General features: G+C 45.8%; 1 protein-coding gene across 1 annotated transcript; it reads left to right on the top strand.

Moving 5' to 3' along the window:
* The first annotated feature begins 37,098 nt into the window (after positions 1 to 37,098).
* LOC143941074 (CD5 antigen-like) lies at positions 37,099 to 69,886 on the top strand. Its single transcript, XM_077463010.1, has 5 exons — positions 37,099 to 37,175; positions 43,091 to 43,117; positions 56,285 to 56,602; positions 65,322 to 65,639; positions 68,902 to 69,886. The coding sequence occupies exons 1-5, from the start codon at positions 37,148 to 37,150 to the stop codon at positions 68,904 to 68,906; spliced, it is 696 nt and encodes a 231-aa protein (XP_077319136.1). The 5' UTR covers positions 37,099 to 37,147; the 3' UTR covers positions 68,907 to 69,886.
* The last annotated feature ends 2,203 nt before the right edge of the window (positions 69,887 to 72,089 follow it).

The raw sequence follows: 72,089 nt of genomic DNA, 5'->3' as shown, positions 1-72,089 counted from the left end.
AGCTTGGAGAAGATACAGATATTTCGGTAGGATGCACATTTTCAGCAGGTTACATCTCCCAAACCAATAATGAAAGTTTCCATTCCATTTCTCCAATAACTTAGTTTCAGAGAGTAGGGGTGAGAAGTTCAATTCCTGTATCTGGGAGATATTAGCCGGAATGCTCGTGCCTAGATAGCTTAGTTCCGTCGATGTCCACTTAAACCGAAAGTCCGAATGTATCATCGGGAGGCTTCCCGGCGGTGTAGCTATACCCATCGCTTCTGATTTTGTGAAGTTAATTTTCAAATTTGATAAGCTCCCATAAATTTCAAATTGTTTGATTAGATTTGGTAGAGATATCGCTGGATTCGTTAGGGAGAAAAGAAGGTCATCAGCATATGCCAATACCTTATATTGTGTCTTGCCTACAATGATCCCCTGGATGTCAGGGTGTAGCCTGACTGTGGAGAGAAAAGGCTCAAGAGACAGGCCAAATAATAGGGGGGACAGGGGGCAACCCTGTCTCGTTCCATTCCTTATTTTGAAAGGTTCCGAAAGCACCCCGTTCGCCTTTAGCTGCGCCGACGGGTTTGAATATTATCTGCAATCCACTTAAGCATCCTCTCTCCTAACCCTATCCTCTCCAGAACAGAGAACATGAATGACCAGATTACCCGATCGAATGCCTTCTCCGCGTCGTGGTTAAAAAAACACATGGGGTACTCGTAGATTGGGCTGTAAATATTAAATTAAGTACTTTGGAGGTACTATCTCTTGCCTCATGAGTGGGGATAAATCCCACCTGATCAAGGTGGATGAGATTTTGTAAATGTTGGGCTACAAGGGTTGCTATGACCTTGGCGTAAAGCTACAGGTCTGTATTCAAGAGCGATATAGGTCTATAACTACCGCATGCCGTAGGGTCCTTACCATCTTTAGAATTACGGAAATATGAGCTCTCAATGTGTCGCTAGCGAAAGTTGAGCCTGAGTCTACATTCTATGCACTTTAACTTGGCATAATATTCTTAATATTTGAGTTTACACCTACTTGATTTAGACCTTGATGCTTAATGTGCATATTTTCAACATGTCTTTAAAAATAACCAAAGGAAAAGAAGCCATGGTTTCAACATCCAACAGCCAAAAACAAGCCAAATGTAAGGCAACAGGACATTAGAAAATGTCAACCTGAAAAAGAGTGAATCTTGATCTAAAATATGTAGATAAGATGTTGATAAATTAAAGAGGAAGTAAACCCTGATGAGTTTACTTCCTCTTTCATTCCCTGCAAAGGTAAAGCATAATGGACTACTATGCATCGCATAGTAGCCCATTATGTGTCACTTACCTGACACAGGAGCCAGCGAAGTCACCGCTGTCCCCTGTAGTACGCCGCATCCATCTTCTCGGTGAGGCCGCGTACACACGGGCGGATTCTCTGTCCAACTTAGTCCGCTGAACCGTGTTTCAGCGGACAATCCGCTCGTGTGTGGGCTTCAGCAGACTTTTTCAGCGGACAATCTGACGAACAAAGTCTTACGGAATTTCCGTAAGACAGTCCGTTCAAACTTGGTTTTGTCCGTCCAAACTTGGTTTCATCGGACAGTCCGCTCGTGTGTAGGCAAGTTGGACGGACTAAGTATGGCGCATGCTCAGAAAGGGTTTACACGGCCGAAGGTTGCATTGCAGTGTATAGGACGTTGTTTTTCTAGTCCCGTCGTACGTGCTGTACACGTCATCACGCACGCTTTCAGCGGACTGTCTGCTCATCGTGTGTGGTCAAGTCCGTTCATTCAAATTTTGAACGGACTGTCTGTCGGATTGTCTGCCGAACTTAGTTGGGCAGACAATCCACCCGTGTGTACGCGGCCTAAGTCTCGCTGCTCCGCCGCTGTCATTCGGCGAGGCCGCGATTACGTCACACCCGCACATGCGCATGGGAGCCGCCACTCGCGGCATATCGCTGTTGACTGCGGCGCGCTCAGTGCGCCTGCGCGCCGCTGTCTACGGTGCATGAGCCGTAGACAGCGGTGCCTGTCTTTCAACAAATATCTCCTAAACCGTGTAAGTTTAGGAGATATTTCTTGGACAGGTAAGCCTTAATCTAGGCTTACCTGTAGGTCAAAGTGTGTTGTAAGGGTTTACAAGCACTTTAACAATATCTTACTACATTTCTTTATTTGATTTTATCCAATTCTCTCCAAAGTTATTTTCCAGCCAAACAGGCAGCGCAGAAGCCAAAAACCTGCCCTCCTTTGATTTAATTGACTAGAAAGGCGTAATTTGCCATCAAACAGGAAGATTTAGAAGGGTAAATGGGCAAGGTCTACACACACTTTACAAAAGAGTGTATGCAGAAAACGAATTTTGACTGGATTAAAAAAACAAAATTTGACTCGCATAGGATGAAATTTTGCCTGATTTGCAATGCTCAAAGAGGGCACGTGGACAGGTGTGTAAAAAGAAATGTATTGGTTAACCAATCAATTCAACAACTGAGGCTAGTTAACCACATCAATACTGGGCACTTTCGCCGCCTTCCTTCCCAGACCAATTTTCGGCTTTCAGCGCTCTCGCAATTTCAATAAGAATTGCGCGGTCATGCAATGCTGTACCCAAATGACATTTTTATCATTTTGTTTGCACAAATAGAGCTTTCTTTTGGTGGTATTTATTCACGACTCAGTTTTTTATTTTTTGCGATATAAGCGAAAAAAAGAGTGGAAATTTGAAAAAAAAAAAACCAATATTTTAAAAGAAATCCAATAAAATCAAATTTGGTCATAAATTTAAGCCAAAATGTATTCTGCTACATGTTTTTGGTTAAAAAAAAAAAATCCCATTAAGTGTATAATAATTGGTTCGTGTGATCACGGACATATGTACACAAATGATCATGTACAGATGTGCGCAGGTGATCACGGACATATGTGTGCAAATGATCATTGGGACATGTGATTTTACTGTTATATATGTGGGGGACATGTGTTTTGGGGATCATTTCTATGTGGGGACATGTGTTTTGGGGACATGTGACACTAGGTTGGTGATCAGTGAGTAAAATGCTGTAAAAAACAGCTCATACTCACTGATCACCAGCTGGCTGCAGAGATCTGCTCTCCTCTCCTCAGCGAGAACTTCCGTGTGAGGAGAGGAGAGCCGATTGCCTCAGGAGGGCCAATCACAGAGCCCTCCTGCCGATCTAAGATGCGCCATGTCCGGGCAACACAAGCACATCGGGATTGTGCCGCTGCGGGCAAAAACGCATGCACGCAATCCCGCTCCTTCTGAGGGTCGGTCCTGAATGTCCACTCAGAAGGAGAGAGTGCCAACCGAGCCGTACATATGCAGTAGCCGGGTGGAAAGTGGTTAAACGAGTAAAGTGGAACTCTAGGCAACACAACAAAGTACAAAGCTGACATGCATATAAGCATTCAGACAAAATAGTTGCCAAATACTTATAATTCAGTTCAGTCAGTTTTCTTTTTTACACATCAAAGCGATCTTACAAAGCCAGTCAGGTTTGCACCTGTACCACTAACCCCCGAAGGAGCTGCTGGTTCTATTTGGGCTTACCGTTACCTTCCCCTCCTCTATTTACGTCTAGGGGTTTCCCGTGGTAGATGGTCCAGTAACTTTAGAGACTGACGACAGATCCGCATAAAGGGATTTTTATTTGCAAAAAACTTAGTCAACAAACAGTCTCTTAAAATAGGATCAGAGGGTTAGGAATAAAGTTCAGGTACTCTTAATGTCAAAGTCAATAATGAAGGACTTGCTTACTTTGACTAAATCCAGAGAATAGCCATTCACAATTGGATGTTCACTCAAGTTGGATAGTCCCTCTCTCACAAGGCCTAGCAGCCAACAAGGTGCTTAACTCTGGAACAAGTCTCTGCCACAGATGTTGTTGTAGAACATGTGGGAATAAATCTCTACCATAGACGTTGTTGTAGAACATGTAAGAAACTAGAATTTGTAGAACACTAGTGTGATATCTGGATCTTTCAGCCAGTTTGGCGATACCCACGAGACCGGATTCACTTCAGTACTTCGGCCCCTCCAGGCTCTTGCTAAGAAACCATCCCGTACGTGGCCTTCTTCTGAAGAGTCCTACACTGGATAGCTACGAAGTTGCTGGGCCTCTCCTACTACCGGAGATGGCACCGGACCACCTCAGAATCCTTCTTTAGTTTCCTTGCCTCGGGCTAGCCAGCCTCGAGACAATAAGTAGGGTGGATCCGCTCCCCAGGCCATAGCCTTCCTGGGGGCTGGTCAGGAGGCCCAGGATCATGGAGTCAGAACATACTTCTGGACCGGAACCCCACCACGTGAGGTCCTCATCTTAAGTACCCTCTCCCAGAAAGCACAGCAAGAATGACACTCCCACTGGGTGGGCCCCCGAGAGAAAGTAACCTTAAAGCACCCAATCAAACTGTGGTTCCATGCCTGCCAGAAGAGACAGTGCCCTCTATGGCCAGGCTGAAAATCCTATAGTCCGGTCAGACTGATGCTGAGGTCCAAATTTGGAACAATTGTACCCAAACCAAACTGCAGTTCAGGTGTAACCTTAACTTTCAAAACATCTAGCGTGTGCTCTTCAGGAGTCGGCGCTACGCACCATTGTACCTTTGCCCTCTTCTGTGTCACTCACTCACTTTGCCCTCTTCTGTCTGCTCACTCCAACATAATGCTGCCAATTCTACCATGTATTTATTCAAATATTTGCCTAAAGTTCCACTTTATTATTTGCCAAACTGGAATCAAAGGGTTCTATTTATAACATATTTTCCCATGATCCTCAGCTTCATCTAATAGTCAAAATACAATATTACATTGCATAAGTTTGACCTAAAAAACAAAAAATGAAGAACGTATCTTTTTGTGCCAAGTGGCAAAAAATAAACATTTTGACATTTTCAGAGGGTGAATGGCTCCGCGAATAGCTTATAAATAGACCCAAATTGGTTTAACCCAAATAAGAAAGGCTATGGCAACAAAACCAAACATGAACTTTGAAAACTCTTCCAACTTTTGTATACCCACAAAACACCACATCTGCGTGCCTTCAATTCTACAAAAGTGTCCACAAAGTGGTTTAGGTCCAGCCGTTTTGCTGTAGCATTTTCAATGCTTAGGATAGCAAGCCCAGAAAGCCTTTGCTCAGACATAGTGCTTATGAGAAAATTCTTTATTAGTTTTAGTTTTAAGAAGGATCTTTCTGCTGAGGCCACAGTCACAGGTAGTGTTAGGAATAAAAGCAACGCTATGCACACATCTGGCAGATTTGATGAAAGAGCGCTATTCTCAGCTAAGAGCAAACGTGCAAGATCCTTCACAGAGGATAATTTCTGAATGTCCTCTTTAAGTGCTGATCTAAAACTTAGAAGCTGACCAGCGAAAGTTGATGAGAGGTCTTTTTCATACTTTTGAAAAACAGTTTCATGAATTCAAAAATAACACAACAGTAATGTTAGCCCAATTTTGTTGTATAATGTGAAAGATGATGTTACGCTAAGTAAATAGATACCTAACATGTCACGCTTTAAAATTGTGCACAATCATGGAATGGCGCCAAACTTCATTACTTAAAAATCTCCATAGACGATGCTTTAAATTTTTTTTACAGGTTACCAGTTTAGAGTTACAGAGGAGGTCTAGTGCAAGAATTGTTACGCACGCGGCAATGAAAAGCTGTACTTACCTGGCCCTTCAAAAATCAGGAAAACTGCACTCCCCTACATCCAGCAGTGGACTGTTACTGCCGTCCTCACATCCAAAACCAGTCTATGGGCAGGATGATGTCAGGAACAGTCCATTTACAAGGATCGGCGGGGACCAGTCTTGCGCTCGGAGGATCGGGGAATTAGGTAAGTATATCTCCATTACACAATCCCCTAGACAAAAACGAGCGGTTAACCTATGCAATGCGGGCACAGTCCCAATGCATCAGAAAATGTATTTTTTCCCGGAGTTCTTCTTTAAAGCAACTCTATCTCATAATTAAACACTCCACCGGGGTGTTACTGTCAATATCGTATTAGCATTACAGTTGTCCTCAAAGGGTCAGTTGTATCCAGGGCTGGTGCAAGGATTTTTGACCCCCTAGGCGAAACCTCATTTTGTCGCCCCCACTTTGGCTCCGCCCCTGACTCCACCCCCTTTGCCCCTGTAACACATGTGACTTGACACATACACTGACCTACCTGACACATACACTTGCCTACCTGACCAGGGCCAGTGCTAGCCTATTTTGTGCCCTAGGCAAGACCAGCTAATTGGGGGGAGGGGAGAGGAGAGGGGGGCTAAGAGAGAGGGGGACTGAGAGGGGGCTGAAAGAGAGGGGGTAGGAGGCAGGGCTGAGAGAGAGGGATGCTGAGAGAGTGGGGGCTGAGAGAGGGAGGGCTGGCTATTAATGGAGGGAGGGCTAAGAGAGGGGGGCTGAGAGTGATGGGTGGGCTGAGAGTGACGGATGGGCTGAGAGAGAGAGAGAGGTAGAAGGGAGGACTGAGAGAGGGGGGTTAAGAGAGTGGGGGCTGAGAGGGGGGCTGATAGAGACAGGTGGGTTGAGATAATAGGGAGGGCTGAGAGAGAAGAGAGGGGGCTGAGAGAATAGGGTGGACCGAGAGAGGGGGGCTGATAGAAAAGGGAGCGCTGGGAGAGAAGGGAGGGGGCTTAGAGAGAGGGGGGATGAGAGAATAGGGAGGGCTGAGAGAGGGAGGATGGCTGAGAGAGAGACTGGTGGGTGAGAAAAGAGGGGGGCTTAGAGAGAGGGGGTGGCTGAGAGAGAGAGGGGGGCTGAGAGTATAGTGATGGCTAAGAGAGGGGGGATGAGTGAGAGAGATGGGAGGGGGGCTGATCGAGGGTGGAGGGCTGAGAGGAGGGGAGGACTGAGAGGGGAGAGGCTGAGAGAGAAGAGAGGGGGCTTAGAGAGAGGGGTGCTGAGAAAGAAGGGAAGGGGCTTAGAGAGAGGGGGAGGGCTGAGAGAGGGGGGCTGAGAGAAAGGGGAGGGCTAGGAGAGAAGGGAGGGGGCTTAGAGAGAGGGGGCTGAGAGAATAGGGAGGGCTGAGAGAGGGAGGAGGGCTGAGAGGAGGGGAGGACTGAGAGGGGAGAGGCTGAGAGAGAAGGGAGGGGGCTTAGAGAGAGGGGTGCTGAGAAAGAAGGGAAGGGGCTTAGAGAGAGGGGGAGGGCTGAGAGAGGGGGAGGGTTGAGAGAGGGGTGCTGAGAGAGAGAGAGGTAGGAGGGAGGGCTGAGGGAGAGGGGGGTTAAGAGAGTGGGGGCTGAGAGGGGGGCTGATAGAGACAGGTGGGCTGAGAGAATAGGGAGGGGTGAGAGAGAAGAGATGGGGCTGAGAGAATAGGGTGGGCCGAGAGAGGGGGGCTGAGAGAAAGGGGAGGGCTAGGAGAGAAGGGAGGGGGCTTAGAGAGAGGGGGCTGAGAGAATAGGGAGGGCTGAGAGAGGGAGGATGGCTGAGAGAGACTGGTGGGTGAGAAAAGAGGGGGGCTTAGAGAGAGGGGGGCTGAGAGTATAGGGATGGCTAGGAGAGGGGGGGTGATCGAGGGGGGAGGGCTGAGAGGAGGGGAGGACTGAGAGGGGAGAGGGGAGGGGGCTTAGAGAGAGGGGTGCTGAGAAGGGAGGGGGGCTTAGAGAGAGGGGGGCTGAGAGAGAAGGGAGGGGGGCTGATCGAGAGGGGGCTGAGAAAGAAGGGAGGGGGGCTTAGAGAGAGGGGAGGGCTGAGAGAAAACAGAGGGAGGACTGAGAGAGAAGGGAGGGGGCTGAGAGAGAGGGGGAGGAGGAGTTGAGGGGAGATGAGAGACCCCTAGCCCTGCTCCTGTAGTCCCACCTCTGTCCCAGTCTCTGTCTGAAGGTGTGTGTGACACACAGTACCTTCTACTGTATACCATGATGCCAGTCTCCTGCTTCGATCCGTCCAATTCTAGCGGCTCCCGCTGCAGCCTGCGCCTCCTGCCCATCCTCTGTGACAGCTCTGTGCCCCCAGTGAGCGGCGAGCCTGTCATCCAGCTTCAGAGAGGAAGTTGGAGCAGTCCGTGCTCTAGAAGCATGGGGTACGCTGCGCGCGCTTGCCTCCTGGGGGAGGCGGGTCAGGGGGCGATGTCACGGAGGAGGCGGGGCCACGGTGGAGCTCTTCTCCCGAGTCCCCGGCTCTCCGGCTTATCTGCTCTCTGCCAGCCCCTCGCTGTTTATGGCCATGTAGCGATGGATGCCCGGCCGCCTACACCTCCCCAACTTCACGCATTAGAGAGCGCCCTGGGGTTTCTGGACCTGTGACACTCAATGGTTGATAGAAAAGCAGAGAGGGGGGATTACTCGACTGGAAACACATAAGAGCAGAGAGCCAGGGCGAGGGCGCTGCGTGACATGGCTCTGTGGAGGACAGTGTAAAATAGCCAGCAGCCGGGCGCCCTAGGCGGCAGTGCGCCCTAGGCGGTTGCCTAATCCGCCTAGTGGTAGCACCGGCCCTGGTTGTATCTGTATGACTAGATGTCCAGAGCACTCCACCCCTTCTTAAATTAGATGCCAAGAGCCCCCACCATCAGAAGTCAAGAGCCCTCCCTTACATCACAGTGCACCCCTTTACCTTGTGCTGTTGCCAGGAAGAATTTGGAGGAGGACCAGAGGAGGGCTGGAGTCACCCGTCAGAGTGTGCTAAATGCTGAGACATGAGGAGGCGGAGATAAATGAATGCTGCAGCTGCATTAGATGCACAGAATCTGTAGGAGGAGTTCTGTTCTCTTCTCTGCTTCCAACTACTGACAGGTGGCCAGTTTTTGGGAAGCTTTCAAAGTTCAGTTCTTATTTTCGGGTCCATTTAAATTTTTGCAGTGCATTAGCATGTGTTGCATTAAATCAGCCCTTTAAAAGTAATGGACTGCCATCCATATCCACCTATTCAAGCGTAATATTGTCTGTATAGTTGCAGTTCAAGAGTATTGATGTCAGTGTACTCTCTTTGGTTGACAACTATTTCTGGATAGGAAAAAACGTACCTCAATTTCAGCTGTTGACTCTGATGAAACTTTTGTACCCACATCTGTTTTCTTATTGTCTTAAAACTTTAGTAAAAAATCTCATAACAAAATTTTGGCTTGCCCAAACACCAAAATGTCCTGAACATCCTGTATATTGCCCCGTGTTGGAGCACGTTGTAACTCATGTGTTTTGTTTAGTGCATTTGGATGCCATTCAAAATGAATGTCCCTGCGCATTGCAGTATTGTATGCATTACCTCAATGCAGAGAGCTCCTAGAAGCTGTTATTAGCATTTTTGCTGCTCCTAGGAGCTAAACAGTGTTATCCTATGTGTCCATTCACACTACTTTAGGCTATTAGCGTTTTTTGAGCTTCAGCCTCTAGGAGCAGAAAAAAAAAATGTTTTTGTAGAGTTTCTTAGAGCGTTTTTCCAGCAGAAACGCTTCTAAACAATGCTAATAGGATTTTTCTAAACGCTGCTAAAAGGCTACTACAAAAAGCTATTACCAGTGTTTTTAACCAGCATTTTTCCCAGCGTTTTTTAACTTAAAAAAACGCTAGTGTGCATGGAGCCTTAAAGTGATTGTAAAGGATCGTTTTAAATTTTTTTAAAATAACAAACATATCATAATTACCTCCATTATGCAGCCTGTTTTGCACAGAGTGGCCCCAAACGTCCTCTTCTGGGGTCCCCTAGCGGCTCTCGTGGCTCCTCCCCACATAACACCCTAGGAGAAGCGAGTGGGTTACCTTGCGGGCACGTTCCAGAGCCCAGCATTTGCGTCCACAGACACTAATGTTGGACTCAACCCTGCCCCCGGTGCCCATGTCATTGAATTTGATTGACAGCAGCGGGAGCCATTGGCTGCGCTCCTATCAATCTATCTAATCAAGAGCCGGGACCCTGTGCAGAGAGACAGCGCGTCCCCACCGAGGAGATGAAGGGGTTCAGGTAAGTAAAACAGGGGGGGGGGCTGGTGACTGCTGGCAGGTGTTTTTCTCACCTTAATCACTTAAGGAGCGCCTCACGCCGATGTACGTCGGCAGAATGGCACGGCTGGGCACAAGCACCTACCTATACGTTGCTTTTTAAGTGCCCAGCCGTGGGTCGGAGTGCGCCACCTGTGGTGCGCTTCCGACCCGGTCCTGTGCTCCGTGACCGTGGCCGCGGGACCAGCGGACCCGATCGCCGCTGGTGTCCCGCGATCGGGTCACAGAGCTGAAGAACGAGGAGAGGTCTGTGTAAGCAAACCTCCCCCTGTGCTTCCCTGTGTGGCTGTCACCGATCATCTGTTCCCTTTTATAAAGAAGGACGATCAGTGATGTCACATGCCAGGCCACGCCCCCTACAATAAAAAAACACATAATATCATACATAACACCTACACTGCCCCCTAGTGGTTAACTCCTTCACTGCCATTGTCATTTACACAGGAATCAGTGCATTTAAATAGCACTGATTGCTGTATAAATGACAATGGTTCCAAAAATGTGTCAAAAATGTCCGATGTGTCCGCCATAATGTCGCAGTCCCAATAAAAATCGCTGATCACCGCCATTACTAGTAAAAAAAAATATTAATAAAAATGCTATAAAACTATCCCCTATTTTGTAAACGCTATAACTTTTGCGCAAACCAATCAATAATCGCTAATTGCGATTTTTTTTTTACCAAAAATATGTAGAAGAATACGTATCTGCCTAAACTGAGGAAAAAAATATGTTTTTTTTATATATTTTTTGGGGATATTTATTATAGCAAAAAGTAAAAAATATTGCATTTTGTTTTCAAAATTGCCGCTCTATTTTTGTTTATAGCGCAAAAAATAAAAACCGCAGGGGTGATAAAATACCACCAAAAGAAAGCTCTATTTGTGGGAAAAATAGGACATCAATTTTGTTTGGGAGCCACGTCGCACGACCGCGCAATTGTCAGTTAAAGCGACGCAGTGCCGAATCGCAAAAAGTGGTCTGGTCCTTTAGCTGCAAATTGGTCCGGGGCAAAGTGGTTAATGAATAAGGTGAAAAAAGCATGAGGGTAAAGGGGTACAATTGTGCTTATTCAACACTGATAGAATGGAAGTGTTTGTCTCGTTTTACTAGATACATTATATCGCCTTCCTGTTTACCAGAACAGAGAATTTTTATGGACCGATGAAAAATCCCTCATATTCCAAGGATACTGTCACTAATATTTGAGGATATCCTACTATGAACATGTATTACTCAAGAGACCCTCAAAGTGAAAACAAACTGCCTCATCAGCGTTAAGAAAGCAAAAAAAAAAAAAAAAAAAAAGGTCAAACAGGAATGGGGAATTTTACACACTGACTTTTTTTCAGGGATGTTGTTTTTTATTGAAAAAAAAAAAAACTTTATTCTTCACCTTCAACCTGCAAGCAGATTTGCTGCATCACTTTGTTGCCCTTATTTTTTAACAGTCTATGGACCAAGAAATGTTTGTTTGTAAACCAGTTTGAGATTTGACACACAGAATGCGCCCCTTTTGGCTTTTACAACCTCTCCTGAACAATTTAAAGAGAAAGTAAACCCTGATGGGTTTACTTCCTCTTTTTTTCCCTGCAAAGGTAAAGCATAATGGACTACTATGCATCGCATAGTAGCTCATTATGTGTCACTTACCTGACACAGGAGCCAGCGAAGTCGCCGCTGATCCCTGTAGTCCGCCGCGTCCATCTTGCTGGTGGCGTCTCGCAGCTCCGACCAATGACAGCGGCGAAGCCGCGATGACGTCACTCCCGCGCATGCGCACGGGAGTCGCGCCTCGCAGCTCCGCCGCTGTCATACGGCGAAGCCGCGATGACGTCACTCCCGTGCATGCGCACGGGAGTCGACAAATTTGGCAAATCCATTCTTGGATTTGCCGCATTTAGTGCGCATGCGCGCCGCTGTCTACGGCGCATGCGCCGTAGACAGCGGTGCCCATTTTCGGGCAAATATCTCCTAAACCATATAGGTTTAGGAGATATTGCTTGGACCTACAGGTAAGCCTTAATCTAGGCTTACCTATAGGTCCAAGTTGTTTGGAAGGGTTTACTTCCTCTTTAACTTGACAGATATGAACCACTTGCCAACCAGCCGCCGCAGTTGTACTGTGGAAGAATGGCACGGCTGGGCAAAACGTCGTTATGTTACATCGCTTCGCCCCGTGGCCACTAGGCCGCTGGGCTCCCGCGACCGCTGCTGACGCACGGAGAACTGGGATCTATGTGTGTAAACACACAGTTTCCGGTTCTCTGAGGGGAGAACAGACAGACCGTCTGTTCATACAGTGTATGAACAGCGATCTGTCATCTCCCCTGCACAGTCCCCTCCCCCCTTCAGGTAGAACACACACTAGGGAACACAATTTTTTTTTTCCCCTCGGTTTATCCTTGGGTTTGTTTGTATCTGTTGTTAGCCTTCCAAGTTTCTTAAGCCCCGTACACACTATCAGATTGTCTGCTGAGTTTTTCCTTCAGATTTACCAAAACCATATAATATGAGGTCAAACTTTAGGAGTTTCAATGTGTGTGCAATCAGGCAGGCCCTTCTACTACATGGTTTTGGTAAATCTGAAGGAAAAACTAAGCAGACAATCTGATAGTGTGTACGGGGCTTTACTGTGATAGCCAGCTATAGGTGTGAGCGGGTGGCATCTTTTTGAGTCACAGGTTGTGTTTTTTGGTCAGACATCCCACTGACACCTGTTTTGCCATTGTGCTGGGTGATCAGTGTGCTCCTGTACCTTTAAGAAGGGGTGGCTCCCCTTCAGTCCACCTGCTCTCACCTATCCATCAGAATGCATGTGCCTCCACTGTGGGGACACTCATAAGTTAGTGTTAGGTACCACAGATATTGGGGTGCCTTGGCGGGGCTCTGTGGCTTATGCATGCATTTGCAAATGTGTGCAGACTAAATCCCCTGTTTTTAACGCATATTGTTAGACAGGTTAATTGGTTGTCTGTGGGCTGGTGGTAAGTAAAGCTTGTTTTTTTTCCTCGGTTTATCCTTGGGTTTGTTTGTATCTAGGGAACACAATTAACCCCTTCATCGCCCCCTTCCCTGCCAGTGACATTTTTACAGTAATCAATACCTTTTTATAGCACTGATCACTGTATAAATGCCAATGGTCCCAAAAATGTGTCAAAATTGTCCGATGTGTCCGCCATAATGTCGCATTCCTGATAAAAATCGCAGATCGCCACCATTTCTAGGATACTGTGGTTATCTATGCCCGGAAGTTGGAGCAAATACCTAGATTATACAGGTATCTGCTCCCCCCTCCCCCCTGAAAGGTGCCAAATGTGACACCGGAGGGAGAGAGAGGATTCCGAAAAGCGTAAGTTCCATTATTGGGTGGAACTCTGCTTTAAAAATACATTTTTGGTGTATTAATAAATACAGAGCTGTATTCAGCTGTGTCTTTTATATCTGCCTGGAGTCAGCGTTACAGCCTCCAGACACTTTCTTTTTTCTTAAAACTCTACTTGATTAATTTTCTTGTGGTTAAAATTTGCTTTTTAGCAATAAATGACTTCTCATTGCAGAACATAAGTGCAGTGTGTTCCCCATTTATACAACACGGAAGGAGTCAGTCTTGTTTGTGAGACATTTTATTTGATTTTACAGAATTGTAATATTCATAGAGAGGTCATGAGAACCAGAAGGACTGACCAAACACAAATAGATGTCTTACGTCCCTGAACAATGGCACGGCACCATTTGTGTGTATATAAGTATGGAGGAGAGGCACCAATATCCCATTCCCAGGCTCGGAGGGTGACATGGTGTGTTATCCATTCATTCACAGACAGTCAGTGGATTGTTTGATATATTATATACACCATTAAATGTTAAATAGAAGGAATGTCAGACTGGATTCAAAAAATACTATTCCAACCAATATACTGACACCAAGCTGGGTAAGAGAACCTGTCTCTTCCAGACACCAGAGTCAGCTGATGGACCATGGCTGGTTATAGAAAAGTCAAGCATTTGCAAGATTCAATAAAGGTTTTACAAACTTGAATGGCTCTTATATTATTATTATTATTATACACGATTTATATAGCACCAACAGTTTATGCAGCGCTTTACAATGTATAGGGGGGATAGGGGGGACAACACAATTACAGTACAATACAAAAAGTACAGGAGGGCTCTGCTCGTAGAGCTTACATTCTAAAGGGAGGGGGTGGTGGTACAAAAGGTAATAGCTGCAGAGAATGATTTGATGGGGGTATATCATTCTAAGTAAAAAAAAAAGCTAAATAATAAGGATTTGCATTTGGTTATTATTTGCAATCTATTAGAAACGCATCATCATTACAAATGATAGCTTGAAGTACAAGGCAGGTATAATGTAAAATATGTCTGATAACAGCGGCGTAACTAGAAATCACAGGGCCCCATAGCAAAATGTTGTATTGCCCCCCCCCCCCCCCCCCGCAAACAGCCCCCCCGCAAAAAAAAAATGAACTAATGCCATTGAGCAACAGATTACCACACCCATGTGGCACAGTACCCAGGCAACAGCTTATATTCATTTCGAACAACAAAGTATGCAGTATACTGTATGCAGCCCCTGAAGGACACACATTGCCGACCTCCATGCCTTCTAACCAATTTCTGTTCTGTTATATAAAATTAAATAGTTCAATTCACCATAATGCAGAATTAGTGGGAGCCCTGAGCGTGTCACTTGCCACCATCGCCTGCCACCAGATGCAGATTGTCACTTGTCACACGTTGCGGAATGTCACCTGCCACATGTTGCGGATGGTCCACTTGCCGCATCCCAGATTGTCACTTGCCACGCATTATGGATTGTCACTTGCCACATCACCTGACACACATTGCGGGTTGTCCACTTGCCACGTCGCCTGCCACCAGATGCAGATTGTCACCTGCCACATGCTGCGGATTATCCACTTGCAACATCCCGGATTATCACTTGCCACGCGACCTGCCACACATTATGGATTGTCACTTGCCACATTGCCTGTCACACATTACGGATTGTCACTTGCTGTGTCACTTTCCTGCTGTGTCAGAGTCAGGCAGCAGATTATCAATCTGGCAGCAAAGAGATAGTGTCATCTCTCTGCTTCCTGGCTGCTTGCACAGTGAGGGGGGAACTGCACCGCAGGGATGCAGGGTGGGCGCCAGGCAGTGAGAGATGATGTAATCTCTCTGCTCCCCTGCTCACCAGCTCCCTGATTGACCAGCCCACTCCCGCCCGCGTTCTCACCCGCGGAGCTGCCCGCACTGTTAACCTGCGGAGCTGCCCGCACTGTTAACCCGCGGAGCTGCCCACTCTGTTAACCCACGGAGCTGCTCTCACCCGCGGACCCACCCACTCTCACCTGTGGAGCCGCCCACGGACATGTGCCTGTCCTCACCGGGCCCCACTTGGCGGCAGGCCCCATAGCGCCTGCGTGTGTCACTATTGGCGATAGTTCCTCCACTGTCTGCTAGTAGACTTATGACCATCCATTACAAAACATATGTGCTGTGACACTTAAAGGGTAACTCCACTTTCATAGGAAAAAAAAGCAAAAAAAAAATATATATATATATATATAGCATACAGTATACAAATGCGACAAAAGTCATATTGTAAGTGAATGTCATTAAAAATGACCTTTCCCTTTCAATCTGCAGACGCTATCATTTTCTGTAAAATGCAATGCAATATGGCTACCTGGAGGTGTTCTGTATACAGAATGTGTACAGAACGCCCCCCCCCCCCCCCCCCCCCGACACATCATTTCCTGATTGGCTCACTAATTTTACCAGAAGTTTGCACTAAGATTCAAGTCAGATTTTTGGCATCCCCTGCAACAAAAATGTCATTTTTGGTGAGATACTCCCAATGGGAAATCAGATCTAAAGGGATGCAGGCCCAGCAGTTCTCCTCATTAGAGCCCTACAACTGCAACAGAATAAGGAAAGGTAGGAATCTGCAACAAAGTTTGTTAAAATCCTTGCAATGTACATCGTTCACCCAGAGGGAAATGTTTTTTTTTCTCAACAAAAGTGGAGTTATGTTTTAACCACTTCAGCCCCAGAAGGATTTGCCCCTTTAAAGACCAGGCCATTTTTTGCGATACGGCACTGCACCGCTTTAACTGACAATTGCACGGTCGTGTGATGCTGTACCTGAGATCCCTTTCACACTGGGGTATTTTTCAGGCGCTTTAGCTTTAAAAAAAGCGCCTGTAAAGAGCCTAAAAGAAGCCACAACTGCAATCCCAATGTGAAACCCCGAGTGCTTTCACACTGAGGCGCTGCGCTGGCAGGGCGTCAAAAAAAGTCCTGCAAGCAGCTTCTTTGCATCGCTTTTGGAGCGGTAAATACACTGCTCCTAAAGCGCCCCTTCCCATTGAAATCAATGGGAAGCGCCTGCAAAACGCCTGAAAAGCGCTTTTGGCAGCAGCGTTTTGTGGGCGCTTTTAACCCTTTATTTGGCCACTAGCAGGGGTTAAAAGCGCCCCAATAGTGCTCGAAAAATGCTGGTAAAGCGCTGCTAGTTTAAGCTGCGCTTTACGAGCATTTTTCGGACATTGTGAAAGGGCTCTTAAAACACTCAGGCTTTTACATTGGGATTACAGATGAGGCTTCTTTCAAGCGCTTTTTTTTTATGCTAAAGCACCTGAAAAATGCCTGAAAAACGCCCCAGTGTGAAAGGGGTCTAAACTGTAAGTAACTATCTTTTGTTTACCTACAATTATTCATAACTGGTGTCAGTGCGAGGAATAGTCCTTCATATCAGTGGACCAGGCCCCGCAAGGGCCAAATAAAGGCAAAGAGACACAGTTTGGAGATCACTTCTCTCATGTATCAGAGCTGTTTCTTGATAGTTGGCCCAACCAAGTCACAATAAGGACAATTTTGACCGTCGTGTATCCTCAGCACATCAGATCTTAGAAGGGAGCACGGAATCAGACAGTGTTAGTTTTGTGTTTGACTTGGTTTGTTTGACCAGCTTTTTGCTATTTGTTCTCCCGCAGGAATAGTTTGCTCAGTGGTTCTCCGGGTTCCTGTCTAACGTCTGTAATCTCACAGACACTCAGACTTGTTCAGTAAAGCAGAGTGATCCGGATGTGTAAAAACCAGAACTCGTTGCAACCTACTGTATATAGGATTCCACCCTCCACCATAGACAAAGCTGACCACTGGAGCTGTACCACGGTCATGGAACATCTATACGTATGCATGTTTGAACCTTTCCCATGCGTCATATTCTATAAACATTTCCAGTTCCTGGTCCTTATTTATGGAAAAAATAATTACATTGGAATGTTTAGCACAGCCTTTTTTAAATGGTAGTAAAATATTTAATTCATGGTTAAAATTCTGTTATACAAACGTTTAAATATTTTGGGTTAGATAAAGTGGCATACAGAATACTGGGAAATACCCCATTCTCATTGATGTAAATCCCTCTATGCCTTTATCAGAGAATAGTAACCATTTTATTCCTATTTGTAAGTCAAAACTATAGGAATGAGTGAATCAACAGGGCCTTGAAAAAGTCTTCACACCCCTTGAAATTTTCCACATTTTGTCGCAGTACAACCAAAAACGTAAATGTATTTTATTGGGACTTTTTTGTAATAGATCAACACAAAGTGGAACATAATTGTGAATTGGAATGAAAAGTATAAATGGTTTTCAAAATGTTTTACAAATAAATATGTGAAAAGTGTGGTGTGCATTTTTATTCAGCCCCCCCGAGTCAGTACTTCGTAGAACCTCCTTTCACTGCAATTACAGCTGTAAAGCCCCGTACACACGAGCGGACTTTTCAATATCCAAAGTCCGACGGAATGATTCCGTCAGACTATTCGATCGTGTGTGGGCTGCAACGGACTTTTGATTTGCAAAAGTCTGACGGACTTTAGAAAATGGAACATGCTTCAAATTTTTCCGACGGAACTCCACCGGACCCAGTTCCTCCGAAAAATTCGCTCGTGTGTATGCTATTCCGACGGACTAAAACCGACGCTAGGGCAGCTATTGGCTACTGGCTATGAACTTCCTTATTCGAGTCCAGTCGTACGTCATCACGTTCGAATCCGTCGGAGTTTGGTGTGATTGTGTGTGGCCAAGTCCGCTCAGTCGAAAAGTCCGTCAGAACTCTGTCGGAACTCCGGCAGAACTCCGGCAGAACTCCTTCAGATGTCTGTCGGACATAAGTCCGCTCGTGTGTACGGGGCTTAAGTCTTTTTGGGGATGTCTCTACCAGCTTTGCACATCTAGAGAGGGACATTTTTGCCCATTCTTCTTTGCAATATAACTCAAGCTCTGTCAGATTGGATGGTGAGTGTCTGTGAACAGCAATTTCCACGTCTTGCCACAGATTCTCAATTGAATTTAGGTCTGGACTTTGACTGGGCCATTCTAACACATGAATATTCTTTGATCTAAACCATCTCATTGTAGTTCTGGCTGTATGTTTAGGGTCGTTGTCCTGCTGGAAGGTGAACCTCCACCCCAGTCTCAAGTCTTTTGCAGACTAACAGGTTTTCTTCTAGGTTGCCCTGTATTTGGCTCCATCCATCTTCCCATCAACTCTGACCAGCTTCCCTGTCCCTGGTGAAGAAAAGTATCCCCACAACATGATGCTGCCACCACCATGTTTCACGATGGGGATGGTGTGTTCAGGGTGATGTGCAGTGTTAGTTTTCTGCCACACATAGCGTTTTGCTTTTAGACTAAAAAGTCAAATTTTGGTCTCATCTGACCAGAGCACCTTCTTGCACATATTTGCTGTGCCGTCCACATGGCTTCCCACAAACTGCAAACAAGGCTTCTTATGGTTTTCTTTCAACAATGGCTTTCTTCTTACCACTCTTCTATAAAGGCCAGATTTGTGGAGTGCACGACTAATAGTTGTCCTGTGGACAGATTCTCCCACCGAGATGTGGATTCTCTGCAGCTCCTCCAGAGTTCCCATGGACCTCTTGGCTGCTTCTCTGATAAATGCTCTCCTTGCCCGGCCTGTCGGTTTAGATGGACGGCCATGTCTTGGTAGGTTTGCAGTTGTGCCATACTCTTTACATTTTCAGACGATGGATTGAACAGAGCTCCGTGAGATGTTCAAAGCTTGGGATATTTATTTTATAACCTAACCCTACTTTAAACTTCTCCACAATTTTATCCCTGACTTGTCTGGTGTGTTCCTTGGCCTTCATGATGCTGTTTGTACACTAAGGTTCTCTAACAAACCTCCCGAGGGCTTCACAGAACAGCCGTATTTATACTGAGATTGAATTACACACAGGTGGACTCTATTTACTAATTAGGTGACTTCTGAAGGCAATTGGTTCCACTAGACTTTAGGTAGGGGTATCGGAGTAAAGGGGGCTGAATGCCACACTTTTCACATATTTATTTGTAAAAAAAAATTGAAAACCATTTATCATTTGCCTTCCACTTCACAATTATGTGCCACTTTGTGTTGGTCTATCACATAAAATCCCAATAGAATACATTTACATTTTTGGTTGTAACATGATAAAATGTGGAAAATTTCAAAGGGTATGAATACTTTTTCAAGGCACAGTACCCGAGCTTGATTTGCTGAAGTTTTGGTGTTTGAAATTCAGGAAACGTGAACTTAGTGGAAAATCCTATTGATGTATATAGAGTTGAATCTTATGGAAGAGCCCTGGGGCCATCATAAAAAAATACAGAATTAGGTTTTTGTATTCTGAGTTTGAAAGTCAGAATTCTGAGATTCAAAGTCAGAATTGTAAGTTTCATTTTTTTTTTTTTTACAGAATTCTGAGAGTAAAAGTCAGAATTCTGAGTTTTAATGTCAGAAATTTGAGTTTCAAAGTCATAATCAGTGGCGGAATTATAGGGGTCGCTGAGATCACCAAGGCGACCAGGCCCCGTGCTGCAGGGGGTCCTGTATCTGCAGGGGGTCCTGTATCTGCAGGGGGTCCTCAGCTGAAACCGAGCTCCTGATCTTCAGCCGAAGTGTAATCGGCACTGCGGGGAGCTCAGAATCATCACACTGCTTATAACTAAAGTGAAAGCAGTGTGTGCTTTTTGTCTCCCCCTACAGTGCAGTACCTGGCAGGAAGAGGTAAGATTGAGAAAGCAGCACTGCCATTTTTGAAAAGACTTTATGTGTGTGTGTGTGCATTTGTGTGTGTGTGTGTATGTGCATGTGCATGTGTGTATGTACATGTGTGCAGATGGCGAGCATGCTGGGGGCACACTGGGGGCATTCAAGGGCACACTTGCAGCATTTGATGGCACACTGGCAGCGTTTAATGGCACAGTGGCTGCAATTGATGGCACAGTGGCAGTGTTTTGGCACAGTGTCAGTGTTTGGCACAGTGGCTGCATTTGATGGCACAGTGGCTGCAATTGATGGCACAGTTGTAGAACTTGTAGCATTTGAGGGCACAGTGGCAGCATTAAATGGGCACAGTGGCAGCATTTGGCACAGTGGCTGCAATTGATGGCACTGTGGCTGCATTTGATGGCACAGTGGCAGCGTTTGGCACAGTGGCAGCGTTTGATGGCACAGTGGCTGCAATTGATGGCACAGTGGCAGCGTTTAATGGCACAGTGGCTGCGATTGATGGCACAGTGGCTGCGATTGATGGCACAGTGGCTGCGATTGATGGCACAGTGGCAGCATTTGATGGCACAGTGGCAGCGTTTGATGGCACAGTGGCTGAAATTGATGGCAAAGTGGCAGCGTTTAATGGCACAGTAGCAGCGTTTGGGCACAGTGGCTGCGAATGATGGCACAGTGGCTGCGATTGATGGCACAGTGGCTTCAATTGATGGCACAGTGGCTTCAATTGATGGCACAGTGGCAGCGTTTGATGGCACAGTGGCTGCAATTGATGGCAAAGTGGCAGCGTTTAATGGCACAGTAGCAGCGTTTGGGCACAGTGGCTGCGAATGATGGCACAGTGGCTGCGAATGATGGCACAGTGGCTTCAATTGATGGCACAGTGGCAGCGTTTGATGGCACAGTGGCTGCATTTAATGGCACAATGACAGTGTTTAATGGCACAGTGGCAGCGTTTGTTGGGTACAGTAGCAGCGTTTGGGCACAGTGGCTGCGATTGATGGCACAGTGGCTGCATTTGAGGGTACAGTGGCAGCGTTTGACGGCACAGTGGGTGCATTTGATGATTTTTTTTTTCTAAATTTGTTTGCGCCCCCCCCAAAAATTTTGAGCACCAGCCGCCGCTGTTTAGATGTATGTATGCACATTTTATGTATGTGCGTTTAATCCATTTGACAGCCGGTAAAGAGGCAATATGTTGCCTCCTGACCACCTGTTTTAACCCCTTAATGTGATTGTAAAGGTTTGCTTTTTTTTTTTTTTTTTAATAGCAAGCATGTTTTACTTACCTTCACTGTGCAGCTCGTTTTGCACAGAGTGGCCCCCGAATTTCCTCTTCTGGGGTCCCTCGGCATCTCTCGTGGCTCCTCCTCTTATCAGATAAACCCCTAGGAGAAGCGCTCTTCCGGGGGGGTTACTTTGCAGGTGCCCCCGACGCCCGCGTCATTTGATTTTATTAACAGCAGCAGGAGCCAATGGCTGAGCTGCTATCAATCTATCCAATCAGGAGCCGAGAACCCCGGGCAAAGGAAAAGCGCATCTCCACCTGGTGAAGTTCCAGGGCTCAGGTAAGTAAAACGGGGGCTGGGGTTCCAGTGACTGTCATGAGGGTTTACAACCCCTTTAAATGCATCATCACTATGCTGCAACTGCATGCAATGCACACAGTTGCAGGGGGGTTGCAGTGCAGCCCCATTCACCTAGGGGTGTACTTAAAGCGTGCCCTGACTGGGAAAAGATTGAGAAACACCGACATAGAGGAACCCATCTCTCCATTTTCCTCCTGCAGCCGCTGAATGCCTGCGGGAGGGAGAGGTGGAGAAGCGGCGGGAAATTGAGAAATTGGTTCCTTTACACGCAGCCACCCACTTGCAACTGGGCCCTGGTGTTCCACCACCAAGCTTGGAGTAAAGGGCCCTGTCAGGGGGGCCCTTCATGGTTTCTTGCATCGGGGCCCTGAAGGTTCTAGTTACGCCACTGGTCATAATTCTGTCCTTTTTTTATTTTTTTTCAAAAACATAGTTCTGTATTTTTTTTTTATGATGGCCCCAGGGTTCTTCCATACACGGGGGAGATGTGCCAATGCAAAAAATGTTTTTAAAATATCTTACAGTTGGGAAGAGGAAAAACATGGCACTTTTAATGTTAAAGTGGAAGCAATGGAACAATATAATTTCCCAGAAAACAAGAGCCAAGGCATACTTTATTAGCACATACTGTATATGTAGAATCTTTTTTTTTTCTTTTTCCTTCTCCTTTTTCACAAAGCTTGCCTTCCCATAGCAGCAGAACTTTAATCTGATACATCTCTAGGCATTTCTTCAAGTGCAGGCACTGGCACATGGGATTGGCGGACAAAAATTAGCCGGTGGCTTGCTAATCCTGTCTCGGTTCATTGCTGATGCAAAACTGTCCCCTGCCCTTGGCCAATTTCTGTCACAATCTTTGACAGGCCATAAACAGGGCAAATTTCTTTCCTGCAATACAGGTTGCAGAAAAGAAACATAGCGCACTCCATGTAGGAGCTGCAGGTAAAAAGAGATCCCCCCACCCTGCACAGCCAGGCACACTGCATTTTCAAATCTCCCAGATTCAGAAAACAATCCAGGAGTTTGTGTTTTTTGTATTTTATTGAGGGATTAGAACTTGGATGGGGAGTTGGGGTATTATGGGATGTCCTCTTAACTTCAGACAACTTCAGGGACAACTTTCCTACATACAGCTACAGTAAGTACACTCCTCTTCCTCCAGCACTGGCTGGCTTGCAGAACTCCACTGGTGCACTGTTTGTGGATCGGACAGAGGCACTGTGTGTAGCAAAAGTTCGTGTCCAGCTGTACATCCCTGTGGCTTCTGATCCCAGCACCACCTCTTCAGGCACTGCCAACCGCCTGACTTCAACTGTCTCTTTCACTAGCCCTCCTGGCTACTTCTCCTCAGTCCTCCCAGACTGACATTCTCTCTCCACAGTCCTCCCAGACTGACATTCTCTCTCCACAATCCTCCCAGACTGACATTCTCTTTCCACAGTCCTCCCAGACTGACATTCTCTCTCCACAATCCTCCCAGACTGGCACTCTTTCTCTCTACAGTCCTCCCAGACTGTTATTCTCTCTCCACAGTCCTCCCAGACTGACACTCTCTCTTCACAGTCCTCCCAGACTGACACTCTCTCTCGCCACAGTCCTCCAGACTGACACTCTCTCTTGCCACAGTCCTCCCAGACTGACACTCTCTCTCGCCACAGTCCTCCCAGACTGACATTCTCTCTCCACAGTCCTCCCAGACTGACATTCTCTCTCCACAGTCCTCCCAGACTGACATTCTCTCTCCACAGTCCTCCCAGACTGACACTCTCTCTCCACAGTCCTCCCAGACTGCTCACTCACCAGCCCACCCATCTGACTTCTCTGGAGAGCTCCTGGATATGCTGACCTGCTCCCTCTGTCCTCACACTTGCTCCCATGCCTCCAGGAAGGATTTCCTTCATGTGTTGTAGAAGGACCCTCCAGCACCCGAGCCCCAGGCCCGAGGTCCCCCTCCCCCAGACTAGGGGGCACCCTCAAGGGCCACCGACAGCGCTACTCCAATTTCCACCTGACTGATCCTGCTGGCATGGCTCATGAGTATTTATGAGGTGCCCTTCCCCTGCCAGACCATTTTTCTGAGGATTGGCTCGTGCCCTCGTCTATACTCCAAGTAGCTCCTCCCAGACTCCACCCTCTACTTCTGGAAGCTTCTCCAAGGTTTCAGAGAGCAGGGGGAGTCACCAGAGATGCTGCTTACTGAGTCACCCAGCCTCCCTGAGCCACTCATCCGACCCAGATTCAACCCAGGCCTGGCTCTCAGTCAGGCCAAATTTTCCTACACTAACAACTAGTTAGAGAGTGCTACAGAAATCTGCATAACTTTCCCATCAACACTGACAGTGCTGACAGGGAATCCCTCCTGCCGAGCAATTGTGTGCTCTAGATGGGGAGAGGGACGGGGAAGGTGGGGGAAGCTGCTCCCCCAGGAGAAGAGAGTGATTATTGCTAGGGGCTATAGTGCTTATAAGAAACTCATTTGGCTGAGCTGCTGAGTCAGTGCCAGGAAGGGGAGGGGAGGGAGCTGAGATGCTTAAAGGGGTTTTAAACCCTCAGGGTTTTTCACCTTCATGCATACTATGCAAGAAGGTGAAAACCCTTTTGCGCTGCAGCACCCCCCCAACCCCCCTTTTTTTCTTACCTGAACCCGATCGTTCCAGCAACGGGGACGAGCACAGCAGCTCCCGCTGCTGTCAGTTAAATCCAGTGACCTGGGGACTGGGGACAGATCCTGCTGTCTGTGTCAATGGACGCAGCAGCAGGACTCGGGAGCATGCCCACACAAGTGCCCCCAGAAGCGGAGGATCGGGGGGCCGCTCTGTGCAAAATCCTTGCACAGAGGAGGTAAGTATAAGATAAAAAATAACAAAGCTTTACAATCACTTTAAAAAACTTTGTGCTACAGGTAAGCCTATAATAAAGCTTACCTGTAGCTAGCCAGAGTATCTCCTAAACCTGCATTGGCACAGTGATCATGGCCGCACAGTGTTGCTAGGACACGGTGGGACCCTGATCTCTGTAAAGAGCCGCATCCGCGGCTCTTTGACCATGTGATCGGCTGTGTCCAATCACAGCCCGTCACATGTAAACACAGAGATGCCAGTAATCGGCTCTCCTCGCCTTACACTGACAGAGTGTGTGGCGAGGAGAGCTGATCAGCGGCATCTCCACACAGGGAGACATGTAGCAATGTAATCGGGGCACGGATGATCAATAAAGAAATATAATGTCACAATACAGTGCGCACCATTGCCCACCAATTGCAGCATACAGTGCCCACCAGTGGCAGCCATCATTGCCCACCACTGCCCAAAAGTGCTACCAATCAGTGTCCATTAGCCATGCCAGTCAGTGCTGGCAATGAGTGCCGCCTATCAGTGCTGCCCATCAATGACCATCACTGCTGTCCATCAATGCCCATCAGTGTCACCCATCAGTGCCACCGATCAGTGCCCATCTGTACCGCCTGTCCATGCCGCCTATCCATGCTGCCTATCAGTGCCCGCCAGTGCTGCCTATTTGTGCCCATCAGTGCCACCTAACAGTGCCCAGTGCCGCCTATCAGTGCTCATCAGTGCCACATATCAGTGCCACCTATCAGTGCCTATAAGTGCGGCATATTAGTGCCTCCTCATCAGTGCCACTCAGTGCCCATAAATTACACCTCATCAGTGCTCATAAGTGCCACCCCATTAATGCCCACCAGTTCAGTGCCCATCGGTGCAGCCTCATCAGCGCACATCAGTGAAGGTGAAAAATTACTTAGTTACAAAGTTTACTGACGGAAAAAAAAGTAAAAAAAAACAATTTTTTTCACACGCAATATTCATTCAAACTTTTTATTTTTTACAAAGCCGCGCTTAGGTCACATAAAATGGTTGCAGCCTCCCCCAAAGATAAAAACTCCCAACTGGAGTCTCTACAAAAGATTATTTAATGTGCTATAGTGGGGTAATTGGCACTACCTGGTAAATGGTCCTATATGTTATATCCTAAACTTTTTCAATAAAGCACAGTGGGATTAGAAGTTTTGTATATAAATATATATATATATATATATATATATATATATATATATATATATATATATATATATATATATATATATACACAAAGATAGTTTTATAGAGAGTATTTTAACTGACAGTATGGGGGTCCAGGATCTATTTTATAGTGTATATGTATGTATGTATATATATATATATATATATATATATATATATATATATATATATATATATATATATATATATATGTATGTATATATATATATGTATGTATATATATATATATATATATATATATATATATATATATATATACACGTCTCTGTTTCCAAAAGTGTATCGGAAAATTCTTTGTTCCCAAGAAGTTGCACTTGAACCTACTATGGATACACTATGGCTTTTGCGGGTACCAGATTATTCGCCCAGCCAGGGGCTATTATACTATATATTTGCTATTATATAGTGTAATACCTTCATGTGCATATACTAGATCATACAGCTCCAATTTCTGTATCTCCACTAGTGTATAGTAAAATAGCTGTTTATGTGAAAAAATCTGTGATACCCAATTGTATATAATTAATATTCCATGATAAAGTCCATGATAAATGTTTAAAAAAATGCTTAATAATAAAGTGCAAAAAGTGCTTGAAAAGCTTATATACCCTATACGTGCTAAAATATAATGCAGTAATCAAATAAGAACAGCAATAAGAACCCTAGCCCAAAAAAAAATAAAAAATTGTGTGAATGCCCTATAAAGGACAATTAATATTGAATAATTAAAGGCAATAAAAACAAAAAATAAAAAATCAAGCAGAACAAAAATACAATTAAGTTAATGTCCACAAAACATAGTTCTTTGATTGTGCAAAATCCAGCAGAAGAATATTTTCATAAAGTGACTTTCGCGCTCATGTATTCTTCAAGTGACTCGAGTGCTCCCCCACAAGGGTCCCCACTCACCAGATGTCTACACCCCTACAGGGGTAGTGTGCATGTAAATCAGCTCCTTTAAGTGTGTCAACTCGGCTCTCTCGGCTTCAAGCACCATGCGATTCCAGGAGTCAGATCCAAGAAAGGTATATTCCTTCTTATAAATATCAAACTCAATAATCTCCAGCGTTTTTCAGATCTCAGAAGCAGGCAGGTTACATTTTAATTGTGGGCATCTGAAGCCCTCCTGTGTTTATTTCCTGGCTTTCTGTGGAGCTGACTACCCAACATGCACCTCCAGATCTTGCACATGCTTAGTAATCCTTAGTAATTAGTAATGTTCATTCAAAGTTTACACCCACTTTAAGGGTTATGCCGCGTACACATGAGCGGATTTTCTGTCGGAAATATCTTGGATGGTTTTTCCGACGGAGTTACGCTCAAGCTTGGCTTGCATACACACGTTCACACAAAATTTTGCTGAACTTTCGACCATCAAGAACACGGTGATGAACAACACTATGACGAGCCAAGAAAATTAAGTTCAATGCTTCCGGGCATGCGTTGAATTGTTTCTGAGCAGGCAGGGCCAGATTAACGTAGGGGCTATTGGAGCTGCAGCTCCAGGCCCCTACATTAATATAGGCCCAGCAGGGGCGGCCTGACCATTTGAATACTGCACTGCATGAGACGCTCCTTGTACCTCCTGCAGCAGGGGGAATCTGAAAGTCGAGGGTGATCAGTGCAGCGGGCAATCACAAGCACCATCACCATGACAGCCTCCCTCTATGGCTCTCCATGAAGCAGCTGAAAGCCACTCCACCTCCTCGAGAGGGAGATCGGTGCTTGTAATTACGCCTCCCCCCATACTGATCACTCCAGACTGTCCATTAGATTCCCCCTGCTCTGGACCCCCCCGTGTGTATGCAGTACTGACACCTTCCACTGCTCTATTCTCCCAAAAAAGCATTGTGAAAAAAAATGTAAAAAATAAAAAAACTCCAACAAATAATAATAAATTAAGAAAATAATTCAAAAATGTAATAAATAATTAAAAAAATTGAGGGCTCATTCACATGGGTTCTCTTGCGCATGCGGTGTGAATGAGTGATTTGTTTAAAACATTTATTTTACTTTAACAAAATAAAAAATAATGTTTTCATTTTTTTAAAATCCATAAAAAGGTCCATCAAAATCCTCAGCACCAGGCCCATGATACTCTTAATGCGGCCCTGCGAGCAGGCGTAGAAATTTTGTGCATCGGAATTGGTACAGACGATCGGAATTTCCAAGCGAAACTTTTTTCGACCGAAAAATTGAGAACCTGCTCTCAGTCTTTTTCTGGCTGGAATTTGGCCAGCAAAAGTCAGATGGAGCATGCACACGGTTGCATTTTCCAACCAAAAGCTCTCATCGGACTTTGGCTGGTGGAATTTCTGATCGTGTGCACGCGCCATTAGACTTGAACAACACATCTAAAGAGTGTGTATAGCAGTAGTTGAGGGGGGGAGCATTCACTGTTGTAGCTGATTCAAGTGCATGTGTAAGCTTAGGCTATTGAGCTCCGTAAGCAGCAGACTTGTAGTGTTATTCACTTTAAGGTCAATACAAAGGAAAAGGGGGCACACTTTACATCTAGAGGAAAAGAGATTTAACCTCAACATGTAGAAATGCTTCTTCACAGTAAGAGCTGTCAAGATGTGGAATATTCTATTATTTGCAGGAGGGATGACTCCCATAACTGGATTTTGGAGCGCCCAAGGACTTTTGTATAATTGGGTAGCCAGGCTGAGCGGACACTGGAATGTCAAGGTGAAAGATTCAAATAATTGTGGATAAGGGGTGTGTATACGTGAAGGGGCATGTGAAGCACTGCAAGCTAAGATGTGTGGGCCAGCTTCACACCATTGTCAGTACTTATCTCATACACACACAAGATAGTGTTATATAAACTCCAGCTGCCCCATACAAAGCTGTACTCCAACCAGCCGCATGGAGTTCAATGCGGTGACGTGTGACTCGCGCAGTGCCAGAACACTGATGGTTTCTGAATCCCGGAACAGATGTTGATCAGATGTTCTCAGGAAAATTTCAACAGTGTAATCACACCCAGACCAGAACTGCAATTAGTACACATATTGTAATATTCATTGTAAAATATGCACTGTATTAACCACTTAACCTCCGGAAGATTCCCCCCCTGCCCCCCCCCCCCCCTTAATGACGAGCCATTTTTTTGTGATGCTGTAACCAAATAAAATGTATGTAATTTTTTTCCCACAAATAGAGCTTTCTTTCGGTGGTATTTGATCACCTCTGCGTTTTTTATTTTTTGCACTATAAACAAAAAAAACACAACAATAAAAAAAAAAAAATATATATATATATATATATATATATATATATATATATATATATATATATATATATATATATATATATATATATATATATATATATATATATATATATATATACTTTTTTTTTTTACTTTCTAATTTCTTCATCAATTATGCCAATATGTATTCTGCTACATATTTATGGTAAAAAAAAAAACTATTTAGAAAAAAAAAATATTTTTTACTTTCTCCTATAAAACATATCCAATAAAAAAAAAAAGTAAAGAATCACATTTCTTCATCAGTTTATGCCAATGTGTATTCTGCTACATATTTATGGTACAAAAAAAAAATCCCAATAAGTGTATATCGATTGGTTTGTGAAAACCATCTACAAACTATGGGATATCTTTATTTATATTTCTTTTTTTTCACTGGTAATGGCGGCAATGAGCAACTTATAGCGGGACTGCGATATTGCGGCAGATACATCAGACACTAACTGACAATTTTGGGGGACCAGTGACACAAATACACTGATCAGTGCTAAAAAAATATGCACTGTCACTGTACTAATGACACTGACTGGGAATGGGTTAACATCAGGGGCGATCAAACGGTTAAATGTGTGCCTGACCAGTGCTTGTGGGGGAGGTGCTTTTACTAATGGAAGACATAGATCTGTGTCCCTGCTTTGCAGAGACACAGGATCAAAGCCTTCACTAGTGACAGGACGGCGATCCAACTTGTTTACATAGGCAGATCACCATTCTGCATGTGTACTGTTCAATAGGTGAGTGCCGTTGGACATCGAGTTTGCGGTGTGTGACCACAGCGGGAGCGGGTCGCTAGCAGGGTGCGTGTGGGCACCAGACACGGAAGTGTCAGATCACGTACCAGGTACGTGACCTGAAGCACAGTGGCCGCTCTGTCGCAGTATATTATGGTGGGTGGCCAGCAAGTGGTTAAAATTGAACCTCCAGAACAGCTGAACAAACAGCTGCAATACATAAGAGGGAGCTGTTTTACCTGCCAAGTGATTTGTGTTTCTGTCTATTTGGTCCTGAGATTTACACAGCTTTGCCACACAGGGCAGGAGACCTGATTTTTCTATGTTGCAGTTCAGCAACACTCATCCCTCTTCCAACCTGAGTGAACAGTGAAAGGAGAAGCAGCAGGCTGATGAGCTCATCTCTGCTCTTTTCTCCTAACAGCATGCATGCAGTTAGCATAAGCACTCCAGCACAGCTGATTGACTTTAATGATGTAGTAGGAAATACAGAGCGACGTTAGACAAGGAGTAGCTGTTGATCCACAGAGAGCAGGTCATCAACACACTGCTCAAGTTTAGTTGGCTCCTAAACTTAGAGAAAAGCCATCTGGAACCTGTTTAGCACCTGGTATATCTAGGGGCCCAGTTCGACACTGTGGAAAGTCCCAGCAGAGAAGATCCCAGTAACCTCCTCACGTCTGAGGGCCTCACAGTGCCTAAAAATTATCGGCACAATGGTCTGTACGACCCCCATGGTCAAATGGTCTCTGTGGAGGTTATGCCCTTTCCAGACAGGGTTTCTCCAGCAACGGAACTCAGGAGACGATGACCAATCCATTCACATAACATCAGTGATAAGGAACAGCCTTTTCTGGCGGCTTCAGCGCAGAAATCTGCTCACATGCCACTCCATCGCCCCTGTCTCATAGGTCACGGTCATGACCAATGCCAGTGGTACTGAATGAGGAGCATTTTGCAGTTAGAATTGGCACAAGGCAGGTGGGATGCCCATTTCCACAATCCAGGCTCGAACGTCTTGGAACTACGGGCAGCCTGGTGTGCCCTTCAAACTTTCAGTCATCTCTGGAAAGGGGAATCGGTTTAATTGAGAAAGCACAACACCACAGCGGCCTCCTATGTGAAGAGGCAAGGGGGCACCCGGAGCTCCACCTTGCTCCAAGAAGTCGAGGCCCATCATGTCCTGGGCCTGGAAAAACCTGGCCAATATTTCAGCAGTCTTCATCCCCGCAGTTCAGAACATCCAAGCGGACTTCCTGTCTCGCACACAGTTGGACAACAAGGAATGGTCCCTTTATGTGGAGACATTCGAGTGGATCCTGTCCTTGGGAGTCAATCTCTAAGTAGATGTCAGGGCTGGTTCAGCTCTTTTCTCTCTCCACAGTTACCAGCTGTTCCTGATGATGCTTGTCTGACCTGCCTACTTAAAGCCTTCCAGCTCACTTCACCTCTGCCTTCGCCTTGGTCACATCACTAGAAACCATCTCCTTTGTTTAAAGACTGGGTTGCTGACATCCCTTCTGGCTTCTTATCCTGCTTGCGGTTGCTCTACTTGGATCCCTGACTTCTGGCCTGGCTGACTATCCGATCCGGTTACTGGACTCTGAATATGCTTGACTACGCTTTTTCTATTTACCTTTTTATTTTTATTAATAAACAAGTGTGATTTAATTGTACTTCTGTCTCAGTCTGATTCATGGTTTCTGACAGTAGACCTATTTGCATCCCCCTGCAACTTCAAGAGCAGGAAGTATTATACTCAGGGTCGTTGCAGCCAGGCCTTCGGAATAGATGCCCCGACAGATCGGTGGAGCTTCAACAGGGCATATGCCTTTCCCCCTTTCCCAGTCATCCTCAGATTTTTGCGGAGACTCCAAGTGGAAGCAGTCGAGGTGGTGGTGATAGCGCCTTACTGGCCAAACAGGCCATGGTTTCCCCTCCTGTTGGGACCCGGTTTCTCTCCCTCTCAGACTGGACCTTCTTTCTCAGGGGGCAGTCCTGCACCCTTGCCCAATGTTACTGAATCTGATGGTCTGGTTCTTGAAAAGGAGAGGCTGGAAACTCTCGGGTGCACAAATAAGTTCTACGGGAGAATTTGGGCCAAGTTTGTTGAATTCTCATCCTCTATGGGTAGATCATTCAGGGATCCAGAAATCCAAGCTTCCTTCAATTTGGCCTAGGTCTGTCTCTATCCATCAGCTCTCCCAGGGTCCAAGTCTCAGCCCTGTCGGCCTTCTCTGGAACATCATGGGCCGTTCATCCGTCCATCCCCATGCGCAACTCAAATCTGAAAGTTACCTCAGTGTTACATGAGAACCAAGAAATTGTCCTACCTATATTCAGGGCCCCAGGGTCCAATGAAGTTCACCCTCTGGATGTAGGGGAAATATTGAAGGAATACCTGCAAGCTACTTCCTCGTTTAGACGTACTGACTACCTGTTTATCCTGCAATCCGCGAATAACAAGGGAAAGTGAGCTTCAACCAGCTTCAACCAGAAAGATTGCAGCATGGATCATCCAATCCATCCAGCAGGCTTATAACGCTAAGGGCTTGGTTCCACCAGGGGTATGGCTCCAGATGTCATCTGCAAAGCGGCCTCGTGGGCCTTCATTATTACCTTTAGGTCACATTATTGCATAGAACCTGCTTCTCTATCTTCTGTGATCTTTGGTTTAAGAATCCTATTGGTTGACGGGGCAAATTTTTTGATCAGCATTACCACCCGTGTGGTTTGGCTACTTATTTCCCACACGTAGACTGCCATGGAGTCTGTCTGGAAAATTTATTATCAAATACTTACCAACATTTTCCTTTCCTGATGGACTCCATGGCAGGCAGAGTTCCCACCCATTGATCAAGAGTTGGCTAGTTACGGAACGCAGTCTCTGGCTGTGAGCTCAAATTTACGGGAGTGGGGTCCTATAACATTGCATAGGAGGCGGGGTTAACCCACACGTAGACTGCCATGGAGTCCATCAGGAAAGCAAAATTACTGTAAGTATTTAATAATAATTTTTCAATTTTTCAAATGCCATCATTCTGGGGTTTTTTCCAGCCTGAAATGCTCCTGCCAAAAAATGCTGATAGCAGCCTATGTGTTTACTGGCTGCAGAAAAAAAAGCCTGATGTCCAAAAAACGCCCAGTGTGCATGAGGCCTTATTGTTTCAATTCATGTACATCTGCCTGCTAACCAGAAGTACTTACTTGCTTGAAACCCATCACCAGTGATGACCATTAGTGAAAGCTGGCCACTTTGCAACCGTACTGATTCCATCATCCTTGTTCTCTATATTTATTGCAAATTTTTTTTTTTTCAGAATAAATTTGCACAGTGATTTTAAAGCTTATTAGGAAGTGAAAATACATATTTGCTGGAAAGGAGATCACTTCTTTCTTCTAAGAACTCAACCTTTTGTAATATTTATTTATAATGGTTTGGGTACATTTTTTTTACTACAAGTTCACAAACTAATCTTTTTCATATTTTTTTTAAATGAAACCTTTATCTGCTGAATACCCTTCTAATACAGAACCTCTTCATGATGCTCATGAAATGCCCAGTACAGCCTCTGCATATTGGATTACACCGGACAGGCCAGTCTCTGTGTGGAGAAGGATGGTGTCCTCAATTCTCTGCATTTTGGCTAAGATCTTTCTGTATCTGTTCTTACCAGTTTCCACTAATGTCGCGTACACGCGATCAAACTATCCGGCGGACTTGGTCCGGCGGACTCTAATCGCCCGTGTGTGGGCTCCGGTGGACTTTTTTTCCCCAAAAGTCCGGCGGACTTAGAAAGTAGTTTTGACTCAAAAATTGTCCGCCGGACACAATCCGGGCGTCTGTGTGCTAGTCCGCCGGACTTTTGAAATGAACGGACTTTCCCACACACGGAGAGTGCGCTCGCAGTTCACCTTTTTTGAAGCCTATTAGAGCCCATGGCTCTAATCAGGTGCTTAAAAAAAAAAAACACTCCCTGTCGCTGTAATTCAGGTGCCCGGCGTCCAAAAAGGGGCCGGATGCCTGAATAGGGGGTGGCAGCGGCTGCCATGGATAGAATCTATGCATGAATCTATCCATTTTACCTATAGGGGGGTGGCTGGAGAGAGGGGATGCTCTCTGCTGCCCACAGCTGCTTGCACAGTGAGGGCAGAACTGCAAAGATGCAGGGCGGGCACCGGGTGGTGAGAGATGATGTAATCTCTCTGCTCCCCTGCCTGCCGGCTCCCTGAATGGCAAGCAGCCTGCTCACACACGGAGCCGCTCAGCTACACCCCCCCCTCTCACCTGCCCACTCACCGACCGAGCCGCTCACGCTCTCAACTGTGGAGCCGCCCACACTGTTACACGTGGAGCCACCAGCACTGTCACCTGCGGAGCCGTGCACACTGTCACCCGCGGAGCTGCCCACATTGTCACCCGGATTCTCAGAGGGGGCAATTGCCCCGTTGCCCCCTGGATCCACCCCTGGGTTAGGATCGACCACATGCCCCCCCCCCCCCACCCAATCAGGCAGGGGCTGGCAGGAACTGCAGCTTTAATCTTTTGAAACCACCAGCTGGGTGTACCTCAGTCTGTGTCACTAAAAATAATGATTCAGTTCCTCCCAGGCAATCTAGAGTGACCCAAGAGTGGCCGACCTAGACACAGTCAAAGATGAGACAAGCATGGTCAGGCATAGGCGTCCGCAGAACTTTTTTCAGGGGGGGGGCATCATTTCAGGGTCACCCATACACCCCCCCTTTTCAACAATGTCATTATAACATTATTATGGTCAGAGAGACGCAGACGTAGTACAGTCCCTAGGATAAGTAATAGACAATGGCCAACAGACCCTCTTACCAGGCCCAGCGAAACTACAGCAGTGATCCCACCAGCTGGACGATCGCTCACTCTGGGTTCCCCGGGGTGACTTTGGTCAGTAGAGCAGCATGTCTGTACCCTGGTAGTGGCTCATTCTTTCTCTCTCTGGTGGTGCTGGGCAACGTGGCTCTCTCTGGTGGTGCTGGGCAGCATGGCTCTCTCTCTGGCTTCTACCCAGCACACTCCTTATTCTTTGTCCTGTAGCACTCTTTCCCGTAACTTTTTTCCAGGCTGCAGTCTCTCAATCTCTCTCATGTTCGATCTGTAGCCTCCTCCCTGTGGAAAATGGGGCCGCCAATCTTTGGGACTACATGTCCCATGATGCTCTCCTCTCCTAGTCTCTTTAATTGGCCCTCGGTTATGGCCAATATGGAAGGAACAGAGTGGGCAGGAAGCTGGGCGGGGAACCTGGTGAGACCCGCTGTCTCTTCTCCCTGACAGTAGAAAGGGGGGGGTGAGTGGGGGAAACCTTTGACAGCCTGCAGCTTGCCTTTCTCCTGTCACAGCGCCGCCAAGTTCTCTGCTGGATTGAGTAGGGAAAAGTGGCTGCCCGCACCCCGATAGCAATGCAATTGTGCTGAATTTAAGATCCGATCCCTGATTCCGGGGGGGGGGGGGGGCACTTGACACCCATGTGGTCAGGTGCCTCTGTATCCTTTCAGAACAGTTCACTGTGTATATTAATGCTTTAGAAGTGGAGTGCCATCTTTTCTGGGGGTTGGTAGTATGGCATGCTGGCTTTCTTAGGGTTTTTTTTACCCCAATCTTTTAATGAATTTGTAATAATTTTTTTTTTTTTTAATGATGTGAACTCATGTTGGTGTACCGTATATACTCGAGTATAGGCCGACCCGAATATAAGCCGAGGCCCACAATTTACCCCCAAAAAAACTGGCAAACTTATTGACTCGTGTATAAGCCGAGGGTGAGACATGCCTGTCCATCCCTGTGTGTGTGTCCGTCCCTGTGTGTCCGTCCATCCCTGTGTGTGTGTGTGTCCATCCATCCCTGTGCGTGCCGTGCCTTGCCTCCTTGCCTCCGTCCCGTGTCGTGTCGTGCCTTGCCTCCGTCCCGTCCCGTGCCTTGCCTTGCCTCCGTCCCGTGCCTTGCCAGGATCGCCTCGGCGGCCATTCTAAAATTCAAAAGCCCCGCCTCCGCCTCCGCCTGTGATAGGCGGAACACTGAATTTCCCAGCAGCCTGTGTTCCGCCTATCACCGATATCGTCTCATCCTCGTACTACGGACGAGGATGAGACGATGTCCGTGATAGGCGGAACACAGGCTGCTGGGAAATTCAGTGTTCCGCCTATCACAGGCGGAGGCGGAGAAGGAGGCGCGGCTTTCAAATTGTAGTATGTCCGCCGTCTGTCTGCTCGATACGCTGATCGAGCAGTCAGACGGCGATGACTCGAGTATAAGCCGAGGGGGGCACTTTCAGCCTCAAAAAAGAGGCTGAAAATCTCGGCTTATACTCGAGTATATACGGTAATCATTCTGGCAGAAGTGATCACTGCCTTTAAAATCCCATAATCTTCTCACAAATGTTTTTTTGAGTTCCAATGATATTTAGCAAACAGTGCTGGACTCAGTGGGGTTGATTTACTTAAGGAGTAGAGCATGTTCTCTTTGCAAGGGAATTTTCACTTAGCGAATGCAGTGAAAATCCACTTTGCAAAGAATACCCAACCACATACAAGGGAAATTTGCACAAGGAGAAGCACAAGCGCCTTCTAAGTGTAGCTCTATGGAAAGAATTTATTGCAGATAAAATAAGAACTGCTCACAAATGTAGTTTAAAATCAGGCATGTACAGTAACTCGTGGCACTGTGTGGGATGGTCCTTGGCAACACATTCAACAGGGAGTCCACAAGGGACGTTGTCTCCTGTCAAGCTGTGCGGGTGGCTGGCGCCGGTGGATTCCGCCAGAGAGAGATTTTTTGGATTTATGCTCTTGATTCTCTCATGCCTGGAGGCCTCAACTCCACCACTCTCCTCTACTGAAACGTCACTCTTCTATTCTCACCAGGTCATCTCTCTGCTCCCCTGCCCACCGGCTCCCTGATTGGCCAGCAGTGCACAGTGCAGAGTGCATGTCGGGATGGCGAAAGAAAATTTACGCAACACAGTTTTGGTAAAGTAAGTCATCTATGGAGAGGTCACTATATTTGACCAGAGGGAAAGGGGAAAAGCCACCTGTTTGTCTTGCAGCCTATAGACACAGGCCTTCTGTGCCAAACCATAAATTTGTACCTGCATAATCTACCCGTATCACCATAGGGCATTTAGCTTAATTTATGGTACACATGCTGTCTTACTTGCATGGAAAGGGTTTAAAATACTGACCATGTTTGGACATTTCTGCAAATTTCAACTTTCTGTCACGTACAAGTTACATAATTTATTGGCAGACAATGATAGATGGGATTTGATTTTTGTTTCATGCATTCAGCAGGAATTTTGCTGAGGCCACTCGTATCTGGCCATATATAATGTCTTAAAGTTTCAGAGCAGCACTGGTGCTCCATTCTGAGCTATATTTTAAGCCATGAGTGTTATTGAGCTCTTCTTATTAGGTAAGTCTTCATTATTCTCTTCAAACATTTTTTCCTAAAGCAAAACCAAACATTTAATATATTGCAATCACAAAATAAAAAATAGAAAGATTTCCCCAGGGGGAGTTTTTGGGCAGCAAAAAGTTTGTAAGAGGCTAATTTTGTAAAAATCTTTTATTCGGTCAGGAAAAAAATGATAGATTCAGATATACAATATATACATTTTGAAATGCAAACTCTGGTTTTCGACACAAACAACAACATAAAACATCACCTATGGCAAAAAACACCCTAAGGAAAACATGGTTTGCCGATTACATTTACAACATTACTATCCACATGAATACCCCAATGCATTTCGACCCTTTCATTTCTGGTCTTTTTCAGGGGGATTTTTATTCTAGGGAAATATATAAAAAAATTCCCATTTTAAGCCATTTTTATTTATTTAATTTTTTTTTTATTTGTTTTGCTAGGTTAGGAAGTAAGTTTAGGAATTAATATTAGTGTTAGGGTTAGTGGTTGATATTAGGTTTAAGGGTTGTTATTAGAGTTTTTTATTTATTTGTTATTATTATTTATTATTTATTATTTTTATTTCATTATTGCATTTGAGTAGAAAATGTGTGACAAAATGCTTGAATCAAGCGTTTCCATGCATTCCTATGGAACAAAAAAACGCATCAATCTGGTTCCATCTGCAAAGTAATAATAGTTTTTTTTTCTCCTCCAGCTTTTTGGAGCTTCGAGCTTTAAGCTACAAAAGGCTGAGGTGTGAATGGGGCCTTAAGGTTTTACATAAACAATTGAAACTGATCGTTGTTAACACCTCTGCCAGTGCTGAATAGTTTGTCTCATCTCTGTAACTGATGCAACTGGAGAGCTTGTTTTTTTGAAAAACAACAGACTTACTGGCTGGAACACCAGGTGAAAATAGAAGAAAGAAAGCATAAAATGAAAAGAAATGCAGCCATCATCTGTAAGAATTTGTAAGCTGCAATATAATAAATGTTTGCTTTTGGGTTTAATACTGCTTTGACACAGTAAAGTCCCTTCTTTTGCTCTTAACCTTCTGCAAATGAAAAAAAAAAAGTTTTTCTTGTTTTTGCTGCTGTGATCTGACTTCCTGTAAGCCCCTGTACACACGGTAGGAGATTTCGACAGCCAAATCCATCGGATTTTGTCCGTCGGATCTTGCCCGTCGGATTTTGTCCGAAACTGTTGCATACACACGGTCGGACAAAGTTGTCGAAAAATCCGATCATTCAGAACGTGATGACGTAATTTCGTTACGATGGGACTACGTTCAGGCTAGTAGCCAATAGCTTTGATGTAGGAATTTGATCTGAGCATGCGTGGCACTGTGTCCGATCAAAATTCTCTACACATGATCGGAGTATGTCCTATCGGACCAGTTTGTCGGAAAATATTTCCAACAAGTTGGAAAATTGGGTCCGTCGGATATTTCGACTGAAACAGTCCGATGGAGACCACACACAGTCGGATTATCCGACAAACCGGTCCGATAGGACACATTCCGTCGGAATCTCCGGCCGTGTGTACAAGGGCTAAGAGGGTGGCTACGTTTGTTCTCCATGGTCCCACTGTATGAAGGAATGTAGCCACTCTCTTTCACGCTCCTGAGATGGACTATGGGATTTTTAGATTTGTGTAAAGTGAACATGACTGCAAATAACGTGCACAGCTCAGTCAAACAAATGGAAGTGAGAGGGAAAAGGAGAGGTTTGTTAGCTCACAAAGTCAGAAGAAAACAGTAAAGATTTCAAGAAAAATAGAATACAGGGTTATTAATAGGTGGTTGCGTACAGATTATTTTTGGAGACTAAGGATATTGTTTAGTGAAACTTTATAATACCTGCACTGGCAACATGCAGACGAGCTGAACAGCTGCTCAACGGTGCACCGGTCTAGGCATCCCGCAGTCCAGCACACCCCCTACCCAGTGCCATGATGAGCGGTGCACTCCTCAGTGGTGTTGATTAGAGAGCTGAGCAGGAGGTATGTACACCAGCAGGAGGCTCAGCCTGGTGCCCTCCTCAAGGAATATAAGAGCCGTGGCTTAGAGAAATGGGCATTTTAAAACTTATTTCTGGGGAAAGCAAGAGTCCACCCCTGCCAAGGGACTGCTCCTGTACTGTAAGGGTGAACTGCTCGTTTAGGTCTAGATCAGGGGTCTCCAAACTTTCTAAACAAAGGGCCAGTTTACTGTCCTTCAGACTTTAAGGGGCCAGACTGTGGACAGTGGGAGTAGACCATGCCTCAAGCTTGGTGGCTAGTGGGTGTAAAAAAAAGTTTATAGCACCCCTGTGCTTAGGTGGAAGACGAATAGTTCCTAATCACTGATATCAGTGGGAGGAATAGTGTTGCATTATTGATATCAGTGGAAGGAATAGTGTCCCATCATTGGTATCAGTGGAAGGAATAGTGTCCCATCATTGGTATCAGTGGGAGGAATAGTGTCCCATCATTGTTGTCAAGAGGAAGAATTTATGTTCTATTATTGGTTTCAGAGGGAAGAATAATATCCCATTGTTGATGTCAGAGAGATGAAGAGTCTCCCAAGGGCCAGACAAAGGCAAGCAAAGGGCCACTGGTCTAGGGTACTGCAAAAAGCAGTTTTACTTACCCGATTCCCTGCTCCACCGGCAGCGGGCACTTTCTCCTAAAGGCAACAACCATTTCAACCAAGCAGTGCAGGGACAACTCTACTGCAAAAAGGAGCTTTTTGTTCCCCCCAGATTTTAGCCTTAACCCTTACTTTAGCAAATAACACTGTTTAAAAAATAAAATTAAGCCCCTAATTAAAGTGTTACTAAACCCAGGACCCTGCATTCACAATATCTGGTCTCCCACAGTACACAGAACATGGAAATGCAATTATTTTAGGCAGGGCTTTTTTCTCAAAAAATACAAGCAGGAACTCCCCCCTTCTGAGCCACTTCTTGTCTAAGCCCCCTACCCACCTCTGAGCAACATTCCTTGGTTTCACCCCCTACCAGTGGCGTAACTAGAACCTACAGGGCCCCGATGCAAGAAACCATGAAGGGCCCCCCTGAACCCCAGCCAGGGCCCTTCCCTCTGAGTCCAGCGGTGGAACTCCAGGGCGTGGTCAGAGGTATTACCTTTGTGAGCCCTGTAGTTCCACCACTGGCATCAGTGGTTTTTTTTAATTAATTTTTTTAATTTTTAGGTGCCCCATTGGGGGACTGTCCCTAGGCAGGATGGGGTCCCCGTCCCCAGAAGAGATGAGGTCCTTTTCTCCAGGGCAGATGAAGTTACTGCCCCCCAGATGAGAAGGGGTCCCTGTCCCCAGGGGAGATGGGGGTCCCTGTCCCCATGTGAGAAGGGGCCCCTGTCCCCAGGGGGAGATGGAGGGGGTAAGTAATGGTGTGTGGGGGATGGGGTCCTCTCACTCACCATGACCAAGCTGCAGGCCACGCACTCATCCATGTAGGCCTGGGCTCCATCCAGTGTGCTGAACGGGTGATCAGCATATCTCCAAGAAAGACCTTTCATCATCTGTGTATGACGGGGGAGGAGGGGGGCTGGCAGACAAGCCTGCAGTGTCCTCCGGGGGGCTCTCCATAGGGCTGCACTGCATCTGTGTGCTTAAAGTTTGTTTACCCGGGAGAAGTATGCAGTGCAGTGTGGGCCGGACTCGGGGGGGGGGGGGGGCAGGACTCTGGCTGGGTAGAACAGACATCGGACTGAGCGGCAATGCATGGAGCAGGAGAGGGGTACTCTGAGGAGCCGGCCGATGACACAGGTCATACGGGGAATGCACAACTAAAGAGCAGCCAGTGCGATAGTCGAGCATGGAGCTCTGCTAGTCACCCTCCACCTCCAACCACCCGTGTGCATGGTGCACTGGTACCCCTAGCTGCCTATGCTGCTGCTGGCCATATGTAGAGGGGGCTGCATGGGCCCCCTGCAGCACAGGGCCCAGTTGCGGTCGCGACTGCTGCACCCCCTATAGTTACGCCACTGCTCCCTATCCACCTCCCAGTATCGCCCCTTTTAGTGAATACAGAAGCAACTTTCATTTTGTGGTGATAAGGAACTTTGTATGGAATTGGTTAATAATAAGAAAAGCAGTAATGCAGATCCCCTGCAGCCAGCAGCAATAGACACTCCCCAGCAACAATAGATTCTCCCATCAACAAAAGACCCCCCCCAGCAACAATGGTCCCCAACAATAATAGAACCCAACAGCAACAACAGATTTTCCACCATCAGCCCAGCATCAAAATAATCTCCAGCAGCCAGCCACAATAGACCACTCCCTCAATTGTAGATCCCTTCCGGCAACAATTCACCCCCCAGCAACATAAGCCCAACCAACATCAATAGTTCCCTCACCTGTAAAAATAGACTGCCACACAAAAATAGATGCCCTCCCTTAACAGTAGATCCCTTCCAGCAACAAAGGACACCCCCAGCAACAGAAGCCCCCCCCCCCCCAGCAACAAAAAATCCCCCACCAGCAACAATAATAGACCTCCGCCTTGAAAAAATAGACCCCCCACTGGGAACAATAGATCCCCCAGCAGCCAGCATTAATAAACCCTCCAGCACACCCAAGCACCCCTTGCCATTACATAGATTCATGTTTTTAGCAAATATAAACTGCTAAACACCTTATCATCAGCAGCATATAGCAGTCTTGTGACTTCTATCAGTGCCTAGACAAGGAGTTTTCATTCTCCCCTGATTGTCCTATGAGGCTGCAGGACCCCTGGCCCTCTGTCTGGACAGTGCCGATTGGCCCTGTGCTGATCACATGCACTCTCCCAAGGCTCTGTTCTATCAGGAGATGGTTTGGGGACAGTGGAAAAAGGGGAGGATCAGCAAAGACCTGATCAAACAGCATTTTTACACAATGCAGAGGATTAACCCATAATGCCACGCACACGTGACTGGTTTTCCCATCGCAATAAACTCTGAAGGCTTTTCTGATGGAGTTCCGCTGAAACTGTCTTGCATACACATGATCACACCAAATTCCGACCGTCAAGAACACGGTGACGTACAACACGTATGACGGGACTAGAAAAAGGAAGTTCAATAGCCAGTAGCCAATAGCCTCCATCTCGTACTTGCTTCAGAGCATGCATTGTTTTTGGTCCGTCAGACAGACGAGTGGTTTTCCTAATAGGAATTGGTTCCGTCGGAAATATATAAAACATGTTCTATTTCTAGGTCCATCAGAATTTTCCTAAAAAAAATTCAGATGAGGCATACACACGATCGGAATATACAATGGGGCAGCACAGTGGTGTAGTGGGTAGCACTCTCACCTAGCAGTAAGAAGGGTTGCTGGTTTGAATCCCAACCACGACACTACCTGCCTGGAGTTTGCATGTTCTCCCTGTGCCTGCGTGGGTTTCCTCCAGGTACTCCGGTTTCCTCCCACAATCCAAAGACATACAGGTAGGTTAATTGGCTTCTGTCCAAAATTGGCCTTAGTATATGAATGGGGACCTTGGATTGTGGGCGCCTTGAGGGTAGGCACCGATGTGAGTGTGCAATGTACAGAGATAAGGACCATTGTAGACACTCACTCAGGTTGAACTGGATGGACTGGTGTCTTTATTCAACCTTACTAACTATGAAAAGCTTCCATCTGACATTCCGCTCGTGTGTACACGGCATTAGGCTCCACAGCAAGCATGCTTTACTGCATATAGAGACTGATTTTACTGTTGTGGATTTAATAACACTTTAATACTGTGCATGCAGGCTGGTCGCATTACCATTACTGGTTGCCACTTAGATCCTTGACATCCAGCCTAACTTTCCTGTACATTAAAGTGAAGAATGGATGGAACAACCACCAGTTGTATATGGCAAATGGCTTTGTGTGTTCCTCAACCACACACAGTAAATGCATATAACTATTTTTCTTTCTATTTCAGGTTCCATTGTTGGATTTTCAGTTTCTGGTAAGTGTTCTTTAACACAGAGCTAGCTAACTAAACAGCTGTACAAAGTCATCTGGCCAATATAAGAGGTCCGTGGCTGCCTCGACAGGGTACCAACAGACTGACAGCATAGGTGGTTATCCTAATCCTCGTTAAAGGGAATGTATCTACAGATTTTCTTTCTTTAACCCTTTAACACCGGCGCCTCTCCGCACCTTAAGAGGTTTATGATGCTGGGAGGTGGGGCTTAAGAGCTCGTGACCAACGTGATTGGTCACGTGATCAGAAAACTCACAATCACAAGGAGTGTTTGAGAGCTCTCAGTTACGCGCTGCAGTGGCATTGCTAGGCGGGTGCGGGGGGTGCGGGCCACAACTGGGTGACACCCGCTATAGGGGTGACACCCGTGGGTAGCGCCGTAGCACCACCACTAACAACGCCTGCTGTACTGTCCCATGCTGTGGCTGTGTCCCTCAGTGCGGAGCGGAATGAAGCCACCTCCCCCTCCTCTCTGTTTACATCCACAGAGGAGAAGGAGTCGAGGTCGAGGGACACACACCCCTGTGTGTTTGTATTATTGTCTGCTGTGCTGAGGTATGTAAGGGGGGGTGTCTGTACAGCTAGGGGTATCTGCACTGGGGGGGTCTGCACTGGGGGGGTATGCACTGGGGGGGTCTGCACTGGGGGGTCTGCACTGGGGAGGTCTGCACTGGGGGGGTCTGCACTGGGCGGGTGTCTGCACGGAGGGGGGTGTCTGCACTAGGGGGTCTGCACTGGGGGGTGTCTGTACTGCTGGGGGGGTCTGCACTGGGCAGGTGTCTGCACTGGGCAGGTGTCTGCACTGGGGGGTCTGCACTGGGGGGGTGTCTGTACTGCTGGGGGGGGTCTGCACAGAGGGGGGTGTCTGCACAGAGGGGGGTGTCTGCACAGAGGGGGGTGTCTGCACTGGGGGGTGTCTGTACTGGGGATGTCGGCACTGGGGGGTGTCTGCACTGGGGGGTCTGCACGGGGGTCTGCACGGAGGGGGGGGGTCTGTAACTGAGGGGGGTTTGCACTGAGGGGGTGTCTGTACTGTTGGGGGGTCCACACTGGGGGGTCTGCACTGAGGGGGGTGTCTGCACTGAGGGGGGTTTCTGTACTGAGTGGGGTCTGCACTGGGGGGTCTGCAATGAGGGGGGTGTCTGTAATGCTGGGGGGTCTGCACTGAGCTGGGGGTGTCTGCACTGAGCTGGGGGTGTCTGTACTGAGGTGGGGGTGTCTGTACCGATAGGGGGTCTGCACCGAGGTGGGGGTTTCTTTACTGAGGTGGGGGTGTCTGTACCGATGGGGGGGTCTGCACTGAAGGGGTGTCTGTACTGAGGGGGGGCGATTTATACTGAGTGAGGGGGTCTATATTGATGGAGGGCGGTCTGTATTGAGGAAGGGGGATCTATACTGCAGGAGAAGGGTCTGTAGTTAGTGGAGGGGGGTCTGTACTGAGGGGGGACTATAGTTGGTGGGGGGGTGACACCATTTTTTTTAGCACCGGGTGACACCAACCCTAGTGATGCCACTGAGGCGCTGTGAACTGTGTCGGGAGCGCGCACGCTCTCGAAACAGCTGTATGCACAGCAATTCACGCAAATACAGTGCTGTGTATTAAGGATTACACTCCAACAATTTTGTCAGAAAACCTTTACTTTCCTTTCAGAATCAACATTTTCTATGAGACACTATACTACAAAACACTCCCACAAATCTGGGACATTGATTGCAACCAAGATTTGTTAATTTGCACACACAAAAATGTATTTTTCCTAACAAATGTATTCAAGACTATGTTGTAAAAATGAATACACCCCAATGAAAGTCTTAGGAGCAAAGCTAAATTTTAGACAACAAAATCAAAATTAACAAGAATTCAACTATAGGGGAGTCTAATTATTAATTAAACAGGTGTCCATTATAAAGGGCATTATAAAGAAAACCCCTTCCTATTTCATGCTGTCAGCAATGGCACCACATGGAAGAGAAATGTCACAAGGCCTGAGAAAGAAAATAATTTCTTTACACAAGAAAGGTGAAGGCTACAAGAAGATCCGCAAAGCTTTACTTATCAGTCAGAATACTGTAGCAAAAGTGATACAAAAATTTAACAAAGATGGAAATGCAACCATCTCACAGAGACGTCCAGGCTGTCCACTGAAAGAGCGTTTTCTGATGAGAAGGGTTGAAGAAAATCGCCATGCAAGTTCACTCCAGTTAGCTAAAGAAGTAGAAAGCCAAACTGGGGTGATTGTTTCCTGTGACACAATACGGCATACACTTCAGAGGAATGGGATGAATGGGTGTTGTTCTAAAGCCCATGCACAAAAAAGCCCACCTGGAATTTGCAAGGGCCCATGCTGAAAAAGAAGACGACTACTGGGACTCTGTACTCTGGAGTGATGAGACCAAGATAAATGTTTTTGAACTGATGGCTTCAAAACTGTACGGCGTCACAAAAGTGAAGCGCACAAAGAAAAATTCATGGTGCCTACAGTGAGACATGGTGGTGGTAGTGTCCTTCTGTGGAGCTGCATGAGTGCTGCTGGCGTCCGGGAGCTGCATTTTATTGATGGTATCATGAATTCACAGATGTACTGCTCTATATTGAAAGAGAAGATGCTACCATCACTCTGTGCCCTTGGTCGCCATGCACTTTTCCAACATGACAATGATCCAAAACACACATCTAAGGCCACTGTTGCATTTCTGAAGAAGAACAGGGTGAAAGGGATTCAGTGGCCAAGTATGTCCCCTGGTCTGAACCCAATCGAACACCTATGGAGAATTTTGTAGAAACAAGTTGAGCATCACTCTCCATCCAGTGCCTAGGCTCTAACAGAGGTTGTTCTTGAAGAATGGAACAAGATAGATGGTGCAATATGTTGTCCAACTTGTTCATTCCATGCCTAGAAGTCTTGGTGTTGTTCTTACAAATCATGGAGGTCATACAAAATAGTAGATGGAGTAGTTTTTTGTTGTGGTATGTATTCATTTTTGCATCAACCAATTTGAGTAAAACTGAAGATTTTGTAATCTAAGTTATATTATTAACCTCACTTTCATGTAATGGAGCTAAACACATGTTCTAATAATAACTCTGATTTAACAAAATGTTAGATATTGTTCTTGTGTTCTTTGAGATATTGATTAAAATCTTACTTTTCAAAAGGGGTGTACTAATTTATGCTGAGCCCTGTATGCAGCCCCTTTGTGCCAAGGAGCTAATATGGTCATGAAGAAAGAAAAAAAAAGTGTCTCCAGTTTTTTGGTCTGCCAAATATAAAATATTACATATGAATATTATATATTTTATCTAGCTAGTAGGTGAAGCTATAGGCTCCTTTTTATAATCTCTTCCTCATTCCCCTACCACCCACTGAAAAACTGAAAATTTAATTCAAATACTTACCGTAATTTTCCTTTCCTAAAGTGCTCCATGGCAGCACAGCTGGATGAAGCCCCACCCACCCCCTACGTAATCAGGACCTAAGTATACATTTTTCACTCAACTCAGCGTTCCGTAACTTGTACTACTTAACTGGGCGGGTATTGTGCTGCCATGGAGCTCATTAGGAAAGGAAAATTACGGTATTTGAATTCAATTTTCTGCTTTCCTGACGGCTCCAAGTCAGCACAGCTGGGAATTAACTAGCCACACACGGGAGGGTAATGCTTGAGAAAAAATTTTAGTCTACACTGGAGGCGGAAGCCAGAACACTCCTGCCAAAATCTACAGTAGTCAGAGCCGCCGGCTCAATGCAATAGTGTGCCATAAAGGTATGTATGGACATCCATGTGGCTGCCTTGCAAATTGTCTCCAAGAACACTTGTCCCGCCGCTGCCTGGGAGGTAGAGACTCCCCTAGTGGAATGTGCTGTGATTCCCTCAGGCACAGGCAAACCCTTCATTCTATAAGCCAACAATATAGTCTTGACAAGCCACAAGGCGATCACCCTACCAGAAGCCTTCAGTCCCTTCTGAGCACAACTCGAGGTGACGAAGAGATGGTCTGACTTTCTAAATTCAGTCGTCGCGTCCACATAGGCTTTCAGTGAAGACCCCTCATCGAGTGGATTTGGATTCTGAGAGTTCACTGAGAGAAACATTGGGAGCGTGATTTCTTGTGATATATAAAAACTAGAGGCTTCCCTTGGGACGAATCACAGCATTGGCCTAAGCACCACTCTATCCGGGAAGAAAGAGGAGAAGGGTTCTTTAAACCCATGCAAATTAGGGGAATCTCTTGGGGACTGCCAGGTCACCAGAACTAGTGTCCCCATTGGAAGATTGTCTCTCTATTACTTTTCTGGGGACAAGCCAAAATTTGAGATTTTCTTTTTCTTTCAATTTCAATGATATTGGTAAATAGGACAAATAGGAAGGGTGAATCTCTATAATGGAGATACAGACAGCAATAAAAACTGTCACTGGTTCTAGTCCATCTTTTTTCTATCCAAAACAAATAAAAAATAAAAAATGGTACCATACTTACCATAATGTTCTTTTCCTGCTGCCTATCCATGGCAGCATACCTATGACAAGCTCCAGGATCAGTGAATATTATAAAATAGTTAAAGCACCTCCAGCATTCTACATGATATAGAATACCAAGGGTGGGTTTGTATGCTGCCATGGATAGGCACCAGGAAAAGAAAATTACGGTAAGTATGGTACAATTTTCTGTTTTCCTGGTGCCTCCGTGGCAGCATACCTATGACAAATAACTAGCTGAAAATGGGTGGGTTGATGCTTAGAAATTTTATTTTGAGCAAAAGGTTACTCGCTGGAGTAGGTAAATGCTGCCTTAATGGCCTGCCTGATGAATTCTATCAAAGAAAGAGCCCCCGAGTCTACTCTGTAGTGCTTCAAAAATGTATGTTGAGAAGACCAGGTTTCTGCCCTACATATAGTGTTGATGGACACATTTGCTCTCGCCGTCCAGGACGCAGAGACAGATCTGGTGGAATGAGCCTTGACTGCTGAAGGGGGTTCGAGGCCCCTTGCCCTGTATGCCTTTTGAATTAGCTTCACTATCCAGGAGGCTATAGTCCTAGAAGTTGCATCCTTACCCTTATTTTTGCCCCAGGGTATATCGAACAGTCAGAAAGACTTCCTAAAAGGAGCTGTGGCCTGCAGATAGCATGTTAATATGGATGTGATATCCCAATTATGGAGAGAGACAGATTCTGGATCTGAGAATGTTGGTAGAGCCCAAGGTTCCAAGATACTAGCGGTGGAGAATGTCTTGGGGATGAACCCACGAACTGTCCTAAACTCGGCCCTGTCTGGAAAATACCTGATATGATTATGGTCTGCACCCAAAGCCTGCAGCTCTGACACTCTTCTACCTGACGCCGCAAAGATTAGAAAAGATAACTTTAGGGTTAAATTCCACAGAGAGGTTAAATTGGTTTGGAACAAATGGTTGGTTAACCACTTGCTTACTGGGCACTTAAACCCCCCTCAGTCCCAGACCAATTTTCAGCTTTCAGCGCTGATGCACTTTGAATGACAATTGCGCGGTCATACAACACTGTACCCAAATGACATTTTTATCATTTTTTTCCCACAATTAGAGCTTTCTTTTGGTGGTATTTAATTAGAGCTCGGAGTTTTATTTTTTGCTAAACAAACAAAAAAAGATGCAAAAAAAAAAAAAATCATGTTTAATAGCTTGTTATAAAATTTTGCAAACAGGTCATTTTTCTCCTTCATTGAAGTGCGCTGATGAGGCGGCACTGATAGGCTGCACTGATGGGCACTGATGGGCTGCATTGGTGGGCACTGATAGGCTGCATTGGTGGGCACTGATAGGCTGCACTGGTGGGCACTGATAGATATAGTTAAGGCGGCACTAATAGGCACAGATAAGGCGGCACCGATGGGCACAGATAAGGCGGCACTGATGGGCAAAGATGGGCACAGATAAGGTGGCATGGATGGGTGGCACAGATGGGTGGCACGGATGGGTGACATGGATGGGCACTGATAGGTACCACTGATAGATGGGACTGATGGGCACTGATAGGTGGCTCTGATAGGTGGCACTGCTGGGCGGCACTGCTGGGCACTGGTAGATGACACTGATGGGCACGGATATGTGGCACTGGGGTGCAGCACCTTTGAGGCAGATTGTGGGCACTGCTGGGTGGCACTGCTGGGTGGCACTGTGGGCACTGCTGGGTGGCACTGTGGGCACTGCTGGGTGGCACTATGGGCACTGCTGGGTGGTACTGACGGGGGGCACTTTTTTTAATGTGGCACTGGCAGGGGGCAGGTGGGCACTGGCAGGGAGCAGGTGGGCACTAGTAGGGCTGGCCATAATCGGGACTGATGTCCCGATCACGGCCGCCGGTGATCGGCTTTTTTTTTTCTCCTCGCGCTGACCGAGGAGGAATAATAGCCGATTACCAGCTCCGTTATATCACATGATCAGCTGTCATTGGCTGACAGCTGATCACGTGATAAGGGGTCGGGATCGACCCCTTGCACAGATCGGTGATCAGGCGAGTCTCGTAGACTCTCGCCGATCACAGGGGGCGCGCAGGGCGCTCGTGCACGGGACGACGTCTATTGACGTCGTCCCGGAAAAAGAGATCCGTGCTGTAGCCGTCATTTGGCTATAGCGCGGATCTCAAGTGGTTAAGGAATCCAGGCTGACGAGAGGTCCCATGTGGGAAATTTCTGTCCTTTAGGTGGATGTTTTTTCTTGACGGCCTTAAAAAACTGAATTATCATAGAATCTTCAGCCCATCTTCTGTTGGTGGCCAGTGGCCACTGAGATGGCTGCTACTTACACTTTGAGAGTGCTTAATCCTAGACCTAGGTCTAGGCCTGTCTGTAGAAAATCGAGTATCTGAAAGGGAGAGGGTAAGGTTGGATCAAAGTTTTTACAAACCACAAAGGATTTAAACTTATTTTCGTACAAGCCGTTTGTTGATGGATTTCTGGCCTTGAGCAAGGTTGAGATGACACTAGACAAGCATCCTAATGCCTGGAGCCTCTCCCTTTCAGCATCCAAATGTGAAGGTTTAATCTGAGTGGTCCAGGTGGATGTGAGGACCCTGTGAAAGAACACAAGGTAGTCAAGGTATCATGACCGGAGTTTGGGTACTCAGGGGCATTGCAGTAGGGAACCAGGGACACCAGTATGGAAGGACTGCTATTACTGTTGTGTCCTCTATTGTAAGCTTCGCATGGAACCATGGAGATAAGCGGCCAGGGAGGGAATGCATAGGCTAGAATGCATGCCCATGGGCTGGAGAGAACATTCACTGTCTCCGCCAGAGGGTGTGGAAGATGTGAGATGAATCTGGGTAGCTTCGCATTGCTCGCTGTGGCAAAGAGGTCCAGTTCTGGAAGACCCCAGAGGTCTACTATCCCATCAAAGGCTTTCGGATGCAGTGACCATTCGTTGGGGTCCACCAACTTTCGCGACAAGAGGTTGGCTTCCGTGTTCAGATGACCTGGGAGATAAACTGCTCCTAGATCGAACAGATCCCTCTCTGCACACAGGACGATGGGCTCCACCTCTCTCAGGAGGGAGCTGCTGTGAGTTCCCCCTTGGCGATGAATGTATGACACTGCAGCCTTGTTGTCCATTCTCAGAAATATTGCTTTCCCTCTGATCTGTTGGAACAGAGCAATCAGGGCAAGGTATGATGCCTGGACTTCCAGGATGTTGGACACTACTCCTTCTGAATTCAAGGCACATCTCCCTTGTACTGCAGTGTGGTTGCAGTGAGCCCCCCAGCCTGCTGCACTGCTGTCGGTGGTAAGCGGGATCCAAGAGATGTGACCCAAAGGGCATGATTTTACCAGCATCTCCCTCTTCGTCCAGCAATGTAGACCCCTGTGCATTGGGTTTGTTAAGCGTATATGTTAGGAGCAATAGGATTTGTTCCACTGGTTCAGGAATCCCAATTGGAAGTGCCTCAGGCGCCAATGGGCCCAAGAGACCATTGTAATACAGGATGACATTGTCCCCAGTAGACTCAGGCAATTCGATGCCGACACATAGGACTGTAGTCTCACTCTCTTCATTTTCTGGGTGATGGGTGACACTTTCTGCGGAGTCAGGGATACTGTCCCTTTGGCGGTATCGAAGTGGGCGCCCAGGTAGATCATCTCTTGGGTAGTTGTGAGGTGACTTTTGGTTTGATTTATCACCCAGCTGAATTCTGCCAGGGTTGATAGGAGTGCCCTGTGTTCTGTTAACTGAGCTGGATCTCCTGCTAAGAGCAGAATGTCGTCTAAGTAGTGGTGCTCTCTGAGACCTCTTTCTCAAAGTGGGGGTAGGATGGAAATCAACACCTTCATGAAGACTCTGGGTGATGTACAGAGACCGAAGGGGAGGCTCTTGAACTGCAGGTAAGTGTTCCCTACAGCAAACCTGAGGTACTTTTGGAATGATGGAAGTATATGTATGTGCCCCCTGGTTGGACTGCATGGATTATGGTCTCTAATGACTCAATCTTGAATGTCTCCTGAAGTATATGATAATTTAAACATTTGAGATCTATTACAGGTACTAGAAAAAGGCGGAGTAAAAACCCCAAAATCTCTGGGACAGGGGAACTGGTATGGCTGCTTGCTGTTCCTGTAGAGAATGAAGAAACTGATAGAGGGCCTCTGCTTTTTGTGGGGTCTCCGGCACCCTGGAAATCTTTTGGTGGCTGGCTTGAGAATGTCCAAAAATTACCGTACTGAGTTATAGAGACCACCCAGGGATCCTGACATATTTTGATCCAGGCCTCGGAAAGCTTGGCTCCCACTGGAATCACCTGGGCTGACTCTGTATCAAAAGGATTTTGTGGAATCCTGTGGGGTAGCTGTAACCCCTTGTCTGCAAGACTTCATGAACGTGGATTGTGTGCCTTCCAATTTTGTCTTGAGCCCTTTCCTTGCCTAGACTATCTGAAATCTCTGTTCCTGAAATGCTGAAACCTGGAAGTGATGGTTCTAGTGCACCTGGTTCTTCTGTCTTGTGGGAGCAAACCGGACTTCTCTCCAAACAGAGCCTTACCATCAAATGGAATTTTGCACCAGTTCTGTTTGGATGCAACGTCTACTGCCCATGGTTTTAACCATAATGCGCATTTTGCCATCACGCTGTGTAGCATTGCCTTAGTGGAACACCCGCTTGAATCAATTGCTGCCTCCCTGATAAAGTCTGCCGACAGCTTCAGCTCATCCAGAGCCTTTATTATATCGTCTTTTGGAACATTTTGACAAATTACTACTTCTACATTTTCTGTCCAAACACACACTGCATTGGACACGAATGTTAAAGCTATTACTGGCTTACATGCGTTTTCAGCCATTTGGTAGGCTTTTTTCAGATCTATGTCTATCCTTCTATCCAAAGTATCCTTAAATAAAGCTGAATCGTCCATAGGGAGCATGATGTTCTTCGCCAGGCGCACTACCGCTGCATCCACCACTGGTGGACTATCCAGCAGGGCAGAATCTGATTCGGCTAGGGGATACAGCTTTGAAAGCCAATTAACTGGGAATCTTATTCCATTCCTCTTCGATATCACCTCTGATTTCATCCATCAAGGGAAAAACAGCCACTTGCTTTTTTAGAAAGGAAAATAGCTTTTCGATTTTTTAGAAGGTGCGTGAGCCGATAGCCAGCTTTACTGCCTGAACATAAGGCTGCAGTAGTAAAAAGCTGAACCCTGAGGTCTCTGGATCATCAGAGGACTCATCGACTCGACATCTCCCTCCATCTGTCTAGTGGAAGCAACGGGCCTGGTATGCGAGGGCTCCGCAGTAGAAGGACCAGGGAGAGAAATGTTTTCATTTTCTTCCTGAGGTGGTGACTGCATCTGTTGTGTTGGAACCGCGGACATTAATTCTGCCAGAGACTCCTTCATCACCTTTTTCAGCAAGTCGTCACTTGTTGCCCCTCTGATTCTCTGTCAGCTGCATATTCTCTGTAGCAGCTATTACAGACTAGCTTGACTGGTAGATGGATGGCGCTACAGGCTTGACATCTTGTGGACCTTGGACGTGGGGAATGAGAAGATCGTTTTCTCTTTGGGGATGACTTTCTCCCGCTTGGGCGGTGCCTAGACCTGGAAGATCTACCCGGACTGTGGCTTGAGTCCTCACGACACCTTAAAGTCCTCTTAGATGTCTTCTGGCACACAGGGCTGAAATGTACCAGCATAAGTGCACGCTCTTTGTTTTTTTTTTTCACTTACTCGGCCGTAGGTCCTTACCTTAAATGTGATATAGGGTCTTGCTCAGATGGCGCATGGCTCATTGTGGTGGCTAGTGGAAGAAGCACCTAAGGAGAAAAAAGTGCAAAGACCTTTTTAGAAAGAAAAAGGGAATGGAAGGTTAGGTCCCTTCCTTTCAACTATATGTGTCCTGCCCTTATTTTTATTTTTTTATTATATTTTTTTGTAAATTTTTTTTTTTAAGCTTTACCTTCCCAAAATTTTTCCTAACTCCAACTCCAGGAGCTCTCAGAGTGGACACCGCTGAGGAGAAGCAGGCCACCCTACTGAGGCTCCCAGGCTTACTAAATAGTGGCTAGGGGTAGTCACGCCCCTAATACATCCACCTGGAATCCATGCCCCAAAAGACCCTCAGAAGGGACTTTTTTGCTTTTTAGTGCATTTAGCAGTCCGAGCCAAGGGACTGCATCAGGGACAGGCTGAGACCGGATGGAAGTTACCGACTGCAGAGGTAAGGACAGATGACCAAACATACACTGACCAAAGGTATGAGAGAAAATAAGGAGAATGCTGGGGGTTGCTCTAACTGTATTCTTTTATAATATTCACTGATCCTGAGGGAGGAGCCAAGGTGGAGCTTGTCATAGGTATGCTGCCATGGAGGCACCAGGAAAAAAGGTTTTGCCTTTAGTTATACTTTAAGTTGCAATTTACACACACAGTCAGAGCAGTGATTCCCCCCCCCCCCCCACCCCCACAGCAGCATCTGAGGTTGCAGTCAGACAGAGTCGGCCTAAAGGCAGGCAGCAACTGGCATGCTCTCTTTAGGAAACCCATGGTGCTCTACGAATTCTTTGTCCCAGGTTTTGTTCTAAGTTTTGGACAATAAAAATAATTGAATTGCCAAGCAGCTTTGAAAATAAGATATGCAGCTTTTGCTATAAAAGTTACTCCGGTGCTGTCCCCCACAGACACTCAACTTAGTACTCGTCCTGCCATTGCTGTTCAACCCACTTCTTGTGAATCTAGGACTTTATCAATCAACCCTCTGAGAATGCATTTTCATGCCAGTTTTGTTAAGCTAAAAGGAAAATTAGTTTAACCACTTGCCGTCTGCCCTATAGCAGTTTTACTGGTACAGGGTGGCCACGGTGCGCCAGATCACGTATATATCCTGCACTTCTGTGTTGGGGGCGCACATGCGCACCGGCAGCTCACTCCCGCTGTATTTACACACAGCTTGTAACACCACACAGATTGTGCACCAATCGATCATCAGCCACAGAGACAAACCTCCAATCTGCCTATGTAAATAATGCAGATTTCCGTACTGACAGGAGGGAAGACATGGATCCTGTGCCTCTGAAAAGCATGGACTAGGATCCCTGCCCTCCCCTAGTAAAATCATCTTCCACATTTTAGAAAGGCACTGGTCAGGCACACAGTTAACCCCTTGATCCCCTTCTCAGCCAGTGTCATTAGTACAGTGACAGTGCATATTTTTAGCACTGATCGCTGTATTAGTGTCACTGGTTCTCATAAAGTGTCAGTGTGCAAATGTCCGTTGCAGTATCGCAGATCTGCTATAAGTCACTGATCATCCCTATTACTAGTAAAAAAAAAACTCTAAATTGAAATAGACTTGTAGACACTATAACTTTTGCACAAACCAATTAATACACGCTTTTTTTTCAAAGTTGTTGGTCTTTTTTTTTGTTTATAGTGCAAAAGAAAAAATGCAGAGCTGATCAAATACCACCAAAAAAAAGCTCTTTATGGGAAAAAAAGGACATACATTTTATATAGGTACAGCATCGCATGACCGTGCAATTGTCAGTTAAAATAATACAGAGCCGTGGCGCAAAGTGGCCTGGTCGGGAAGGGGGGTAAATCTTCCGGAGGTCAAGTGGTTAAAAAGTTATAAAATTACAGAATTATAGATTGTTTTTGAAAGTACAGTGACATGGGAAACACAAAACTAAATGCAAGGGCAGCTGAAATCCTCCCATGTGTATGTGTGTCAATCATAGCAATACACCATGAGTACATTAAAAAACCACACAACCCTCAGCCCTCAACAATTTACAGATATATGTGGAAGAAAAGCTACATGTCTTGGTACCAACAAGGTATGGCTCCTACTAAAATCAGAATACCAACACCCAGGGGCGGTGTTAGGTCTACAAAAGATCTGGGGCTAGAGCCCATAGCAGCAAAGTAAAGAAAGTCATACGCTTGGGTGAGCATATACATGAATATAATATATATATGTGTGTGTGTGTGTGAGAGCCCCCCTTACATCAGGGTCCCTAGAGAGCCGTCCTACTTACACCAGGGTCCCAAGAGCTCTCCTCATTACATCAGGATCCCCAGAGAGCCCCCTCCTTACATCAGGGTCCCCAGAGATCCCCCCTTACATCAGGGTCCTCAGAGAGCTCCCCTCCTTACATCAGGGGCCCCAGAGAGCCCCTTCCTTACATCAGGGCCCACAGAGAGCCTCCCCTTATATCAGGGTTCCCAGAGAGCCCCTTCCTTACATCAGGGTCCCCAGAGAGCCTCCCCCTTACATCGGGGGGCTGCGGTTACATTGCCCGTCAGATTAGTATAGAAGTGGACATCAGGACAATGATTAAATTGTCTGAACTGCTGACTATATGTAAAGAACTTGTACCTGATAACATTAACTAGCCACGTTCCTCCTCTGGAGCCAACCCCAGGTAGGAGATTTGGGGCTATGGGCCCCAGATTCGGGGCTATAGCCCCAGTAGCCACCCTCTAGCGATGCCACTGCCAACACTGGTATAAATACAGGATCTGGCCTAGAAGTTACTCTTGGGTATGGTAACTTATATGACCATCCTTACATTCATGCCGTGACACCATGTGCAAGTAGTTAGGTCATTCTAAGGATAAACTAAAATTTAAGTTTGACATGCCAATTTGCCAAACTCCCATTTCTCGATAATTTCAGAAGAGTCACTGAAGATCAGATTGGTGGATGGACCCGACCACTGCAGTGGGAGGTTGGAGGTTCACCACAATGGAGAATGGAGCTCTGTGTGTAGCCGCGCGTGGCATGGATGGGACTCCAAGGTGGTGTGTAAAGAGCTGAAGTGTGGATCCCTCGTGAGAGGTAAGCCATGTGGCTTTTTGAAGAAAGGAAAAGGCCAAATCTGGCAGAAAATGGTGAAGTGTACTGGAGATGAAGAGGCCCTGTCTGAATGCCAAATTGAACCCATTAAATCACACCATTGCCACCACTGGGAGGATGTCTGGCTCATTTGCAGAGGTATGGGATCATTTACTGTCTTATCATTGGTTGTCATTTGACAAGAGATCCAGTCCTGACTGGTATATTAACCTGAAGATCGAGTCTTCAATATTAAAATCCTGCAGGTGAAAAAGTATATATTTCCCCCTCTTTTTATTTTGTTTTTATTGTTATTTTATTTTATTTTATTGTTGTTTTATTCTGTTTGTAAAAGTTGTATTTTGTTTAACCTAGGATAGGGAATATTCAGAGCCTCTTGGATTTTAAAGTGGTTGTAAACCCTTACAAACCACTTTGACCTACAGGTAAGCCTAGATTAAGGCTTACCTGTAGGTCCAAGAAATATCTCCTAAACCTATACGGTTTAGGAGATATTTGCCTGAAGACAGGCACCGCTGTCTACGGCGCATGCGCCGTAGACAGCGACGCGCAGGCGCACTGAGCGCGGCATTTCCAACAATGGATCTGCCGCGCGTGTCGGCTCCCGTGCGCATGTGGGGGAGTGACGTCATCGCGGCTCCGACGAATGACAGCGGCGGAGCTGCGAGACGCCACCAGCAAGATGGATACGGCAGACTACAGGGGACAGCGGTGACATCGCTGGCTCCTGTGTCAGGTAAGTGACACATAATGGGCTACTATGCGATGCATAGTAGTCCATTATGCTTTGCCTTTGCAGGGAATGAAAGAGGAAGTAAACCCATCAGGGTTTACTTCCTCTTTAATTGCTGCCTGTGTTGACAGTGTTCCATCTTCCATGTATTCTCGGTATGCATGTGTGTGCTCTGGCTGTGCACATTCCGTGTGTCCTCTGAATATGTGTGTGCTCTGACAGTGACGTGCGCATTTCATGTGTTATGTGTGTGTGCTCTGGTTGTGTATGTTCTATGTGTTCCTTGTGCACGTTCCGTGTTTTCTCGTGTGTGTGTGTGTATGCTCTGACTGTGTATGTTTAATGTGTTCTCTGTATAAGCTATGTGTGTGTATGTGTTCTGGCTTTGCATGTTCCATGTATTCTATGTATGTATATGTGTGTGCTCTGACTGTGCATGTTCCATATGTTCTCTGTATGTGTGTGTGCGCTCTGGTTGTGCATATTCTGTGAGTTCTCTGTATGTGCGTGTGGTCTGACTGTGCATGTTCCATGTGTTCTATGTATATGTGTGCTCTGGCTGTTCACATTCTGTGTGTTCTCTATATGTGTGTGTGGTCTGGCTATGCATGTTCCGTGCATTCTCTCTATATGTGTGTGTGCTGTAGCTGTGCATGATCCCTGTGTTCTGTGTATGTGTTTGTGTTCTGGCAGTCAGTAAATGTTCTGCCTGTTCTGTGTATTTGTGTGCTCTCTGGCTGTGCACATTCTGTGTGTTCTCTGTATGTATGTGTGCTCTGGCTGTGCACATTCTGTGTGTTCTCTGTATGTATGTGTGCTCTGGCTGTGCACATTCTGTGTGTTCTCTGTATGTATGTGTGCTCTGGCTGTTCACATTCTGTGTGTTCTCTTTTTATGTGTAGGCATATTCTGTGTGTTCTCTGGCTGTGCACATTGTGTAGAGTCTCTGGCTGTGGCCCCTGTGCATGTTCTGTGTGTTCTCTGTATGTGTGTGTGCTCTAACTGTGCATGTTTTGTGTGTTCTCTGTATATGTGTGTGCTCTAGCTGTGCATGTTTTCCGTGTGTTTTCTATATGTGTGTGTGCTCTAGCTGTGCATGTTCTCTGTGTTCTCTGTATGTGTGTGTGCTCTGGCTGTGCATGTTCTCTGTGTTCTCTGTATGTGTGCGTGTTCTGGCTGTGCATGTTCCGTGTGTTCTCTGTATGTGTGTGCTCTAGCTGTGCATGTTCCGTGTGTTTTTTTTATATGTGTGTGCTCTAGCTATGCATGTTCCATGTGTTCTCTGTATGTGTGTGTGCTCTAGCTGTGCATGTTCCGTGTGTCCTCTATATATGTGCGTGCTCTAGCTGTGCATGTTCTATGTGTTCTCTGTATGTGTGTGTTCTAGCAGTGCATGATCTCTGTGATCTCTGTATGTGTCCTCTAGCTGTGCATCTTCCGTGTGTTCTCTGTATGTGTGTGCTCTAGCTGTGCATGTTCCGTGTCTTTTCTGTACATGTGTGTGCTCTAGCTGTGCATGTTTCATGTGTTCTCTGTATGCGTGTGTGCTCTAGCTGTGCATGTTCCGTGAGTTCTCTGTATGTGTGTGCTCTAGCTGTGCATGTTCCATGTGTTCTCTGTATGCGTGTGTGCTCTAGCTGTGCATGTTCCATGAGTTCTCTGTATGTGTGTGCTCTAGCTGTGCATGTTCCGTGTGTTTTCTGTATATGTGTGTGCTCTAGCTGTGCATGTTCCGTGCGTTCTCTGTATGTGTGTGTGCTCTAGCTGTGCATGTTCCGTGTGTTCTCTGTAAATGTGTGCTCTCTGGATGTTTATTTTTTGTAACACTGCAAAGACTTGGAAAGTACAACACTTATAGATTGTAGAAAGAAGGGGGATGCTCATGGTTCCGGATGGTGTAGAAACCCTCCAACACTCCTTACAGGAAACAGGAAGTGGTAATCTGTAAATGAGAACAAAGATTGGGGCGGGGGTGTGGCGGTTGTTAACCACGGAGAACAAAAAGGTGGATAAGACATGGTCACTGAGAGTGTAAAGCTAAATGTCAAATATCAAAGGAATATTTTAAAATAAATAAATGACATACCGGTACTTAGGTAAACATTATGCAGAATACAGTTCCACAGTTTTACATCTCTTACAATAAAGAACCCTTTCTGTATGTGAAGGTCAGACCACCTTTCCTACAGTTACAAAGTAACCTTAAAGTGACACTAAACTCTCTAAAATCTATTTAAGTACAGTGCCTTGAAAAAGTATTCATACCTCTTAAAATGTTCCACATTTTGTCATGTTACAATTAAAAACATAAATGCATTTCATTGGGATTTTATGTGATAGACCAACACAAAGTGCCACATAATTGTGAAGTGGAAGGAAAATGATAAATGGTTTTCAATTTTATTTTACAAATAATTAGGTGAAAAGTGTGGGGGGCATTTCTATGGCGCCCCCCTGAGTCAACACTTTGTAGAACCTCCTTTCACTGCAATTACAGCTGCAAGTCTTTTTGGGGATGTCTCTACCAGCTTTGTACACCTAGAGAGGGACATTTTTGCCCATTCTTCTTTGCAAAATAGCTCAAGCTCTGTCAGATTTGATGGAGAGCATCTGTGAACAGCAATTCTCAAGTCTTGCCACAGATTCTCAATTGGATTTAGGTCTGGACTTTGACTGGGCCATTCTAACACATGAATATGCTTTGATCTAAACCAGAGGTCTCCAAACTTTCTAAACAAAGGGCCAGTTTACTGTCCTTCAAACTTTGGGGGGGGGGGGGGGGCAGACTGTGGCCATGGGATGTCAAACATGTCCAGGTGCCCAGTGAGAGTAAACAATACCATATCTTTGGTGTCAGTGGTGAGGACTAGTGCCCCATCGTTGGTGTCAATGGAAGGAATTTGACCCTTTTGATGGTGCCAGTTGGAGGAATAGTGCCCCATTGTTGGTGCCAACAACAAAAATGATTCCCCATTGTTGATTTCAGTGGATGAAATAGTGCCCCAAGGGCCAGATAAAGGCAAGCAAGGGCCACATCCAGCCCAGGGCTGCAGTTTGGAGATCCCCGATCTTAACTATTCCATTGTAGCTCTGGCTGTATGTTTAGGGTCATTGTTCTACTGGAAGTTGACCCCCTCCCCAGTCTCAAGTCTTTTGCAGACTCTAATGCCACGTACACACGACCGGACTTTCCATCAGAATAGATCAGATGGAATCATTCCATCGGATAGTCCGATCATGTGTGGGATAGTCCAATCGTTTTTCTTTAAAAAATTCAGACGGACCTAGAAATAGAACATGTTTCAAATCTGTCCTACCGGGAATACCGTTCGTCTGTATGCTGGTCCGACGGACCAAATACGACGCAAGGGCAGCTATTGGCTACTGGCTATTGAACTTCCTTTTCTAGTCCCGTCGTACGTCATCATGTTCAAAACGAACGGACTTTAGTCCGTTCGCGTGTGGGCTAGTCCGTTCGTTCAGAAGTCCCTTGAAAGTCTTTTGGGAAGACCGTTGGACCTTTTCTGCCCGAAAGTCCGGTCGTGTGTACGCGGCATTACAGGTTTTCTTTTAAGATTGTCCTGTATTTGGCGCCATCCATCTTCCCATCAACTCTGACCAGCTTCCCTGTCCCTGCTGAAGAAAAGCATCCCCACAACATGATGCCACCACCATGTTTCACTGTGTGTTCAAGGTGCTGTATTCGTTTTCTACTATACATACTTATTTTGATATTAAACATTTCCATTTTGGTCTCACCTTCTTCCACATGGCTTCTCGCAAACTGCCATGTCTTGGTAGGCCATGTCTTGGTAGGTTTGCAGGTGTGCCAATACTCTTTCCATTTTCGGTTGATGGATTGAACAGAGCTTTGTGAGATGTTCAAAGCTTGGGATATTTTTTTTATAACCTAACACTGCTTAAAACTTCTTCGCAACTTTATCCCTGACCTGTCTACTGTGTTCCTTGACCTTCATGAATTGTTCACAAAGGTTTTCTAACAAACCTATGGGGGCTTCACAGAACAGCCGTATTTATACTGAGATTAACCACTTAGGGACCGGAAGGATTTGCCCATTTTTTGCATTATGGCACTCCGTCACTTTAACTGACAATTGCGCAGTTTCGTGCAAAGTTGTACCCAAACAAAATGTATATCCTTTTTTCCCACAAATAGTAGTTTCTTTTGGTGGTATTTGATCACCTCTGCGTTTTTTAATTTTTTGCCCTATAAACAAAAAAAGAGCGACAATTAAAAAGAAGAAACTATATTTTTTACTTTTTGCTATAATAATTATAAATAAAAAAACAAATTTCTTCATCAGTTTAGGCTGATATATATTCTTTTACATATTTTTGGTAAAAAAAAAAAAAAAAAAAAAAAAATTGCAAGAAGCGCATATTGATTGGTTTGCGCAAAAGTTAAAGCATCTACAAAATAGGGGATAGATTTATGGGATTTTTACTATTTATTTATTAATTTTTTACTACTAATGGCGGCGAGCAGCGATTTTTAGCAGGTCTATGACATTGCGATGGACAGATCAGACACTTTTGACACTTTTTTGGGGACCAGTGACATTTATACAGTGATCAGAGCTAAAAATAGCCACTGATTACTGTAAAAATGACACTGGCAGGGAAGGGGTTAACACCAGGGGGCGATCAAGGGGTTTAGTGTTCCCTAGGGAGGTGTTTCTAACTGTGGGGGGTATAAAACTGACTGGGAGTACAGAGAGATCGCTGTTCCTGATCACTAGGAACAGCAGATCTGTCTCTACTCCCCTGTCAGAATGGGGATCTGATAAGCGTGCCCCGGGACTTGACGTCATAAAGGAGCAGGGTCACCGTGTGGCATCACCCGGTATAAAAGTCGCCGCATGCATCGCACAAGTCATTACAGCGGAAGAGAGTGGCGTGTCAACATCGAAAGAAGAGAGAAGAGGGAAGAAGGATGGAGGAGACCGGGCTCCTCCGCTAGTAAAAGAGATGCAAGAAGACAGCGGAGGAGCCCGGGAGAAGACGCCGGAGAGCGGGAGAAGAGGCCAGACACCGGGAGAAGAGGCCGAACAGATCGGAGAAGTCGGAAGAAGACCCCGGAGCTGATTAATAAATTACTTTCAAAACCTGTGGTTTTTTTTTATTGACACTTTTTTCCCCAGGTGAATGGGTAGGTGTACGATGTACCCCTTACTCATTCACATAGGGTGGGGGGCTTATTAAAGGGGGCTCCCGGATTCCGATAAGCCCCCTGCCCGCAGACCCCGACAACCAATGGCCAGGGTTGTCGGGAAGAGGCCCTTGTCCTCATCACCATGGGGACAAGGTGCTTTGGGGTGGGGGGGCCGCAGGGCGCCCCCCTTCCCCAAAGCACCCACCCCCATGTTGAGGGCACGCGGCTTGGTACAGTTCGGGGGGGGGCACTCGCTCATCCCCCACCCCCTTTCCTGGCCGGCCAGGCTGCGTGCTCGGATAAGGGTCTGGTATGGATTTTGGGGGGACCCCCACACCGAAAAAACGGGGGTTCCCCTTAAAATCCATACCAGACCTAAGGGCCTGGTATGCTCCCAGAGGGGGAACCCATGCCAGTTTTTTATTTAAAATTTGGCGTGGAGTTCCCCCTTGAGAGCTCATTATTCTCTGATTGGCCACGGCCAAAGTCGCCTGGCCTGGGGCGACTTAAAGTCGTGTTGTAAGTTGCCCCAAGTCGTGTTGAAGTCACTCCAAGTCACGCTGTTAATTTATACTCAAGTCGTGTCCAAGTTGCCTTACAAAAGTCACGCTGGAAGTCGTGTTGCCCCTGTGTGAACCGCCTCTTAAGGGTATCAGAGTAAAGGGGGCTGAATACAAATGCCCCCCACAATTTTCACATATTTATTTGTTTTTTTAAAACCATTTTATCATTTTCCTTCCACTTCACAATTATGTGCCACTTTGTGTTGGTCTATCACATAAAATCCCAATAAAATACATTTACGTTTTTGGTTGTGACATGACAAAATGTGGAAAATTTTAAGCGGTATGAATACTTTTTCAAAGCACTGTAGTAGGCAAGTGTTAAAACCTCTGTCAGGGTTTTTACTGCAGATCTATGCACTTTATTTGTATGGTGGTCTTGTCACAGGGAAAGACAGGGATGAGAAAATCAAACACTTTCACACTTTGTCAGTGACAGAGAACAGGAACTGAGAGAAAATCTTTTCTGTTTCATTAATAACTAAAAAGGGAAATTAAACCCACTTTGAGAGGCTTCTTTTCATTCCCTGTTGTGCCCAGGGTTGCCATCTTTTCTTCAAATCAAATCTGAACATTGAACACACAGCAATTTTTTTATACATATATTTTAGTATTAAATAACATTTTTAATCATATGAAGTTAATAACAAGAGTTCCCTTTTACGTCTGAACTCGCAGAGTTTCCTTTCACTGTAAGGGGGGACTCTGCAGACTCTGATGTAAGGGAGAACTCTGGGGACTCTAACATAAAGGATGCTCTGGGAACCCTGGTTTAAGGGGGAACACTAAGAACTCTGATGTATGGGAGGACTCTGATATAAGGGGGAACACTGTGGCCTCTGGTGTAAAGGGGAGCTTTGATGTAAGGGGTGCTCTGAGAACCCTGATTTACCTTACTGTACTTACTCAGAGGCAAGAGAGAGAAGGGGAAACTTCAGCCACAGACGGGGATGGATAGTGAGCTCACTTACCCCTTGGCAGTCAGCACCTCTCATCCAGGTGTATCTGAGGCTGCTGGACTTCAAATTTCCGGCTCCCACTTTCCTTTTTTGAAGCACAGCACTGGAGATTGGAGTGCGAGCAGACACAGAGGGGTGGAGGAAGAGGTGCAGATCGAGCCCTCTCTCCTCTCCTGTCAGTGTGTGTGGGGGGAGGGGGAATTGTTAGTGCTGGCTTTGGGCAGCATGAAAAAGAGAGTGACAGACACTCTCAGCTTAGACAGCTGCAGCCAGAAACCCTGCTGGGAGGCCATAGTCCAGTCTGAATAATGTGCCTGGGTCTCAGACATTCTCAAATCCGGACACATGATTCCAAACCCGAACTGTCCGGGTGAATCCCGGACAGGAGGCAACCCTAGTTGTGCCTCAGCAGGGCTGAGGCAAGGATTTTTGACACTCTAGTCGATTTTGCCGCCCCCGTGTATACCCCACCCTTTTAATGAAGCACCCATCAAATGCAGCCTCACCGGCGCTCATCAAATGCAGGCTACCAGTGAATGTTTGCTTGCTTCCATTCATTCGGGAGTCAGGACACAGATACAGGCCTCAGCTGCGCCTCTGATGCTATGTGCGAACAAAGCAGCAGTCTGCCTGCTGATGCTGAGACTTAGTTGCTTTCTGCAAAGAGAAAAGAGTAGGAACACCAGTGGCCAGGCGCCATAGGCAGCAGTGCATCCTAGGCGGCTGCCTAGTTTGCCTAGTGATAGCACCGGCCCTGTGCCTCAGTGACAGGAAGTGAGGAGAAATCTCATTGGGGTGCACACTGAATCCAAATCCTAAAAAAAAATTGCTGTAGATACACTTTTAAAGAAACAACTTTCCATGGAATTTACAACATGAGCTACTTATATTTTATGACCTCTTCTCGTGGTTGGATAAACATAGTTCAGTATTAAAGTGTTACTAAACCCACAATAGTAAAATCAGTCTGTATGTGCAGTAAAGCATGCTTGTTATACTCACTGTGGAACCTAATCCCCAATCCATCTGCTGACAGTATAGAGCCTTGAGGGGCACTCTGCACATGCTCAGTTTGGTGTGTATTGCTAGAGAGTTTTTTTTTTTTGGGGAGGGTCCATGTGATCAGCACAGGGCCAGTCGGCATTGTCCAGACAGAGGGCCAGGGGTCAGACTCATAGGACAATCAGGGGAAAAATGAAAATGCCTCCTGCAAGCTTTAACCAGACACTGATAAAAGTCATAAGACTGCTATATATTGCAGATAAGACAAAGGTATTTAACGGTTTATATTTACTAAAATAATTGCATTTCCATGTCCTGTGTACTGTGGAAGACCAGATATAGTGAATGCAGGCTCCTGGGTTTAGTAACACTTTAAGGCTGGCACTAACAAGTTGTAATACTATAATATATATTGATTTTCATTTAGAGCCATTCCAGGCCAGACTGGTTGATGGGCCGGACAGATGCACGGGGAGACTGGAGGTCTACCATGATGGCCAATGGGGCAGTGTGTGTGATGACCTTTGGAATGACAAGGCTGCCAATGTCACCTGCAGTCAGATTAAGTGTGGCTGTAGCCAGCCATACAGTTGGAGCAGGAAGCGGTTTGGCCAATCAAAAGGCACAATTTGGCTAGATGATGTTGAATGTGCTGGAAACGAAACGTCATTGGATAAATGCAGACACCGTGTTTGGTCGTACAACGACTGCAGCCATGCAGAAGATGTCAGTGTATACTGCACAGGTACACAGCTATCCATATTCATAACACCACTGTATATATCTTCTATGTACTTATCTATCCTTCTTCTGTTCCCTCCTTTATCTCTTTCATATCTATGTGTGGCCAGCATGGAGCCCCCGTTAGCTGTCTTAACCAAAACAGAGTTCCACATGAAGTGAATGTAATATCTCAGCTCGGGGTGACACATAGAGGACAGCGGTGCTCAGGAACAAAGGGGGTCCTAAGGGAATGTAATCTTGTGTTACCATTGTGTCTGGCCCTTTGTGAATGCCAAGAGAAGTGGTGGAAGAAGGATGTTGAACCTTCCTATTACTCTTATTCCGCGTACACATGACCGGACTTTCCAGCAGACTAGGTCCGAAGGGATTAGTCCGTCGGACAATCCGATGGTGTGTGGGCTAGTCCGATCGTTTTTCGAAAAAAAAAAATCTGACGGACCTAGAAACAGAACATGTTTAAATCTATCCAACGAACTTAACTCAGACGGAGTGAAATCGGGAAAACCATTCATCTGTGTGCTGGTCTGACGAACCAAATACGATGCAAGGGAAGCTATTGGCTACTGGCTATTGAACTTCCTTGTTTAGTCCCGTTTACGTCATCACGTTCAAAACGAATGGACTTTCGAACGGACTTAGTCCGTATGTGTGTGGGCAAGTCCGTTTGTTCGGAAGGTCCGTCGGACCTAGTCTGCCTGGAAAGTCCGGTCATGTGTACGCGGCATTAGGGACTATGCTACTTTAGGTTTGATGGAACCTGATAAACATGGATAGTGGGGGTCTAACTTCTCCACACGGTGATGGTGGGGATAGTTGCCACAACTCAAAGTGGTTCTGAAGCCTCAAGGCTTTTTACCTAAATGCATTCTATGCATTAAGGTAAAAGATACCTCTGTGCTGCAGGAGCCTCACAGCCTCACAGCCTCACAGCCCCCCCCCCCCCTCCCCCCTTATTGTTACCCTTGCCTGATCTGATCCAGCAAAGTGCACGAGAGCAGGGGCCCTGCTCACCCTCCTCTTTGGGCAGATTGGTAGCAGCAGCTGCCCTTGGCTTCCGCTGCTGTCAATCAAATTCTGTGATGAGGGAGCGGGGGCCAGGGCCTAGTCACCCAGCCTCTGTTAATAGACCCAGACTGGGCGGCGCAGGAGTGGGCACTCATGGGTGCCCCCAGGGAAAGTAGCTTTCCAAAGGGGCACTCACCAAAGAGGAGGGGCCTGGACCGCTGGTGGGGGGCCCCAGAAAAGGAGGATCGGAGCTACTCTGTGCAACACTATTAGAAGGTAAGTATGACATGTTTTTTATTTAAGAAACAAAGGTTTAATATAATTTTAAAGTAAAAACAAAAGGCAACATTTGTTGTTCATTTTGAATAGAGCAGTGCTTCTCAACTAGGCTGCCATGGCAGGATGCCATCTGGGTTCCCCTATAGTGCCGCAAGCATGGAACCCAGTTTGTTCCAAATAAGCATTATGAGTTGCCATGGTTCAGGTTGGCCAGTTACGAGCACTATAACAACCAACAACACTCTAGGGCCAGGAAACATGCATTACTCTGATGAAGGCAGCCAGCTTGCCCGCACCATGCCAGTGCATGACTCTGATCCTGGACCTCTGCATGCAGGACCACCCCAAGCATTCTGTAGGAGATGTAAGTCCACTTCCTCTAGACCTCCTCCATCTCCTGCCTTCAGCCGTGTTGTCAAAAGGTAGGGCCTTTGTGAAGGGTTGGCCTGTGTGTCTGGGAGGGGGGGGCTGTTTGAATGGGAACTGTGTGATTATGGGGGGCTCTGTAATGGGAGAACTGTGTAGTCATGGGGGGGGGGGGGGGGCTTCTTAAGTGAACTGTTATATGTATTGAAAGATTCCCTGGAGGCCAGGAAGAGGAACAGACTTGAAAATGATAGTTGACCCCAAGGACTGCTTAATAGATACGTTCATGATAGGCTTAGTGTTCCTTCAAGCAAGAAAAGCCCCAAAGAAAAAGCAGGAGCCTATCCTTGAATTAACCCCATCCAGTTAAAATCAATGGATATAACCTTCATACAGATGGAAGAGGTGGAAGATATCCTGGAGGCCAGGAAGAGAAACATATTTGTAAATGATAGTTGACCCCAAGGACTGCTGAATGGATAGGTTCATGCCAGGTTTAGGGTTCTTATAAGCAAGAAAAGCCCCAAAGAAAAAGCAGGAGCCTATTCTTAAATGAACCCCTCCAGCTAAAATCAATTGATGTAACCTTCATACAGAAGGAAGAGGTGGAAAATTTCTTGGAGGCCAGGAAGAGGAAGAGACTTGTGAATGATATATGACCCTAAGGACTGCTTAATGAATAAGTTCATGCAAGGCTTATGGTTCCTTCAAGCAAGAAAAGCCCCAAAGAAGAAGCAGGAGCCTAAACTTGAATTAACCCCTCCAGCTAAAATTCATGGATATAACCTTCTACAGAAGGAAGAGGTGGAAGATTTCCTGGAGGCTAGGAAGAGGATCAGACTTGTAAATTATAGTTGACCCCAAGGACTGCTTAATGGATAGGTTCATGCCAGGCATAGGGTTCCTTCAAGCGAGTAAAGACACAAAGAAGAAGCAGGAGCCTATGCTTGAATTAACCCCTCCAGCTAAAATTCATGGATATAACCTTCATACAGAAGGAAGAGGTGGTTATGGCAACATTAATGTAGCATCTCATCTAAAATGTCACGAGCCTGGTACGCGGTCAATGGCTACTGTAAATTAACTGGTGGGTATGGCCGTGGGGTGTTACATAACCAAACTACTCTCATAAAGAGTGAAAGAAGTACAAAAGTAGTAGGGCCACAAGATGGGCCAGTGCCCTGTCATGGTGGTGCATTGCCTGGTTAATACTAGGTCATAATAAATGACCAACAGTGAGGATTTTCTCAGAGCCCATATATGTTCACAAAGAAATTCCACCTGAAACAGCCATTAAACTTTCCAATGTGGTAGCCAGGAAGTAACATATTAAATAAGGTTATAAAGCTTTGCGTAAAGAGAATTGACCGACACTGCATTGCCTTTGTAAAGGTGGAGGAGACAATTAAAGGAGGAGACCATTAAGAGTCGGCCCTCCAAATTTTATCCCAGGGCTCATTCAATCATAGCTATACCATTCTATCTATCTATCTATCTATCTATCTATCTATCTATCTATCTATCTATCTATCTATCTATCTATCTATCTATCTATCTATCTATCTATCTATAATAAGGTTTATAAATCATGCAATCTCTCTCTGTTTTCACAGGATAAATGGAAACAACTAAACGCATGAATGCCGCATATTTTGCCATTTTGGATATACAGTATATTTACATGTCTCCGCCACATGCCAGATCAGATGATTCTATTAAATCCTGCATTTATACACCTTCCTTTGTCACCTGAACTTTCCCTTCTCATTGTTGAGTAAATCACAAGAGAGGCTGAGTAGAATTTAAATTCCTTGGATAGGAAAAACAATTGAAAATTATTTGTTTTAACAGCATTAAGCTATTTTTTTTTATAAATTTTCAGTCTTCAAGAGCAGACTGAAAAACTGTAATTCAAATTGGCCGAAAGCTTTTCTATGGTGTTATCACTGAAAACTTGTAAGGAAAGCAAACTTGTCTACAATTTTGTAATTACCCTTCCCAGTGTACTGAAAATTCTAATACAGTGATTCTCAACCAGGATTCCATGGATCCCTAGGGTTCCTCCAGAGGTTGCTAGGGGTTCCTTCAGCATTGGGCAATTTCTGCCTCTCAGATAAGTTCCCACTCAAACCATTGATCTTTTTAGCTATCTGTAAGGAGGTAATTCTTCCCAATGACCACAGGTGTAAGGACCATTCTTCCCACTGACCATCACACTATTGTATCATGAGTTGTAGATCTCTAATTTTTAGCAGAGGTTCCCCGAGACCAGAGAACTATTTCAAAGTTTCCTCTGTGTTGAAAAGGTTGAGAAAGGCTGATCTAATATATGAGTTGTGTTCAGCCAACAGCTGAATGTGTTCTGTATGCCTACAGCCATCATGCATAATAGGAAATAACCAAACAATATATTCAGTAAGGAGCACACAAAGACATATTTTAATATAACAGTAGCTGAATATCTAAATCATTCATTTCAGCCATATCTTGGCAGTATATTAATTTGTGATCAACTGACAATGAGTATTGGCTTTTCTAATGACCATGCATTTTTTAAAATAAATTGCATATTTCATTAAAAAAAAGGTTTATCTTTTACTAATGAGTTTACTGATTTGACTCCTATTTCTACACTATATTACCAAAGCAGGGGTGGGGGGCAGGGGAGCAGTTGCTGAAGCTGACCCTATAGTGTACCCACCCGGTTAGGTAATGGACTATCTCGGTACTGGTAAAAAACAATATACAATGTTATGTAAAAAAGAGGTTTATTACAAGTAAAAAAAACATACAGTTGACATTTTTTATGAAAAAAAAAAAAAGATACTCAGGGTTCCCCCAAAGAGTATCTGTAGATGCAGATTATAGATTGGTCAAGGTCTCTACTAGTTTTGCAGCATTGTACCACTTCCTCAGGAGAACCAATCTAAGAAACAAATAATACAATGAAATACACAAAATATGGTTCAACAATAGTAAAGATAAAGTTACAGCGTATAATACATAAATAAACAAGGATAGCTTACCCAATGAATAAATTGTTACGTGCGGGAAAGGGCCACCCAGCTAAATTACCCCTGCGGCGGACATGGGGGATTGTGCATAGATCTCTAAATAAAAGACATAGTGTTAGTAAAAGACCCAATACGTTGACTGGTTAAGGTGTAGAAGGGACACTAAGACAAATGGGGGGGTTTAAAAGAGAGAAAGGGGGGGGGGGATGGAAGGGAATGGGAAGGAGAGAAGGGGGAGGGGGGAGGGGGAGGGAGGGGATGGATAAGGAGAAAAAAGGGGGGGAGGGAAGGAAAGAGGGGAGCGGGTAGAAAGTTGGAGAGAGGGAAGGGGGGGGGGAGGAAAAGGGGGGGAAGGGAAGGAAAGAGGGGAACGGGTAGAAAGTGCGGGAGGGGGGGAGGGGAAAAGGAAGGAGGGAGAAGAGAGATGACCAGGAAGGTAGAAGGGGAAAAGGGGTGGGGGCTGTGGAAGGGGAAGACATGAGAGGAAGGGAGGAAAAAGGGGGGGTACTATATAAACAAAAGTATTGGGACACCTGCCTTTACACGCACATGAACTTTGACCACTTCCCGACCAACCGCCGCAGTTATACTGCCATAAGGTGAGAGTGATTAGTTAGACAGGAGGTGGAGGGATTGTCACGCTACTGTGGGAAAAAAAAAATGACTTACATCAGTGCTATAGTTTAAATTTAAAACGTATTTGTGTGAACTGTGAAGTTAAGTCATGGATTGTGAAAACTAACTAGTGCCGGGCGATTGTATATAGTGTATACCACATTTACCACTGACTAATGCAGAGTTGCAATGCAAGGAGATCAGCTAAAAGTAGGTGGATCTGTATGTGCATTATAATTGATTGAAATTAGTCGATTAATCGATTAAAAAAAAAAAAGATTAATTGAACACGAAAATTTTAATCATTAACAGCCCTAAAATAAAGATACGTCTCATTCTTTGGTGTGGTTGAGCAGCTTCTTGCAGTGGCTTGCGTGGATCCAGTTGTCTCGTCCTCTCGAGCTAACGACCCAGTCACCTGGTTGGAAAGGATGTAATCCGGTTATTGTGTCAGGGTCTAGGAGGGACTCCTGAACCCTGTGGTGGACCTTTTGAAGTTCACGTTACAGTGCCTGCACCTATCCCATCAGCTGAGAATGCCGACAGCTGCTGAGGAAAGTACAACCCTGTTTTTGGTTGGCCTCCAAACAAACCTCTTATGAAGATAAACCCAGACGTGTGGGAACTCAATTACTGTGGTCACTGCAGAACCTGTGCTTGGCTTACCATCTGGCATGTAATACCTGGAACCATTGACAAAAAAGTTCTTAGTATCTAGGATGGGCACCTCCTTCACCGGACTGTTGCTTGCTCATTCAAATTCCATCAAGGAAAGAGAGTCGTGGAAACATGTCACCCTACTAGGTCACAAACTTGGTTAGAATTAGGAAGTTTAGTGTTATTGGTTTGAAAACTTTCATTCTGACCATTACCCCCCCATTTTCTTCCTCATTAGAAACTGGAGGAAGAGACGCAGGGTTTAGAATGGTGCAGAAAAACCCCCCAAAAAACAATGAAACAACGAAACCGCCTATTATACTTTTACCTTCTTTTAGGCATGTGTACAGCTATCTACATACACCTGCTTTCTATGTACATACACTTTCAGCTTTAACCTGCAAAAAAATTGCAAACAATACAACATTTGTGTACATTGGTAAATTGCCACGGACATCAAAACCAACAATAACGGAAACCCTCTGTAACTCTTATGCCACGTACACACGATCGGA

Source organism: Lithobates pipiens, unplaced genomic scaffold (genome assembly GCF_037356315.1).
Source record: "Lithobates pipiens isolate NorthernLeopardFrog02 unplaced genomic scaffold, aLitPip1_a1.2 Scaffold_3, whole genome shotgun sequence".
NCBI classification, from domain to species: Eukaryota; Metazoa; Chordata; class Amphibia; order Anura; family Ranidae; genus Lithobates; species Lithobates pipiens.
Note: the sequence above shows the minus strand (reverse complement) of the source record. Positions and strands in the feature narration are given on the sequence as shown.

What these genes read in the sequence shown, in the direction of transcription:
- LOC143941074 (XM_077463010.1), top strand. Translation starts at nt 37,148, where the DNA reads ATGAGTGTTATTGAGCTCTTCTTATTAG. An exon ending in TATTGAGCTCTTCTTATTAG is followed by an intron (nt 37,176 to 43,090) that starts GTAAGTCTTCAT and finishes TTTCTATTTCAG; the next exon opens with GTTCCATTGTTGGATTTTCA. An exon ending in TGTTGGATTTTCAGTTTCTG is followed by an intron (nt 43,118 to 56,284) that starts GTAAGTGTTCTT and finishes CGATAATTTCAG; the next exon opens with AAGAGTCACTGAAGATCAGA.